Here is a 72,089-nt window from a genome sequence, read left to right as displayed (position 1 = left end):
ATACATTATTGATAGACCCATGACATTTGTCATTTGAGTTTTCTTGCACTTGCTTGTGTTATGAAGAGATTAACTTTGTAAAATCAGTACGATTTCCTCAATTTAGTCCTTTGCTTCTCCTGTTTCAGGCAATAAATAATAATGATTGACATGATATCAGGCAAACTTATACAAAAATTATAAAAAAGTAAGTTTAAGGTTTAGGATTTAAATATTTAACATATAGAAAAGAGATTATCTGTGCATGATAGTCACACTGATAAAGATTAACATTAGTTTTATTTAAAAATTTAAATTATTGGATATGTGGATTTTTTTAATATATTTAATTTTGTTATTTTTATTCATTGACTTAAATTTATATTTAAATTATTTCTAGTAAAGATTTCATGTTTGAAAAGATAAAATCATTCTATAGAATATAGATAGGTCAATCATATTTTAATAACTAAGGCCTTATTTTTTAGTGGATTTGAGAAAGTGAATTTGAGGGGATTTGAGAGGATTTGAAGATAAATTTTTTTGTCGATTATTTGAGTGAATTTGGAAGTAGATGAGAATGAATTTGGAAATAAAATCTCTGAGAATTAGTATAAAATTGTATTGACGTGACAAATTAAAAAAATTTATTTACATATTCACTTTCATTTACCTCCAAATTCACTCAAATAAACGACAAAAAAATTTATCTTCAAATCCCCTTAAATTCGTTTCCTCTCAAAAAAACAAGGTATAAATGTTTCATTATCAATTTCATGGTATCAAAATATCAAAATTCGTTGAATGATATAATTAGAATCAATTAATATATATCTCTGGAATATTATTCGTTATTATGATTTTATTCTTTAAAGATATTATGATGTTGATCTCAATTCCTAAATTATAAAAATGTTGTAAGAACAATATTATTACTAAGAGAAATCGTTTTGTTTCGTAGAAAAGTTTTTCGTTAATATTTTCTTTTCTGGAATGAACAATGAAAATGTGATATTTTAATTATATCTTCATTTTCCAAGAAATCAAACCTCATAAGTTAGACTTTCGTATAAGTTAGACTTTCGTAAATTAAGGAAGCAGTGACTATAATTATCTCATTAATTAATCATACCCAAACCGTCATTAATTATGGTTGAAAAAAAAAACATAATTTAAGATCAGTTTATTGGAGTCTATTTTTTGCTGAGACGGCACTTTAGGGGGAAAAAATTGGAAATATATTTAAAATTATCTTAGTTAACTCTGAGATGTAATGTTCCATTGACTTTGGTTCTTCGTGCCATCACCATCCAATTAGCTTCTAATAACTATAAGTATTTTGTGATTAGTTGAGCATAATAATAATGGCTGATTAGTTTGCACGTTTGAAATTTTTCAAATCTCAAGAGCTAAATTTGCAGTATAAAAGGTCAAAAGATTATAATTTGTTCTAAACTTATTTAAAATTTTAAGAAGGTTCAACACACACATATCTTTACAATAGTAAGATATTGTCCGTTTTGGGTCAAGTCCTCACTTTTGGTATCACTTTAAGAAGTCTCTTACCAATTAAGGTATCTTATGTGTATATAAATTCATATCTATTTTATCTGACTTTATTTGTATCCAACAAAAATAAATAAAGTTTATATTTTAAACCAATTCAAAAGGTTTACTTTCTCACATTTTTTTTCTTAGTTCATATCACATTTTAAATCATTATCTAAAATAGTTAAGGAAGAATAGGAATATTTTAAAATAATAGTTAACTTATTATAATGGTTTAGAATTAATGAAGATTCAAAAGATTTGCATAACTTTTCACTGATAATATAAAAGTAAACTGTAAACTATTTATTTATCAATGTCTATTTGTTTGAAAAGGTTTAGAAAGTTTTTTGTAACACCAGCATAAAGATAAATAAAGAGGTATAATTGTGTAATGAATAGTGTACTAAACTAAACATATCTTTAATCTGAATTATGTTATTATCACATTTAATAATTTTATATTATATAATATTCGAGATCTAATCTAAATATTCTTTTATTTTTTGAAAAGATTTTAAAAAGTAAATTTAAAACGAAATTTTATGTTTCAAAATAGATAATATTTTAGATATATAATGATTGACCTAATGATATCATTAAACAGATTTAAAATCATGATATATTCACTTTTTAATTTATAAGCTCTCCTAAAAAGGTTCGACTAATATAAAAAAATATGTAAATATTTTAATTATAGTATTTTCTTTGCATGATTATACAAAAGTTACTTTTCGTTATTTGTTTATCTTTTTAAAATAGAAACAAAAGGTCAAAAGTTAATTTTTAGTATTAAATCATTTTTGTCTATTTTTAATATTGTTGGATTGTCACTTTTGACTATACAAACAAAAATGATTTATCATTTTTAACTTTACAAAAAGAATTTCATAAAATTAATTTGATGTACGTGAATCTCTTAATTATGGTTTAGAACTTTATCTCCAAACTTAAAATAATATTTCATTTTAAAGTTAATTGATTGGAGAATGTTAGTAGCCATTAAAAGCAAGAAACCTATACATGCATAGTAGTGTTGATCTCGATGGATATCTTTCCCACATTAATGTTGCTTGCCATGTGAGCTTATTTTTCTTATTTATTTATTATTATTATTATTATTACTACTACTTTTGTCAATTCATCAACTTTCAAAAGTAAATGTGCCACTTTTGCAAAAATAATTAAGAAAAGTTGAAAATAAGAACAAAAAATGATACATAACTTGCTTTGGCTACATGTCAAATCACTTTTTTCCCTTGACAATAAGTGATTCTCACAATGCTTAATAAATAGCTCAAACATTATCCATGGTTTAGTAAATGCTCCTATCAACTATAATTTCATATATTCAAATTTTGTAGTTTATTTAATATATTCAAATATTTCCTTCGTACTTTTATCATCTTCAAACGTGTGAATTAATTAAATTAGTGAATAATACATTTAATAAATGAAAAAAACAAATCATGTCATAACCCAAATTCAAGTTTCGTGTTGCTTTAATGATAACTTGGGGAGTAGCATTTTTCTAATAAACTTAAAATTTTTATGGTTCGATTTAAATAAAAAAATGTCAAACTCGATCTACATATTTTTTTCTAACAAGTCAAACCATTGACTTGTTCTAATACTACTAAATATGTTTATAATTTTTAAATTTAATATAAAATTTTGTATATTTTACGTATTAAACCACCTTTCAGACTAATATTTAAATTAGAATATGTTGAATGATGTAAACTGTTTAAACATTAATCTAAAATATTCAAGTTTAGAGTTAATACGGTGTATTCACCGCTCGAGAATTTGGATGTGATATTGAGAATATATTAGAGATGATTTTTCAAGAACTAAAAAATATAGAGATATTAACAATGTGAAAAATTATACACAATCTCAAGAGTACGCAAAAAAAATAATTAACATAGTTAAATTAAAATAATTATATCTATTATTTTTAAGTTTTAAACATAAATATAACAAAATTTGAAATGAAATAAATTTTAGTTTTGTGTGAAAATTTAGAACTAAAAATAGATTTAGCTTTTTTTTAATAAATACATTTGAAGTTATTGATGTAAAACGTGACTGAAAAGTGCATAAATTACTTATAATCTGCTTAAATTAATTAAAAGTTAATCTAGATTTAACAACACTCCATGTTACTAATTGCGTGGCACTTGCTGCTCGCAAAAGCATCTTTTTCTTTATGTTTTATTGAAAGGACCACAATAAAATTAATGTTTGCGTATCAATCAACCTTATCAAGTGAATGTAAAGATTAATTCAGATCATAAACACAACTTTAATAATCAGAAATTAAACACAACTTTGTGCAATCATTTAAACACCATGCAATTTGCGTAAGCAAATGAATTTGGGGTTCTTCTGGCTTTACACAAACGCATAATTAGAAATTAGAATAATAAGAGTGCTAATTAATGAGAAAATCATATTTAAGAGAAAGTGATAATATAATAATTAATTGTATTTGTTTGGTAACGGTGTGTTTGTTTGTGGACATCATAATTGAGTTTATGGGTATCAACTAACGTTAATCATCAGCTTTGCAGACCTTAAAAATTCCACCTTTTCTATTAACACAACATTAACCAAATTTATTGTTATTTTTATTACTTATTATTATATTATGTGTATTTTTTTTATGAGAGATCATCTTTCTTTGTTATAAAAATAAATAAATAAATATCTTAAATATCTAACACATCTACATCCATTTTAAATCACTTATTTATTATAAATATATAATAAGTATATTTATTATAAATATACTTATTTATTTTGAAGGAAATGCGATCTCTCTCGCTTATTTATTATAAATATATCACAATGGTTATAGTAACTCTTGATTATCACTATTTTTTATATTTTTTTGACTAAGAAAAAGTGCATAAATTTTATTTATTTGGGCTAAGAATAAGGTGAAAAACTTGATTTATCCCTGTTAAATATAAATTGATCTGCTATAAATAAAAAAAAATAATTGTTTCATGTAAAAAAATATATGTCTAAAATTTTTGCTAGTCAAACCTAAAAAATAAAAAAAAAAAAAAAATTTAAACATAAATATTTAGTAACATTTATATTAAAAAAAAAATGCCTTGTGAAACATTGAACACAATCCCAAGTATCCCAACCTAGGCCCAATACACTCTTTTCGGTATCTTTGCACATTTCAAAAACCCTAACAAAAAATCTCTAAACAGTTTTGTGACTTAAATTACTTTTCATCTTATAGTTTCGTAAATGTACCATTCTTATTTTTGTAAAATATTAATTGAAAATTTAGTCCTTCAGGTAATATAAAAATGTTAATCTATTGTTGATATATATATATATATATTTCCATTTCTAATAAACAATACTGATGTGCCGGTAAATTATGTAATATTAACTGTTTATTTATACAAAATATTAATAAGAATGTTGAGTAATGAATTTTAACATTATGAATATATGTTAACGTTTTTTATACTAATTAAATAAAATATTGTGTTACATCAAAATTGTTTAATTTTTCATAATTATAATGTTTTGATATTTAAACACTTTTTAACTTTATTTTTAAAATTAAGGTTTTTATTTTGTTTTGTTAATTTACTATTGTGTTGATTTTTATATATGGCATTTTTATATGAAAACAGATTATTGTACAAATACTGAAGAAATTGTATAAAATTATAAATACCGGTCAATGTAGAAGATGTTTGAACAAACTTTTAGTATAATATTTTTCATTTTTCAATAAAAATTATGATTGTAAAACAATAATTTTTTATTGAGATTTTCAATAAAACATAAATAAGCTTTTATTTTAATTATTATTGATTATATATTTTAAAAAGATAAAATTAGAATGTTACAAGCACATATATCTAATACCCATATCATACTCGTATATGGATTATTCTTTTCATTTCAACTTTAATTCATAGGATAACTTTTTAATTTTACTACAAAAGGCTCTTAAGTTTTTTTTTTTTTAAATCCTTTACTTTCACTTTATATATATATATATATATATATATATATATATATATATATATATATATATATATATATATATATATATATATATATACATTTTTGCTTTATAAATAATTAGTACAACTTTATATATAATTGTCGGCATAGTATATTACACTTTTTTTCATCCACTTTTGCAACATCCCCATGTTTGGTGCTTTCTGCAACTTGGTGGTGGTCTTGTTTGCTACCCTATTTTGATATATTTTTTATTTTGAAATAATTTCACAAATAATTATGTCAATCACATTATAATTTTTAATTAAATAAAAATATTAAGCGACTATAAAAGTGCGCATTAACGAATAAAAAAATTATTATATTAATCCATCAATATAGGTACGTAAACCAAGTTCACATATGCGTCATTTTCACGAATAAGATGTAAATATGATTAAACTTTTTATATTTTTGTTTGGTAAGATACTTACAATGTGTTATTTTTAATCAATTTAGAGTTCATTATTCTTCGTTATTGGATAAAATGAAGATTATAAACTCTTATTTAACTGGAGATTTAAGGAATATTTTGTAATTTTAATTTTATTACTTTTAATATTTTTCAAGCAATATTATGGTTTTAATCGATATTAAATGTAACTATATATTTGCTTATCAATCTTAAAAGCAGAAATAAAAATATAACCTCCGATTATTTTTAGGGTAGGAAATTTTTTTTTTTAACAATTTCTTTTTACAATTTTTGACAATACAGTGATGGTTTGTAATTATCCATTTCAAATATTTTTCTAAAATTAAATTTAAACAAATTAATAAAATAATGACACATGTTATAAAAAATTAAAAAAAAAGGTTGTTAAGAGATCCATATGCTTTTTCAATTTTAAACTCACATTCCTTTAAACTTTAATGGTTTATGAAGAAAGTATAAAGCTGCATATATCACAAGTAATCATAATAAATTATGATATTATAATATTAAAATCTACAAAATTATTTTGAAAATTGATGACCGAAATGAATAGTACTTTTCTAAGTAATTAATATATCACACATATATATCTAAATGTTTATTAGAAAGAATGAGTAAATATATTTATTTATATTCTTATTTAAGTGAGTTATCTAGTTGACTAAAGTATAGAGTGTTTGTAACCTACTTAAAAATACTTATATTTAATATATATATATATATATATATATATATATATATATATAATTTGTTATTTGTGAGGAAAAAGAATTTTTTTATTTAAATTTAATGAAAAAAATTAAGTTATTATTGCATCAAACCCTGTTCGATTTTACTGTCATGACTGCCAGTCATCTACGCCACACAAAAACCAAAACCTCCATTTTATCATTCAAATTAAATTCTCGCACCGCTTCAACTATTCTCTTATCGCGCTTTTTAAGTAATCTCGTTTTCTCTCTTCTCCTCTCCTTACGTGCCCTCCTCCAAATTCAACTGTCACGACAAAGTGACAAACAATAATATTAAATACTCCTTCCAAAGAATCATCTAGAAATAATTAATACATGGTATTTATCTTTATTTCTTATTAACAATAATCTTCAAATTCATTTTTTTATATAAAATTAAATTAATTTGAAAGGAAACCTTAAACATTTTTCAATTTAAAAAATTAGTAATTACATAGTTCTTAAATAACATATACTTTTTTTCAGGGAATCCAGTTTAAGATCTCAACCCAAATAATTGTACATGCAATCATTTTAAATACACTAATAATTGAGCATATATGCAACGTCATTATAGAACTTATCTCCACATATACACTTTAGTAAAAAAGTATGAATTTAATGATTAATGTAAAAACATGTATTATCTTTATTTCCGATAATTATAAATTATTATGAATATAATTTATTAAATCATTATGATAGAAATCTATAAAATTTTTACGTAGTATTTTCTATCAAATTTACGGTGACAGCGTGTTAAGTGTTTCTTCCATCAACAAGTTAATTTTAATTAATAATTCTATTCTTAAATAAAACAAAATTTGATTTTTTTAAATAATGAAGTAAAATTAAAATAATTAGTTATAATAGTAAACTTAATGGATAATATTGTTGGGACGTAATCGAATGGTTTTAAAATGCTATTTTTGTTTTTCGAGATATGATTTTGACGTAAATGGGTCTTTTATTTTTTATTTTTATTTATTTCTGTGTTTGTACGCAACTTTGTGTTTGGCAAGATGAAATAGAAACAGTGACAAAGTTTGTAATGATGTTGACAGGCATGGAAGGAGAACCTCGACATCAATTGAAAGGATAATAGGCTCAATTCAACACTCAATCAATTGCATTTAAAAAATAATAATTAAAAAGTAAAATTAGAAAAATAAAAGAGAAAAAAGTATATCTTATATATATATATATATATATATATATATATATATTATAACTGTTTATTATTTTAAGCATGTATGTGGATATATAGACTTTTTTTTAGTTATAACATTGCTTAATATGTTTATTTTGTTTGTTTAACAATTATATATATTAATGTTTTAATTTAAGTAATCATGTTTCTGATATCATTACTAATTATAACTAATATGTACTATAATAAATATACAAAATAAATCTACTTAACCGATGATAGATAGCTTTAATTTTGATTCTAGAATATGAGTTTCTATCATAATTTTAATTTTAAAAAGTATTTTAGTAGGTAGAAAAATAAATAAAATATTTAAACTTGACCTCTACAGTTAAATAATATAAAACTAGTAAATGTGATTAAAATAATATTAAAAATTTTAAATTATGTACTTAAAAAATATAACTATTTTTATTTCTGTATTAAATTTATACAATGTTTACAGAAGTGGTAAATTATTACAATCGTGCAGCGCGTGTATGCACGCATCACATAGTGAGAGTGGATAAGCGCGTAACAATCTGTTCATTGATGTGTCGTTTTCGTGATATAGTATTAGCAATAATTTTAATCACTAAAAAATATTTAAAATTTTTATGACCAAAGGGAGTCAATCCTTTTGTTTGGTCACCACATCACAATATCATCCCACCACCGATACGGTATCTACGAACATTTTTCTATGTCTTGATAAATCATGAGATATTATTAACTCGCGAGAATTTTCTTTCTCGAGAAAGTGAGCTTCATAATTTGCTTTCCATTTCTCTTTCTGCTCGTTTTGCGTGTCCAATCTGAATGCGAGTAAATTTCTTTAATGGAAACAGTAAATGCATTTCTATATATGGATGCATTATTATTTTTATTTATTAGTAAAAGTACGTATTTGAAAATACATTATTTAGTTAACTATCAAAATTTAATATTTAATAACAATTTACAACATAGAAAAAGTGTCACCCTGAATAATTTAACTATGAACAAGTTTGGAAAGTTAACTATAGCAAACAAAAAATAGATGAATATTTAAAAATAAAACAATTTATTCTTATTGAAGAAATTGTATAGTATGATTTAATTTTGAAAATATAAAAATTGAAAAGAAATGAACTTTAGACTTTTGAATGAAAAAATGAATTTAAGAAGAATAAGGATTTTACTTTTATCATTAATAATGTTTTTGTTGGTTAGCGGAAAAAAAAAAGCAATTATATGAAACCTATTAAGATTAAATATGCTTTTAACTTTATGTTAAAATTGAAGTTAATTTTTTTAAAAATTTTGAACTAAATAGTTCTTTTATTTTTATAATTGTGTAAATTTAATATTTTTAATAAAGTTTTATTAAGTTTATTTTATATTTTAAATGCACTGAAAGCGAAAATGTGTCAAAATTTATCAAAAATTTGTTTAAAAAATTAAATTTATTCATTGGAGAACTAAATTGATCTTATTTTTCAATTTTGACTAAGAATGTACTGTGATTATATTATTAAAACAAAAAAAGAATAATATTTTTTATAATCATAAGTGATTTTGAATTCTTGTACTTTAAAGAAGATGTCTTTCGTACCTGAGGTATATATGCACTTTTTAAAAACAGTAATGTTGTTTATGTATAAATATAAGATTTTTGTTATATAAATATATTGACATTTTTTTATTATACGAAACTCTTGATATTAAAGAAAATAAATGCATTTTAATTTTTAACGTTAGAATATAAAAACAATATAATTGGTGCAGAAGTTGCACGTGGTCGGTTTGTGCTTACCACAAAAGTGTCATCCAGTAGCTACCAAACCCAACCGTTGCTATCAAAATTAAAAACACCTTAAATGCTCATATAAATTCCAAGACTATATATTTTTTAATTATTTAATACTAATTTTAATTAATCTTCTAAATTATTTTTCTTTCAATTCTCAATTTCTTTATTAATAAAGTATTTTGTATTACTTTTTATTAAAAATTAAGCATTTTAAAAAATTATAAATTTAAGTATATACGAAAGTAATTATCTTCTTCTTTCCATGATTCTTTTCGTAAATATTTTTCACTTTTTATAAGTTATTTTTCTTTTAATTTATTTAAATCTAATTATTTTCGAAGTTCAGCGTGTTACAAATCATAATTTAGATCTAATATTAAATATTAAACTTTATTTTCTTCTTTACAATGATTAATATAAATATTTATAAAAAAAAATTATTTTAAATGTTTTGAAATTGAATTTCCTTTTGTTATGGAAACGAGACATTCCTTTTATTAAATTTATACTGACGGTGGTATTATTAAAGTGATATATACTATTTAATATTTGTGTAATGTTATTTTGTTAATGAATTAGTTTTAATAGATAATAAGTTATAATAAATTAGTTTTAATAGATAATAAGTTATAATAAATTAGTTTTAATAAGTAAAATGTTATTTCTTTAAAAAACAAAAAATTAATAATATTTAAAATAATGTAATGAAATTGAAAAAAAATAGTAAGATAAAAAAAACCATTTCAATATAATGAATATTATACTAAAAGTGGGAAAAAAATGAAAGTGAAAAAGAAAAAGTTTCTTATTTATTTAAATTAAACTAAAAGTCTGAGAGAGAATGTGGGACCCACTGGACCCAATTTGCTTTGTAACGTGTCCTTGTCAATCATCAATAGCTTGTGGGACCCTATCCATTGTCTTCCCATTTTAAGGTATGTTTACATTTTGAAACTTCAAATAATATTTTTAGTTTCTTATTATAATTACAATATAAAATTATTAATTAATTTGAATTATTAAAGTCAAAGAGGTTACATCGTGATATGATAAACTAAGATTAAAATATATATATTTCATTAAAGTTCGATAATTATAAATTAAAATTATTTGCATCTTCGTAATCTACCGTTAAAAAAAATCTCTTGTTTAACTTTTATCGCGTGAATTTTTTTTTTCTTTATCATGATATAATTGGTAAGACTAAAAAATTATTTACCAAAAACACAAAAAATTGATTAAAATTCAATGCTTGAGTTTAAAAATATATGAATAACAGGTATTTTTATCGAAATTATGTAATATTTGATTATTTATTATATCTCTTCCTATTTTAATTTCTGATATTTTTTTCTTTATTTCTTTTAGTCACCTTGACTTTCTTTTACACGAAAACAACTTTCAGCATCACTTGTCACCAAAGAATTTTCAAAGAAGGGTCCACCTTATTTGTTTTAAAATATGGGAACACCTTAATAAGTAGGTTTTTAATAACACGCAATAAACTATTTTGCTAAAATCATATAAAATTATTATAGAAAGTAATACAATTGTACGTGTAAAATTTAAAGTTAATATCACGTATTAATCTAAGAAATTTTATATCCGTTAAAAAATAAACTTTAAATTTAAATCGGTATATTATTCTTATTAGTAAACTAAACATTAAAAAATATATGACAAATTTGATAACGAATATTTAATAAAAATTGTTTGATGATTATTGTTTTAAAAAAAAGTAATAGCAGCAAAATACATTTTTATTTTCATATGACACAATATAAAGATAAAATGATTATAAATATAAATTTTTATATATTTAGAAAAGAAGAAAATGAAAAATAGAGAAGAGTAATATTAAATAAATATAAAAATTTATGTGTGTGAAAAAGTATTTTTTTATATATAAAAAAATGATAATGATACTTTGAGAATATTTTAACATCATTTATGTATTATATGTCGTTATGTGATTGATCCAAAATTACTTTATAATCAATAATAATGATAATCATAAACATCAACATGGATAAATCATAAAATGACAGGTGAATGAAAAAAAAATATAAAAAGAATAAGATTCACGTCAATATGAATGGTTTGAGTGTTTAGAAAAGCTGCAGATGATAAATAATACGAGGACAACAGGGGACGAACTTTTATGACTTAACATTATTATTGTGGAAAATATACAAGAAAAAAAAAACTCAAAACGTTGCCGTGTTTGGTAAGAAGGTAGTAAACAATACAGTATCGTTGAGGAAAATTGTCAGAAAGAAGGTTTGAATTGATTTTTTTATTAGCATTTATAACGGAGAAAAATAATAAGTTTATTATTTTTATATATCAAAATTACTATAAATAAATAATAATACAAATAAATTTTAAAAAAATTAATTTTAGGATAGATATGTTTTTAGTTTTGTTTACTGCTTCAAAATTTGGAAATACATTTATTTTCAAAATTATATCAATTTATTTTACATTAAAATATTTGATAATTGATTTTATAAAAAATGTTTATTTATTTTAAATTTTAATTTTATTATAGTTAATTTATACCAAACTAATTTTACTGTTTTTATTTTTGTGGAAAGAGCTTACCAAAAAAAGTGTACAAAATATCTATAATTTAAGTTCAGAATTATTTTTAAGACCCTCTAACGATAGGGACAACTTTAGGAGGGTCACACTTTGGAATTTTGTATCCCTCAATGTGAACATATCACTTTTAGTGGTTATTCTCTTTCTCTCCTTTATCTTATCTTTCTAACGTGAATATTTTTACGATAAAAGGTTAAGTAACATGGATATTTTTATAATATAAATATATTATTCCTTCTCATTTAAATAATTTGTATGTTGAAATTGTGGTGACATTCGAAGTGAAATGAAAAATGGAAAATTTAAAATTATAAACATATTTTAAAATACATGTAAAAATTATATCAAATTAAAAATAAAATTTAAAACTAATAATAATTATCTTTACTACACTTAATCGTTTCAGATTAAAGCTTCAAACGATTTAAATATTTATTTCTTCTTTTATCTTTTAATATATTTTCTAAAAACAAAATCGTGATGGACGAATTTGTAAAGTAGACTATACTTACACCTTAATTATTATAAGAGAAATAAAGGAAAAATATATTTATACTAGATTTTGTCTCCACTCCATTAGAAACTATTAAAAATTATTATATGTATAGATTTAATATCAATTAATTTTTTCTTTTAATAATCTGTATTGACTTTCAATACTAAAAAATCCCACTATATTTGTGAAATCATAACCTTATATAGATTTAATATCAATTAATTTTTTCTTTTAATAATCTGTTTTGACTTTTAATATTGAAAAATGACACTATATTTGAGAAATCATAATGTTGCCTTATATAATTAAAAGACAAGACAAACTAGTAAGGACTTTGGTTACTAACCATAATTCCTTTGAACAAAGTTTATTTACGGAATAAACCAATATATAATAAGCTTTTTCTAAAATTGTTAGTTAAAAAGATTAGGTTTAAAGTCATAAAAAAAGTTTTATTTGTCTATTAAATTAACAATTTTATAATCTGAAAAACATTAAATTTTAATTTGGTAAATAAAAATAATAGTAAAAGACATTACTTTCAATTAAATGGATCCCTTCCTAATTAATACAAAAAAAGTGATACATAGTAAAACAAGTAATTTATATTTTTCCAAGAATAAATTAAATAAAAATGGCAATTAAAGACAATTTTATTGTCACTTTTTCAACTTAAATTATGATTTGTGGGTTAATTTTTTTATTTTATTTTTTAAAATTATGATTCTCTATCACTTTATTTAGTGAATATTTTTATCTTTATTTTATTGCAGCTAATTGGAAAAGAACAGGCAGACGTACATATCTGACAAGGACAATAACCTACACACCTCTCTGACTACACATTTAATTCACTTCACTTACTTTACTAACTCTCATCTCGCGGAAAAACACCCAAAATATCGTACGGGACAATGCCCCATATCGCACGGTGATAAAACGTGCATATCGCAATTGCAACTAATGGCAAGAACGGTAATACTTTCAAACTCTGGGGTCAAATTTATGGGACCCCTCCGATAAACTTTGTCGTTACCGGGGATCTTAACCCAGTTAAAGTCGCTTTCTCAGCAACTATCCACGCCTTTCCCCTACCCTCCTACCTCCAATCTTCACCATCCAATATGCCAGGTTATCATTTGCGGAAACTGAGCTAAAACATCCAACGGTTGATGTCATAGAGTAGCTTGATGTCGCGTCAGCATAGGAAATTACCCCAATTCTGGAGCTGAAGGACAGCTGTTAGCTCGAGATTCCGAGCCGATTGTTTAGACAAAACCGAAGCCGGCTTAGCGGGTCCCGCAATTAACTGCACTTGTAATATAAGTATTTTTGCTTCCCTGATAGCTTATTGGGATAGATTGATAAGTGCTAAGGCTTATCACCTCCACTATCTGTCGCCTCCTATATAAAAAACACCCTATTTCTGCAAGTTCAAATGACCTCTTTCTCTCTCTATATATATTTTTGAGTTTCTAGAGAGAGAGCGAGTAGATTAGTCCATTTCCGCGAGGAGAGAGAAAGTGCAAGAATCGGAAGAGAGACAGGAGAGCGTTTGGTTTGTGATGTGTTAGCTTCTAAGGTTAGAGTTTCTCTCTTACATGTTTCCGAATCTGTAGCTTTTTGTTTTTTTTTATTAAAAAAATTATGCTCTTTTTTTTAGGTTGAAACTTTTGGTTCATGCATCTTAGATTAAAGCTGCTTTGTTGATCGTGTAGGATGTAGATAGAGTCAAATCGTTTTCGTTTTCTCTTCGTTTGGCCACCGAAACCGCATCGTTTTTGTTTTTAGGTTAATTTTGGAAAATACTGAGGGTTTTTTCCTAAATAAATGCTTCTGGTTAGATGATTTCATTGACGGTGCGGATTTTGATTATTCGTCTTTTTATTTTTTTATTTTTTATTTATTTTATGTTCTGTGGTTTACATGTCTGACCCTAGCTGCTATTATTTTTTTTTCTTTTATTTTTTGGTTTTGCAGATCTAGTTCACTGTTGTTCATTTCAGTGTGTATCTAATCGAGGACGAGGGGGTTCCGATGTCTTCTCTTAGTAGGGAATTGGTGTTCTTGATCTTGCAGTTTCTCGATGAGGAAAAGTTCAAAGAGACTGTGCACAAGTGAGGCTAGTTTGTAATTTTGTTGGGTTATTTTTGGTGTTTTATTTATTTTTTATTTTCTTACCACATTCATTAATTAACTAAATTTTTTTGGGTTAAAAAAATAATAGGCTTGAGCAGGAATCAGGGTTTTTCTTTAACATGAAATATTTTGAGGATGAAGTGCACAATGGGAATTGGGACGAGGTGGAGAAATACCTCTCTGGTTTCACTAAGGTGGATGATAATAGGTATTCTATGAAGATATTTTTTGAGATAAGGAAGCAGAAGTATCTGGAGGCTTTAGATAAGTAAGCTCACCACTAATTCACATTTAGATTCTTTATTGACTCTGAGTCTTTAAATTACAGTGTTCTACTAGCAGACAAGTCTAATTAACTGTTTTAAATTTTATTACGTAGGCATGACCGGTCTAAGGCAGTAGAAATATTAGTGAAGGATTTGAAAGTGTTTGCTACTTTTAATGAAGAATTGTTCAAGGAAATCACACAGCTTCTGACATTGGAAAACTTTAGGTACCAATGCTAATTTTTACTGCTGTTTTCATGTGAAAAAGTTCTCTAAGAAGCAGCTAATGAGTTTCTGCTGACACAGGGAGAATGAACAACTGTCTAAGTATGGCGATACAAAGTCTGCACGAGCAATAATGTTGGTTGAGCTCAAAAAGCTCATTGAAGCAAATCCTTTGTTTCGTGACAAATTGCAATTTCCCAACCTTAAAAACTCAAGGTTACGGACTCTAATCAATCAAAGGTAATCTTTTTTTATGTCCAAGCATTGATTGCTTAGTATGGAACACATATTTGTGCTTTGAATGTGAAGTAACTTTCTTGTACCCAATGCAATCATTTAGTTAGCGTCTTAATTTACAATTGATGGGGATCATCTGCCATATTTAGATTTATGTTCTTATTGGTTTATAAAAGCTTGATGTTACTGTTTTTCAATCTTTTGCAATTTCCATTTGTATGTGACACTTATTTTCATCAAAATTAGTTCCATCAATCTGTATCTAGTGCAATGTGGTGCAATTTTTGACTGCATTATCTGCTTCTGTGCCTCCTTTCTGTTAAATTATAGATAATGCATTGCTGTGTTACGGTTTGTACCGAAGATACACTACTGACTATTTATTAAATATCTTCTACTAACAAAGAATTGCTTTTCTTTTTCTTTTAATTACAGCCTAAATTGGCAACATCAACTTTGCAAGAACCCACGGCCAAATCCTGATATAAAAACACTTTTCGTGGATCATTCATGTGGACAACCAAATGGTGCACGAGCTCCTTCACCTGCTAATAATCCGCTACTAGGCTCCTTACCAAAGGCTGGAGGATTTCCTCCACTTGGTGCACATGGGGTGGGTTCCTGAACTAATTTTATACCTTCTTTTGGTAACACGAGCATCATTTCATGTCTCTTATGTTTCAATTCTTATTTTTGGTGCTGGACCTCTCTGTGCTTCTTTTACAGCCTTTTCAACCTACTCCAGCACCAGTGCCAACACCCCTGGCTGGTTGGATGTCGAATCCAACCACTGTAGCACATGCTGCGGTTTCTGGAGGTGGAGCTATAGGTCTTGGTGCTCCGTCTATCCCTGGTATATTCACCAAGTCTTGGGGTGTTTTCATATTGTGATCGTATCTAATTTCTCTTTGACTCATAACATGTTTCATTGTCTTGTTAAGCTGCTTTGAAGCATCCTAGGACTCCCCCAACTAATCCTTCGGTTGACTATCCATCTGGAGACTCAGACCATGTTGCTAAGAGAACAAGGCCAATTGGAATTTCGGATGAGGTAATATGGCTATGCTTATGGACATAATTAGCAATTCATTGGTTGGCAAATTAAGTTTTGATCTCATGTATTCTGGTATTCATCACTTTATGCAGGTGAATCTACCTGTCAATGTGTTATCAGCAACATTCCCAGGTCATGGTCAACACAGTCAACCTTTTAACGCACCTGATGACATACCCAAGGCTGTTGTGCGGACTATTAATCAGGGGTCAGCTCCTATGAGCATGGACTTTCATCCAGTTCAGCAATCTTTACTTCTTGGTCTGCTGCTCTTCTAAGGCCTTTTAGTTGTTTTGTAAGTTGCATGTATTTGCTACCAAATTTCCATTTAACTTCTTTTTTATGCCATTTTTCAGTTGGTACAAATGTGGGGGACATTGCTTTGTGGGAGGTGGGTTCTAGGGAGCGGTTGGTTTCAAGGAATTTCAAAGTTTGGGATCTTAGTGCATGTTCAATGCCATTTCAGGTTGTCTCTTTACCTTTATACATGAATGTTCTTGATAGTAATCGGAGCTGAACCATAAGACTTGTAATTTTGTCATCTCTGAAGAAAAACTAATTATGATAATTTCAGGCTGCTCTTGTTAAAGATCCGGGTGTTTCTGTCAACCGTGTGATTTGGAGTCCTGATGGTGCTTTATTTGGTAAGTTTAGAATTTTTAATTCTTCAATGCTTGATTACTGATAATCATATTATATTTGTCTTGAGATGCCAACTGAACCAATCCGAAATGTCTGTATTTGTTCAATGAACAGGAGTTGCTTACTCAAGGCACATTGTTCAGATATACGCTTACCAAGGTGGGGATGAAATACGACAGCATTTGGAGGTATGAACTTGAATGGATAATGCATTTGCATATGTGCATCTTTTGTATTTGCTTACTTAATGATCCTGTTTTCTAGATTGATGCTCATGTTGGTGGAGTAAACGATCTAGCATTCTCCCACCCAAATAAGCAACTATGCGTGATAACTTGTGGTGATGATAAGACCATTAGGGTAAGTTTGTCAGAACGTGTGCTTGGTTTGTTGAAGTGGAGAGTTGAATGTGTTACTAACTAAATTTTGTAATTGAAGGTATGGGATGCTGCTTCGGGTGCAAAGCAGTATACATTTGAAGGTCATGAGGCTCCTGTTTATTCTGTCTGCCCACATTACAAAGAAAACATTCAGGTTCAAACTGACTTCCGAACCTTCAGGGATTGTTAATTGGGTTGGTTTCCTTGCTGACGCTTATTGCCTTGTGATGTTGTAGTTCATATTTTCAACAGCATTAGATGGAAAAATAAAAGCATGGCTGTATGACAATTTAGGATCCCGTGTTGATTATGAAGCTCCTGGTCGTTGGTGCACTACCATGGCTTATAGTGCTGATGGTACAAGGTATGTACTCTCAACAATGGATCCTTCTACTGTGCTAAATCTTGTTGCTTAGTTGAGTTATATTTCCTTTTCATCACCCAATGTTCAAAATTGGCTATGAATGTATGCAACAGGCTCTTTTCATGTGGGACTAGCAAAGATGGAGAGTCCTCGATTGTTGAGTGGAACGAGAGTGAAGGAGCTGTGAAAAGGACTTATCAAGGATTTCGTAAGCGATCTTTGGGTGTTGTGCAATTTGATACTACCAAAAATCGTTTTTTGGCTGCTGGTGATGATTTCTCCATCAAATTCTGGGATATGGATAATGTTCAGCTTTTGACAACTGTTGATGCTGATGGGGGTCTCCCTGTAAGTTAATTATCTTATTGAAAGTTGGAGAGCTAGCCTCTAGAAATTTTAGTTTTTTGCTAATTGTTGCCTGATCTACACTATAGGCAAGCCCCCGTATTCGTTTCAACAAGGATGGAGCACTTTTAGCTGTCTCCACAAATGACAATGGAATCAAAATTTTGGCCAATGGGGATGGCATACGTTTGTTGCGCACATTAGAGAATTCTTTGTATGATGCTTCAAGAGCATCAGAAGCCTTGACAAAGGTATAGATTGATAGTGTTATACTTTGCGCATTTCTTATTTATTTTTAATAAAACCTAATCTAACACAATGTTTGTGGCAGCCTACAATTAATCCAATTTCTGCTGCTGCTGCCGCAGCTGCTGCAACGAGTGCTGCACTGGCAGAGAGGGCTTCATCTGTAGTAGCTATTACTGGAATGGTTTGTGATCTTGTCTTTGTAAATCAGTGGGACTCGTAATTTATTTGCTTGATACTTGTACTGTTCTTTTTAATGTTTATTTTATTGTTCAACTTGCACTTCTTAATAGTGCATATTCTTCATCAGTTATTGGAAAATAGGAAATATCATACTTGTTGTGATTTATGATAACTATCATTTGTTAACTGTCAATTTCATCTCGTCAGAATGGGGATACCAGAAACATGGGTGATGTTAAACCCAGAATAAGTGAAGAATCGAATGACAAGTCAAAGGTATGGAAGCTCACTGAAATCAACGAACAATCTCAATGTAGATCCTTGAAGCTACCAGAGAATGTAAGAGTTACTAAGGTATGTTACTTCAATTTTATAGTATACTTTACTTCAATTTTATTGTATACTTTACTTCAATTTTATTGTATACCCTCCATAGAAATTTAGTAACAAACTTATTGCAGCTTTGCAAACGTTTTAATGATTAGATGTGTTATCTCTAACCCATTTTAGTCCACAATTCTATGGGAAATACCCTTTTAAAATTGAGTTCATCAGCCCTTAATTTAATCTCCAGTGAACATAATCTTTATCAGTAGATTTTGGATACACCCTCGGTTGCTTACTTTAGAAGTGCCTTTTTCTATGATCTGGTAACACTAGTATCTTACGGACTTGGGTTATGCAACTAAGGAGAATTGTGGATTTCTTGCTTCCATGTAGTTTGGCAGGAAATGTTCTCCTATTCATGTAAATTTTGTAATGAGCCAAACTCATGTTTCTAGTTTGTATTACCATCTTACATAGAACCTATTTTTCTGTCTTGATGCATAAATGGTGAAATAATCCTTAAGTATTTGTACAAAACTATTTTCTCTAAATATGGCTATGAATAAGGTATATTTTAAAAAAGTGATTGGACAATTGTGACCTTCATTCTTGTGATGTTTCTCTGGCCAAATCTCCATGACGGAAATTGTGATTTTTTTGACAGATATCAAGGTTGATATATACAAATTCGGGTAACGCTATTCTTGCATTAGCATCAAATGCTATTCACCTGCTGTGGAAATGGCAGCGAAATGAGCGCAATTCATCTGGCAAGGTGTGAGAACATGTGATTTTTCTTATGTCAGACTATTCTCTATTCAGAAATTGATACTGGGAATTGCACTCCTTTTTGATGTTGATAACTCATCCTGTAGGCCACTGCTACCTTGCAACCTCAGTTGTGGCAACCTTCTAGTGGCATCCTGATGACCAATGACATTGCTGATAGCAATCCTGAGGATGCTGTACCCTGCTTTGCATTGTCCAAAAATGATTCATACGTAATGTCTGCATCAGGAGGGAAGATATCTCTGTTCAATATGATGACCTTTAAGGTAAACTATTAGCGTAGTCATTATTCAAGACCATGTTTTGGAATTATGCTAATGAACCAATTTCAATCTTCTTGGCTAAGTGCAGACTATGACAACGTTCATGCCTCCACCACCTGCGGCAACCTTTCTTGCTTTCCATCCTCAGGATAACAATATTATTGCTATAGGCATGGATGACTCCTCTATTCAAATATATAATGTCCGTGTTGACGAGGTAACAGAGCTGTCTGTATGTGAACAGTTTGTACTCATGGTTTGAGATCTTTTGTTGTTAATGAACAGTTCTTTTGCAGGTTAAAAGTAAACTCAAAGGCCATACTAAAAGAATTACCGGTCTTGCTTTCTCTCATGTATTGAATGTATTAGTTTCATCTGGAGCAGATGCTCAGGTAATAATTGCTTATTGTAATCTCTCTTCAGAATTTGGTTTTTCTATTATTCAATTGCATAAAAGAATTTGTAGATTTGGATCTTTAACTGGTTTCTGTGGCAATGCATCTTCTTCTGTGATGATATGGGGAGTTACTATTGTACCCTATTTATTATGCAGATTTGTGTTTGGAACACGGATGGATGGGAAAAGCAGAAGTCTAGATTCTTGCAGCTTCCTTCTGGGAGGACACCACCGGCACAGTCAGATACCCGTGTACAGTTTCATCAAGATCAAATACAGTTCCTGGTTGTACATGAAACTCAGCTTGCCATTTATGAAGCAACAAAACTAGAAGGTCTAAAGCAGGTTAGTCTAGTTCAATATATCATGTGAACAATTTTTACGAACTTTTTGTCTAATGCCAATATCTTCAATTGTAGTACTGCCCGCGAGATTCATCTGCTCCAATATCGCATGCAACATTCTCGTGCGATAGCCAGCTTATATATGCCAGCTTTTTAGACGCAACAATCTGTGTATTTAGTGCTTCAAATCTCAGATTACGTTGTCGTGTCAATCCTTCTGCATATCTTCCTGCAAGTGTCAGGTAATCCTTTTATTAAGTAGTTGTATCCGCTGGCATGGGCAAGAATGTTCTATGACTTAAAAGAAATAGATTTAAAATGCTTTAATTTTCTTACCCTTCTTCCAAAATGAGAGTCAACCTGAAAATGAATATGATTTGCGTTTCCTAGAATTTATTAAGTTTTGTGCGTAACCCGGGATTATTCCTAGTTTATAATGTGCTTGTAATGAATCTTTGACATGCTTTTTGTTGAATACTACTAACATTGTCTTCGTGAAGCAGTTCCAACGTACAACCACTTGTAATTGCGGCTCACCCACAAGAGCCAAATCAGTTTGCTGTAGGACTGTCGGATGGTGGAGTTCATGTTTTTGAACCCCTCGAGTCTGAAGGCAAGTGGGGTGTGCCTCCTCCGATTGAGAATGGGTCAGCAAGCAATGTTGCAGCTACTTCTGTTGGACCTTCTTCAGATCAAGCTCAAAGATGATCCGTGTCAGCCGAAGACAAGTTTCTTTTACATACTTGGCTTGCTGGCCAATTTTAAGAACTAAATTTGTACTTAACTTAATGCAGGGCACTCTTCAATTTAGTTGATCCAACTAAGTTAAATCCATCGATCGTGCTGTGCACACAATCACATCATGCCAGAGCCCTGGAGCAACTCCTTTGGTTGAAGGCCAAAACCACATTGTAATTTGCCGATAGATGTGAAATTCTTTTTAAGTTTAATGCTACAGATCATGTACAAGTTCTTTTCAGCACTTTCAAACTGCTTCTGGCTATTTAATTAGATTGATTGATCCTAACTCGTTGCCTTCTGTCAGTCCCGTTCCAATCTTGCATGTAAATCACTGTGCCAATCTTTCATCTTTCATCTTTTGGCTCAGGATTCGGGCACACCAGTTATTTGCTTTAGTAGCTGTAAAAGCTGTTTGGTTTTTAAATACTGTTGCTATTTATTATTTCTGAAGGTTTGTATATGAACCTGTAAGTAATAAAGTTGTCTTGTTCTTTTGAAAAAGAGACATTTTTTTAACCCAATGAAAATAATGTCAGTAATAATGCATGCTCAAGCCTTTTTGTGACTGCTCTTAAATTTTCACTAGTTAGGCGTGTTAATAAAACCATTTTAACCTCAATTGAACATTTACTCTAACAAAAGTTTTTGTCAAATTTAGTTCATCAGAAAGCTGAAAGAGATTGCTGCTTTTATCCCTCATTTTAAACACTGTAGAGCACTCTTGCACGTTTTAAATATAAAAAGAAAATGTCCAATTTTAATGTTTGAGCATTAAATTTGGGGATAGATAGGATGTTGAGTCCACGGGTGTTTGTGATTAGATTATATGCTGCAATTTCTGATTGGTTGATGAAAGTCCATAAATGCATGATTTGAATTGGGACCCACTGTACCTAGCCATGGTAAGGTCTAATATGAATGTGATTTATTTTGATACCATTCACAGTCACTGCTGTCACTTGTTTGGCATCAACACTGCCAGGCCCCCCCCTTTCTTCCTTCAGATCAATTTCACTTTCTGCCAACTAAAAAACAAAATAGCAGCCAACCACAGATATTTTCTATTTTGTAAATACTCGATATTCATCTGCTTGAAAATTCACATTATTATTTCTTTCCTGCAATTATATTATGATTTATTGACATTAATGATTTCGTATTATTAGTATAACTTATGTTCTTTTACATTGTTAAGTAATAAAAATTACTGGTAATTTATTTTTTAAAGTAATTGTCAAAAAAAAAATCAACAAATTTATCATGTGATTATCTATAATTGAGTGGTATTGTAAAACTACTTTGCATTGTTTGTACGTACATTGTACACTATTTTATCATGAACAACAGGAGTAGTAAAGGAGATAAAAAAACATTTATGCATGTTGATTATTTTGATATAATTGTTTAATTATTATTTTTTAATTACAAGGATATTCTGGAAGATCTAATTCGTGACCGAATGCACCATTCTCCCTTAATAGCAAGTTAGATATAAACTTCAATAACACTATCTATCCGATAATTTATCATAAAATATGTTATTGTTCAATTTCCTATATATATCACACCACTTTGATGGCACGATCTCAATTAAAATTTTTAAAAGTATTAAATCCAATAGAATTTTTAGATAAATACTCAAATTTACCGTTAAGTCGTTTTTTATTTTTTAAGTGCAAATAAATAGACTCTGGTAAATAATGATTACAAAATCAAATCATATATATTTATTTAAAATACGAAATTTTAAGTAATCAATATAATAACTTTTTTATAAAAATTCAGTTAAAACGCAGTAATTTATTATAAACTTAAAATCTAATTTCTTTTGAGAAAATTAAAATTTCAGTCCATAAATTTGAACGAATGGTTAAAATGTTATCTTAAATTTTACAATATTTTCTGTTTTCAATGTATAAAATAAAAAATATTTGTAAACAAATTATAATGTCTTTATTATGTTTATTCCGCCCAATTTTAAAGTTATTATTTTAACCTATTAATATAAACTATAATAGCATTTATATTTGATAGTTATTTTGTTCCAGAAAAGTTTTCAAAATTCAATTTCATTCAAAGTGACAAATTACTACACTGACATATATAATTTGTAACCCTCCAATCAACAAATTAACTTAAAATAATAAAGTATCTCGCCACCTACCACCTCTACTATCAATTTCACATCTATTAACTTGTTTCAATAGGACAAAATTTAAAACATTCAACACAATAATAATTTTTTTAAAACATCATAATAATGAGAAAAGAAACAATTAAACTTATTTTAAAATTATACTTGAAAATCATAAATCGATATGATATAACGTACGCATTATTTGAATCATTATCGTCTAAAAATTAGGATACTCACATGCTGTTACGCACATATAGTTAACTGATAGATACCATAAAAGAAAAAGAGAGAAAAAAAATATTACTTTTATACTTAAAAACGAAAAATATTAACTTTTGACCACTGAAACCAAAATTTACTCATTTTTGAGTAATTACACATTGAAATCCTTTAAATAATAATACACATTTTTATAACTTTAAAAATATTACTTTTATATTTGAAACGTGAGAAACAAGAAAAGTGAATTTATGAGCAGCATGAATAGGCAGTAGCAAACACGTCCTTGCATAATTCTTTTCCATTATGAATATTTACAAAACAGCCAAACAACAAAAGCAAGTTTGGCAGCACACGTGGAATCACACCTTCCACAAAGCCATTATTATAGCCAATGTACAAATTTGAGGTCGTTTTTCCATTCTTGTCGCAGATACATCAGTACGACTGACATGTATTTATAATATAATATACGCATATATACAAATCAGAATACCGCATTAACTAACCTGGCCGAAAGCTTACCAGATTCGGGAGGTATATTGATTTCAGTTTCTTCATGTCATTTGCTGTCACCTTACAGGACTCCAATGTCAGAGATCTCAAGTTCTCGAGTGCTTTCAAATGCTGCAGACCAGCATTGGTGATACGAGAATTTGAAACATTCAAAGAAACCAACCCAGTGAGCCCTGTAATTATGATCATAAACGTGTGATCATCACAGACATATAGCTAACTACGATCACCTAACTTTCACGACTCTGGCCAAAGGAATAAATGCAAACCGTTTTTCATTAAGAAAATAACAATTCAAAGCAGGGGAAATTTACAGCAGCTATGATTCACTGAACCTTCACGCCTAGACCTTAATATCTTCTTATGGTCTTGCGCTTTTGAAAATACAAAATAAGTACCAAGCCTTGTGTAAAAAGATAAAAAAAAACAGCAAAACAAAAAAACCCTGCCTTTCGTTAAGAATCGAATTGTAAAGCATCCTGCAGTTCCAACACAATATTGACTGTAAACCCCCCTCGTCTTCCACAAAAAAGCAAAACAAGAGGATAAAATAATCTTTGTGAATGAATGACACAACGTACACATACAGAATAACTACATTAACAAAGATACTGTCAAAAGGACCGGGAAAGTATGACCCGGGTCTGGTTATATCCAATCACCACTTGACTATAACTTGCATACCGGGCTATTCTACTGCCCTTGCATATCACGATGAAGTGGGCATGCTTGATTTCTAGACAAAGATTCACCGAAAATAAAGACAATAGTAGAGCACAGCTGACATATTTAGATGCCTTTTCCCAACATTTAATTGGGTGATTGCCTTGGTAACCTAATTTAATTCAACTTTATAGCATAATGAAGATATTTACATACAAACTTCAGAATTCATTTAGGACTTAAATTTCCCAACTAGAAGTCCCTTGAATAGTCAACTAATTGAAGCATTTAGGACTTTCACGAGCAGACACCCTTCAAAAAGAAGGGCATATGATCCTGTCTAATCTATAAACCCAAACCCTACAACTTATTCATATATTTTTTGTGATCATTTAGGTTTTCAAGTTGGTCAAGAAGGAAAAAAAAAAAGGCAAACAGAATCATACAACATACATTTCAGATAAAACAAAGGAATGCGGAAGTACCTGAAATTAACTCAAGAGTTTTGTCTGTAAGATTGCTGTTTTGTGATAAATTTAAGCAGACCAGAGAAGAAAGCTCTTTGATATTTTTCACACCAGCATCAGTCAAAGCTCCACCACATATTTCCAAAGACCTCAGGTTCTTAAACTCTGTTTCACCAAAGAAAGTTGGCAAACCAACGAATTCAACTTGTAAGTGATATGGGCTCAATCAAAGAACATTAACATTCCTTCAATTCCATGTAAATACCACTTATCATAGGGGGATTAAGATTGAATTTGAATCTTATTTGACAAGAAACAATTTATAGTAAATATTAGTCAGTCCGTGCATATACTTTTCATACGAGACTAACAAAAATCTTTCCAGCAAACTGCATATAACATGCATCAAATTGACATTTAGTGATCAAATTAAACTTCAAAAGAATAATTTGTGGGCTAAGCATTGCGAATTAAGAGACAAGCATTATCCAATTACATTTCAGATAAAATTTAGCTCATGTAATTTGACTGTAAAGAAAAGCCAAGACATCTTCTATTTGTCCTATAAAAATAATAAGAAAAAAAAGGCCAGAAAAAAGGAAGATAAAATCATATTGAAGGAAAAAGGTAATAATCAACATATCCACGAATAATAATTCCGAAATAAATATTTAGAGATGAATTGCATACTTTTCAAATAGTTTGTACCAAAATCTGTGATTCGTGCACCAAACAAATCCAGGTCAGTGAGGCCAGTCAAACCTGCATTGCCAAATTCAGAATAATGCATGCTGCAAAATTAAACTTTAAGATTACAAAATAAAAGTGCCAGAATACCTAAAGCTAAGAATAGCAAAATTTGTGCCAACTCAAGTCACTCTATCACCACATCATCATATGGGATGCATGTGTATCACATACAATGAGTGCATAAAAATTAAATTCATATTTCAGATCGTGGTAAAAAAAATAGTAGGTAATTGATTGGACTGAACAGGATTGGAGATCAAGTACAATCTAAACAGAAATAAACAAACCGTTGTTTGAATTCTATTCTTTTAATAGAAACACGTACTTGTAAGGTTTGACAGCCCAATGTCAGAAATTTGGTAAGCATCCAAATTAAGGGACTTCAGAGATGAGAGTCCACGCAATTTGCTTAAACCACCGTCACTAACCATGGTAAAAGAAAGATTTATTTTCTGCAGATTAGACAGTCCTACAACAAATAGAATAAAAAAATAATCAACGAAAAAAATAGTCATAGAATTCTACATCACAATATCTCAAGCATTTACTGCACCTCGCATAGTAAGAATCACAACTCAAAGAGTGTCATATTTCTTCCTCATTGGTTTATTCATTAATCAGCAATTAATCATGTCAAGAGATTAGTATAGGAGAACATCTCCTTTCAAATGTAAAAAGGGATAAAGCTAACTTCAAAAGAAATAATGAAAATCCAAACACAAACTATAGAGATGGGACATCAGAGCATCAGTCCCAAAATGTCCAAATCGGATGAGATGCAATAGGTAAAACGATCAGACATAATTTCAGTAGCATAAAATATCTCTCAAAATTACGGACATAACCATATCATAGTTATCAATATTCTAGTAGTGAAGTCAGCAGAACAGCCATGAACCGCTACGAAGTTTTAAACAGTGGTACATTTTTTTAATTATGGCCAATACAGTGGCTGTGCCATGCCATAGTGGTGCTTAAATGAGGCATTTATGAAAATCCCCCTTCCGCCACAAAATTACAGTTTCTTTCAGGGGAGGAGAGGGATTAAGAGCAAAGTTGAGATTTCTGTCCCCTATTTTAGAACTAAAAAAACCCTGATATGTATTTTTCTAAAGTTTCAACCAACACCAACCTGTCTCTAGCAGTATTACTAGTGATAATCAGCTTCCACTATTGTTCTCTACTTTGAACCCTCATCCTCCTCTGTCAGAACTCTGCAACATCTACCCTGGCCTCACCTTATATCAGATGTCTGAGATGTCTTGCCTTTTAAAATTTAATAAATGAGTATGCCTTTGTTTCCCTGACTTCTTTTGCTATATGCTGACTTTTTATTAAAACCCATGACGTGACCTTTTATTGGAAAATATGACTATGCCATCAATGTTGAGTGTTTTCTTTTAAATAGCAAGCACTTACATTTGTACACAGTATAAATTATTTGAGCTATATATAAAAATTTAAAATAGAGGCCATCTTACTAATAAGCTATACCGTTGTAGTATTTTTGAGGTTGGCCACTATACACTGATATCCACCATTTTTTTGAAGTACAAGCAAAACTCAACCAAAAAAGCATACAAATTATTATAGTAAGGTTCTGGTATATCGAACCTGATAAATGCTGTAGTCCATTGCTACCAACCTCTGTATCAGACAATTCCAAACAGTTCAATCGCTTATGGCCTTAAAACATTGAGAAGAAAATGAGTCAAATATTCACTCAAGCAGAAATGTGCATTTAAAATGATAAATAACATGAACAATATTAAATTAATCAATTGCAACCAATTATGCATAGTAGATAATAAGTTAATTTTTTCACATTCTTTACCAAAACAATTAGGCAGCAACTTCATCCAGGAAGTCATAAAAAAGAGAAAGAAAACAGAAGAAATTTCATATAAAAAAATAATGGGAATTCAAGCATCTACCAGCCAAATTGACCAACCCTTCATCACCAATCTTACATGAATCAAGGTTCAAGCTCTCCAACTTTGTCAGTCCTGCTTGAAAACATACATCACACTGTTAATAAATACAGCCATTTTCTTTCAAATATATCCACTGTCCTAGGATAACTTCTTTATATCTTTCTGCTATATATCTGTTAATAATACATAAATATTCTGCTCACATATTAATTTAACATGTACAAAATAATAAGTTACAAGTTATATCACGAACAATAACTACAAGACTAATATTGAGAGTGTAACTCATGAAGGTAATATTTTGTGAAGTAGAGATTAATCAGTTATCATTGCTATAAAAGTAGTCTTACAGAGTCAACACATTAGTGTAACACAATATCTTCCAAAATTGTTGCCAAAATTATTGCCGAATTCAGGAAATTTCAAAGAAACCAATATATTCGTTTCTAATATAAGATTATAGTTTGTTTACTCTTGAAGTTGTGCTGCCCACAAATGTTTTGTCTTGCAAACTTCAAAGTCCAAACAGTCCAATCTTGGATTGAGATAGTTGTGCTTAGATATCCCCAATAAGCTTCGACTATGACCAAACTCCTTACAAGATTCAAGCAATCCTCTCCTTTGAGTTAGCATTACGAGTTGAAATGCAGGTAGATTGTATACTTTTCTAATATATAATTTGATCGATCAATGACACTAATGACTTGGACTGCCACATAATTAGGGACAAAAATCTTTTTTTATAGGGTATTTAGCATTAAATTCCTGGTTCCACATTTCACATTCCTGGAAAAGGATAGGTTTTACTACCAAGCTGCCTATATGGCATGTAAAAATTCCATTAGACAGGTCTACTGATGTCCACTTACAAGTTTATAAATAGCTTCTATCTTCACAATAGACCATGATGAATATAGGAAAATAAAACAAGCAAGAGATTTGAAATCACCTTTCAAGTGAATTAAACATGTATCTGTTATGACATTAAATCCCAAGTTTAATACTTTCAAATTTTCCAGTCCTGTAAAAAAGAAAGATAATGTTACAAATGTAATGCCCCAACAATATTTATGGTGTAAAAAAATAGCCCAAAAAGCTTATTATTAAATATAAAATCACAGCCTGAAAGAGGTAACCGTGCAATTCTTAACAACTTACGTGAGAATTTTTCGCATCCATTGTCAGAGATATTGCATCTATTAAGATTCAAGTTTGATAGCGCAGGAAGCTCTGACACAAAACATAACATCAAATCAATCATCAATGCACATTTCACGTTTAATAGGTTATTTATTGACAAGAAAGACGTGATGAATTTAAACTTTAGATTCAACAAAACAGTTCACTGATAATAAAAAAACCTAATAGAAGGTGGTTCAGAATAATATGCATGTTCAGCTCAAACCTATTTTGTTTGAGTCAATTAAACTCGATAAAATTAGAACCTCATAGTTACTGAATAAACAAAAATGTAAATACTGTGTTAATATTATATTATTAGAAACAAAAAACTGGGTTTCTTCTCAAAAGGTACTAAGGCTTGGACCAAACTCCTCCGGTGGGTAACCAAAGCATTAGCTAAAAGCTGCTCGGTGGATTGAAATTTCGCTCCAGTTTGGGTCTGCAAAACAATTTGATTGCTCCGTACTAGCCAAATTTCACTCAGCAGTTTTTAATCTGATTACTCCTAAAAAACTAAACTTTAGTTATTTGCTTATGTTGTTAAAATGACTTTCATATTAATAGTTTTAATTAGATTAAATAAATGAGTGTATCTTTTAATGTTACCTTTAATGTTTATAATTAGTTACTCAGTGATAATTAAGTTTTAAAATGAAATTTGAGTTGGATTTACGTAGTTGGGAATTACCAAGGTGGTAATTAGGGTGACTAAGATGTAGTGTGCGTATTGAGTAATGAAGCCAATAATGTGGTAATTGGCTTGACTAAGATATATCTTCCGAAAGTTGTTGTGTCATGAGTCAAGTTGGATATTCTTTAAATTTCTTGGAGCCTTGAGTGAAGCTAGGATTGTGATTGGCAGACTGATTCATGATTTGATTGTATAATTCTACGTGGTAAAAAAGTTTATATGAAGTTTTTAATAACGGTGAATTGGAATCATATATTAAATTTAAGTAATAACAAGTTACCCTTGTGCTTTGTATGTGTTATGGATCGTCTCAGGAACAACTATAGAATGTGATAATTTATGATGTTTTGAAATACTATTGGCACATCCACATGTGCCTGTACATATAAAAATATATTTTGGTTTGTAAGACCAATATGCTTGAAATAAAATAAATTCACTTGTTTTATATTTAAAATATTCATGCATGTCATATATTTTAATTTTTACGTTAGCAAAGTTATTAGTAATTATACATGTTTTATGGGGACGTTGTCTAAGAAAGCTCAGTTTAAATATTTGGAATCACATCCCACACCCAAGGATTTTGTTTCTAAAGCTTCATAATCAGTAGACTTTCCCGGCTCAAATTACAATCTTCATCCAGTAATATGCTAAAGGGATCCAAACGAATGCTCTAAGCTTTAAAGCATACAACCCTTCAAATATAAGAGCAGGACTATAACATTTCCAATAAGGACTTAAGCCAACCAAGAGATTATACCCTACCAAACAGCTGGTAAGCCTAAATATAACCATAACAAGACTGATTAATACAATAAGCATATAAATCTACAAAAGAATACCTGCAAGAGAATCCAAGCATGCAGCTGTTACAAGGCACCCTTCCAAATTTAACAGGGCAAGCTTCTGTAACCCTGGAATGGACCAAAAATGTTGAAAATAAATGAGACAGATTAATATGAAATTTCCTTTTAACTGGTATGCTGGGACAACTGGGATGCACACCCAACTTTGCAATTTCTCTAATTAAACAACTTAACAAAGATCAACCTTAGAAAAATAATTGACAAAATATTTCATCATGAGGTGGACTTTGAATGAATATATTTTTAAATCAGCATTCTGACTTATTAGACAAAATGAGTCTACATTTTATAATTGAAGCACAAAGTATTTTAATCTGAAATCAAAAGAAAATAACCAAATTGGTCTTTAAAATAAAACATCGACTCTTTAAAACATGAATAGTTCATCATTGCATTATGAAATCCTGTAAAGAGGTATAACTTCATTGAATAAAATCTTGGTATATACAAGAAGTGGGCACAAAACATCAATTGACCTTTGCATCTTCACATACAACATGTAGAGCAAGACTAAAGAGAGACATATAAAACTACTTTGAGGAAAACAATACCTCTCAGGAAACTGACGCCAAAATCAGTGACTTTACTGGATGAAATCTCCAGACTTTTCAGGCTACCAAGCTCTGGAGGTAAATTGAATCAGATAAATTGTATTGTTGATTACTGAACAACATTTCTAATAAGATGGCAATGTTTACTTCTATAAACACAAAGACATGCTGACAATTCTTTGTTGTCAAATACAGTTGGTGCTATTTAATCTTCTCAAGTGATATAAAACCCTTAAACTCAGGGTAAATAAACTTTGCAGAATATGTGTAGAAACTACTCTGTAGTAGAAAACATACTAATTGCATAAAAGAAAGTCTAGACAATCAATCTTGGGTAAAAGTTTAAGTCACTGTAATCAAAAGAAAGCAAGATGTTTTGCAACAAACCTGAAAGAGGTTTCATATCATAATCTGTTATGCAATTACACCACTTTAAATTGAGAGATTCCAACTTGGTCAAACCTGAAAATACGGACCAAATCATTTAACAGAAATTACATGGATATCAAGTTTGTTTTGTTGTCTAAGAGTTCATGCTACAGAATCACAGCTAATGTAATATAACTCCTTTTACAGGGTGCACTTGTTCACTAATACATAATTGTAAATGAAACAACTAATATTATGAAAAAGTATAATAAGTTATTGATTCCTTATTTTAGCTTTCCATAAAACTTGTCAAGAATAGAGGCACAAGGTAGCACAAAAAATATTACTCCACTTGGATGTTCAGTTAATTGTCTTCGGCTTCATTGACAGCACAATGTCCATTGTAAGTTGAAAGATCTAACAATTGTGATAAACATTAGACAACAATACCACATCATTGGATATAGTAGCAGCCTTATGACTTGTATAAGTTAGAAGTTAAAATTTGAACACAGTTTTGAATGTCTTACAATAACTGGTTAGTTAAGCTTTACTTTCACACAAAAATTGCATCTAAGAACAAACCTCGAAGATGAACAAGGCCTCCATGAATACCAGGACATCTCTCCAAATCCAACTTGACCAAGTTGACAAGACCAGAAAAGGCACTCATTCCCTTAGCAGAAATTGAATCATTTCGTCTAAAACTCAAACTTGTCAAGTTTGACAGGCCTGGAATATTTTATTATTGTTGTAAACATTCAGTAAAAGCATCCTATGGACAAAGCTCCTAGAAGTAAGTAATTTCACATGAATATCTACATTATATGCAAGACACATGAGGAAAATTACGAATATGTTATGTAACAAAAAGGCTAAGACAGATGGCAGGGGTAAACAGGAAACAGTATATTACATATAACATGCATGCAACCCACTTTAATCTCCCTATTCAGAATTCATTGTGTCAAATGGGATTAACTGATAAGGGTGGCTGTTGAAAACATTTTCATTCTTTGAAAGAAACAGAATTTCCAATGCAGGTAAAATAATCATGTGCATTGCCCTCTCCAGAGTTAAATTCTTTGAACATGATATATATTAAAATGTTTAGCATTATAGTTAAAATAGTACAAAAAATGTAATACCATGCAGATGATCAGCACAAGATTTATGTATTCATTTTTTCAATATTAAAATAAAAGTAAATTAGAAATAGGTGTGTCAATAGGAAATAAATTTTCCAAAAGAATAAAGAAAACTACGTCAAAAATTCTGGTAAAAAAGTTTCCAATAACCAACCAAAGTGCTTAATGACATAACAATGAGTTTATACTTACTCCTTTAACTGATCACTTGAAGGATCAAAGTTCTTAAATTGAGAATCATTTACCAAGAATTTCATTCACTGAAAGTTTTCCATGAAAAAAAAATTATTTTTATGAACTGGCAGCCTGAGTATCCTAGGCTAACTTCAAATAAGTTTTCACAAAAGGCAATACGTAACCCATTTCCACATCAATGTATACACAGTTTACCAAAGGATATTTAGATATTTTATTTATCCTTTTTAAGATGAAGAAAATAATATATAAGATGCCAAAGGACTAACACCCAAGAGAAAATATGAGAAATAAATTAATAACTGCAAATGCATTGAGTGTTATTTTATAACAACAGATAAGAAAAGAAAGATTACCACTGATACACTCTAGTCCACGATCTGAAATTTGATCACAGTAATTTAGATTCAAAGAAATTAGACTTCCACAATCTTTAAGGTATGTCAGCCCAAAATCAGTGACATCAGACCCAGAAAGATCTACAGAAAGTAAAGATGAACCCTGGGATGAGATGACGTCCATCCAATTATCATTAACACCATCATATTCTCCTAAGTAAAGATCCTGTAAAAAAAAAATAAGTGACAAAAATAATTATTAGACCAAGAACACATAATCAACCAGGTTCATAATGACTTGAATTATTTACCTGTAGAGCACAATCACGAAAAGCTTCTAAGGAAGCACTGGTTAGACATCTCGAGTAAACCAAATTATTAAAAATTAACTGACTTATATCCCGTGGCAGCATAGAAAATGAGTTATATTTATCAATGTCCTGTCAGATAAAGATTGCAGTGATTAGATCTAATCATCAACATATATAGGGTCCGAACAAAGTAAAATAACAAATCTTGTTAGAATAATACCTCGTTTATTTTCTGTATGCACAGGTCCAAAAGTGGTGGACATTCTCCTTTTCGTAAGTGAAAATCAACAGATGGATAAGAAAAAGAGGATGTCCACCATTTCAAACTCCCACATCTAGAATAGCTTCGTGATAGTCCTCTGATAATACTATCTTCATTGTCCTGCTCTCGCTTCCTAGAACATGCTCCCCCCATCCAGGAAATATTCCCGTCACCAATAAGCCAAAAAACTTGCAGCACAACACTAGACTAATCCATTCAATAACCAACAGCTACCACATGGAACCAGCGCATCACTTCATCCAATTAAAAAAACCAGAAACAGTAATAGCTGAATAAGATTCAGCAACTTGAGCATTCAGGAATTGACTTCTCTAGAATCCATTAACAAGTTCTACCTAGAACACCTCCTCTAAAAGCCAAAGACCAAAACTGCCAAATCAGCTTCAAATATCAGCAATTGCACAATAATAAGCACTTGCCATATTTGTCTTAAACACATACACAAACAGGAAAAGGGTAGATTACACTAAGACCTCATTGTGCACCAAAAAAAGGACACATATATGCATAATCAAACAGATTCATCCTTGTAAAAATACACTAGTTCAAAACACGATAAATAGAAATTAAATTTTTTTTTTGCGAGATCAATTACAAATTACAATTTAAAACAACAAAACACAACGTGAAAAAACTAGAATACACTACACTCAGTACTCGCTGTTCACCAATGTTAAAATTATTAATAAAATAAAAATATAGAAATGTAGAGAGATTAAAAGTGGAGAAAAATAACCACTGGAATTCATAAATGAGAATACCTATCAATATATAGGCTTACAACCAATTTAAAATATCAAGCTTACAATTAGGCTTATTTTGAAATTTAAAGTAATTAACTAAAACATATCATGAAAGAAAAAAATTTCAACAATAACAAAATCACTGTTTAAAGCTTATTTAAAATTCTGAATTCAAGTATGGGAAAGTTTCAAAGTTCCAGGAGCCTAAAAAGAACAGAAAGTGTATACGTAAAATCGAACAAAAAACGGATTCACCTTACAATTGCACACAAGTTCAAAACACTGGAAATAAAAATAATAATTAAATAAAACTAATATGAACGGCACAATAGTACTGTAACAATACTATAAAAAAATGAAACAAAGAAATTCTCATAAAATACACTAAAATAGGAGGGTTTAAAACTACAATACAAATAAACATAAGCATACACAGGTAAATAATTAAATAATAGTAGTGATACGGAAAGAACCAGCGGGATAGTAGCAACCTACAATGATCGAAGTGCAGAAAATCCAAACGGCTAAGTAACAAGTTACGAGCGATGATCGAACTGAAGAGAACACAAACGGAAAATATAGCAAGTTACGAACGATGATCGAGCCGCAGAGAACAGCAGAATCCAGAGATGTTGTTGAATGAAGATTTGCAGAGAGGAAAAGGACAACAGAACGAAAGACGATTCCGGAAAGAGTGAAACGAAACAGCAGAGAGAGTTTTTAACGAAGGGAAACTGAGAAACAAATAGCGAGGAAGTTGCAGGTGAAAGTTGAAAACCTGGGAGTGAGTGCTAGAAGAAAAGAGTGGTGGGTGGGTACGTGGCTCGTAACCGAGGCTCCATCCGAAGCAAACATCGGATTACACGTGGCGAAAATGGTAGGTAAGGGATTGAGAGGGAGGCGCAATTCTCATGACTTTATCCATTTGGAGGAGTAGGTGGGACCCACTCCGTTGCCTTGCGAACTGTGTACACGCAATATGCTTCATTCAATTCGATCATCACGCTACTTAAATTAACCATTGCTTTATATCTTCGTTTATATTTTATTAATTAATTAATTTATGGCTCCGTTTATTAATTAACAATCATGGCATCACTTGTTTGTTTTTACTTCCAACCCACTTAACCATTATTCCTTTACGCTATTGCACGAATCAATCCAACAAATTTCAAATTGTATAATTGACGGAATTCTCTTAATATAACACTTCAGTGCGTAATTGAGTTTCACATTGAAATTTTTAGAATCACTGGTCAATGAGATTTTAATTAAAGTTTCGTCGTATATTTAATTTTATTGAAAATTTGAGCATGAATTCATAATTGAATTGTAATACTAACAATGGAAGTGATGAATTCAATGAAACAATTTATTATTTTGGAAAAATAATTAAATATTATTACACCAAAAGAATTGAAAGCGCCATCCGGTGGAAATTACAGTACACATTCTAACAGTACAAATCTTCTCTACGACTTCTAATGAATAACATCACGTTCGATCTTCAATCTCAATTCATGAATTATTGGCTATAATAGAGAGCAAAGTTCCTAAGGATATCAGATTTTTAGCCCTGAATGGACAGCAACCACTCCCCCGACTAGATTCTCATACTCTACTTTCTGGAACCCAGCATTGGCTATCATTGATGCAAATTTTTCCTGGAATTCATCAATTACAACACATCAGTTAACACAATAAGAAAAAAGAAGTAGATGACTCCGAAGAAAAATTCCTTCAGATCCATAAGAGAGGTTTCTGCACAATTCTCATGATGCCAAGTAAACATAAGCAAGTTTTCCATCGTTTATAGATATTAAATAAAAACTACACAAAACTGGAGAACAGATAATAAAGAACATGGATAGCTATGAATAGATGGAAAGTGTGATAACCTGTGAGGGGAAACGCCTGATACTCTCAACTAAGTACTGATAGGATTCTCGATCACCAGCAACCAGCTCGCCCATGTATGGAATAACTGAGAAAGAATAATAATCATACCTACATGCAAAAGAAGATGAGTAACATCAAGCTGAAAGTTGACTGAGTACAAAAGGAGGCCATGATTCTATAATAGTGGCCAGTTTATGGAGTATAGTTACATTTGGTTGGCAAGGAATGCCTGTATTTAGAGAACTATCATTTCATCCTATCATCTACTCATATCTATCCCAAAGGGGTTTCCAGAATTTTTCGAGTTCGGATTCTCGACTAGGTTTCTTTGTGTTGTCCTTTACTGTACCTTCAAAAGCTTTTTAATATATTTTAAAACATCAAAATCAGTGTCTATTATACTTTAAAGGCTCTAAAAGAACAACATAGAAAAACCCAATCGAGAATCCAAATTTGAATTTTCCATGTAAATTAAAGTGTATCTTAGTTATATTTTCTTTCTCAAACGTGAGTAGAATGCATATCGTCATTCTCAATTTTCCTTACCATATGTCAACCCACCAATACTCATGATTCTCGCAAATGATACTTACAAATCTTTAAATATAGGAATACCAACGTGGCTAAGTTCAAGGCAAAGGAACCTTCCTCCTGGTTTCAATACCCTGTTAAAGAGAAAAAGAAATAATAAATATAATAATGATTCATCATACGTTTTAATTGATTGCCATCACTGCTCCGGCATACAAGTTATAGCAAATTCTTGAAAAAGTGCAAACCTACCTATGAGCTTCACTGAGTACTTTCTCTATGTGTGTGACATTTCTTATCCCAAATGCAATAGTATAACCATCCATTGAATCATTTTGGAAACTCAAGCTTTCAGCATTTCCCTCCACCCATACAAGGGAACCATCTTCTCCAAAACCTATTATAATAAGCAGAAAATATTCATTCCCAGCAAATGAAGATACATTAAACCAAAATCCTTTATGAAAGCTTAAACTAATCATTGACAGTTTAAGGCATTCTCATTTACCCTTCTCCAAGGCACGCTGTCTGCCAACATTTAACATCTGAGGGTTAATATCACATACATAAATCCGAGTTTCTGCCTCTAAAGTATCTTGAAAAACATCTTGAAGTCCTCTCAGCTTAACTTTGTTTATGCTCTCCAAGATTCTAAAAGCAACATCCCCTGTAAAATGAATAACTTTAAGCTTGATACAAAAACCCATAAAACTTTTAAGCATCGCATGCAACAGCACATCACTTCAATTCCTGAGAATTTTATTGAGAAGAAGCAAAGTTTATGTTAAATAAATACAGAAACATCTTACAACTACATTCCATAAGACAACCTTAAACACATGGAGCACATACAACTTATTGTTCAAAAGTTAAAATACCACCATATCAAGCACATACATATATTTTAATTTATGACTTGTATAACCCAGTAAAAAATAATTAAGTATTATTAAAACAATCTCTTTTTGTGCTCTTAGTACTTGAACATGCTACAACATAAAAAATAGCTAGACGAATCAGCAAAATTGGACCAGACAGACGATATGTTTGGTCAATTAGCTGGTGAACTAAAACTTCTCCCACTAATCAATTCAGAATTCATTCATTTTTTTCATTCAGATAGCGCCACATACCTGTGCCACCAGCCACGTCAAGATGCTTCATTCCAGGAAACGGATTCAGCTTGGAAACTAACCTGAGCAGAAAATAATCATAAATGTAAGTCAAGTCCAACACCAATTATTATATGATTGAAATTGTTATTATTATTATTACAATTAATTATAGAGATGAGAATGTAATATAAACCTATCCTTCCACAATCTGTGCAATCCAGCACTCATTAGGTCATTCATTAAATCGTAGCTCGAAGCAACGTTCGTGAAGACATCACCAACCATGCGAGCCTTATCTTCTTCGTTTACACGTTTAAACCCTGAAAATGTGCCATAACATCATTTTTTTTTCCAGTTTTTAATTCAGAATTGAAATTTGATTGCGGAAGAGAGTAGAGAGTGTAAACCAACCAAAACTGGTGGCGTGAGAATGTAGTAGCCTTGGAGTGGAAGATAACGCAGGGAAGAGTTTAGTCCCCAACCGTCGAGACACCGATCCCAAAGCCATGGTTTCTGGCCACGAAAGGGGGCAAAAATGGAATCACCACAAGAATAAGAACTGATGATTGATTAATCAGCTACTTGCATGAATCTGATCGTGATAATTGTTCTTTTTTTAATGCTATGGAAGGTTGGACACGGAGATTCAGAGAAAGATGAAAGAGCAGAGACAAAAACACGCGAGGCTGAGACGAGGACAACCGCCAGCACCGTCGCCTCCGATCTCTATTAGGCCTTGAACCGCTTTCTCCGTCACTATATGGACCATCCAACACAGATTTCTTGTGGGTGTTGTAGGCCTTTACTTTCTGCACTTCTCGATTTCTTTGTCCACCTCCTCGAACCAACAAGGTTTCCAAAATTTCTAGAATAAAATTTTAAAAATAGAATTTTCAGAATAACATTTTTAGAATGTAATTTTGAGAATATATAAAATGTGTTTATGAATGAATTTTTCAGAATAAAATTTTCGAAAAAGACTTTCTAAAACTCATGTCTTTAATGTTTTTTTGGAACATTCATATGTAAAATATATTATGGATTTTTTTTCAGAGTATATGAAATATTTTTTGAAAAAGAATTTCCCGTTCAATCAATTGTACTATATTAAATAATAAAATTAAACAGATTATAATAAAAATTTTAAAACTCAATTTCTAAAATTAAAGTTTAATTATACTTGTTAACTTAAAATTAATTTGTTTTATATTTTATTTGTACGAAAGTCTCTAAAATTGTATTTTAATTTGAAAATGGTCGACCAAACTTTGGTTGAAACAATTCATTAAATTCAGTCAATTTTTATAAGAGTTAATTCACTGAATTTGGTTGATTTTAATTTCAGTTAACACTAACTTATTTGAGTTTCGATCGTATCTGATTCGACCGAATTTTCAACCAAGGCTAATTCATCCAAATTCAATCAATGTTGGATGACCATCTCAACCATCCATGACAGCTCCAGTCGAATTTCATTGAGTTTTAATCATATCTGATTTGGTCAAATTCGACAAAGTTCGATCGGGATCAATTGAACTAAATTTTGATTATGATTGTTTCAACCAAATTCGACCAATGTTTAATTAAAATTAACTCAACTAAGTTTTGACTGTAACCATTCAAAGATTGATTTTTAAAACTAAATTAAATCAAAATTTTAAATATAAAAGCCAAACAAAAAATAACCAACAGTAAAATTGACTAAACTTGACATAACCATAACTTAACACGTTTATATTTTTAAGAATTTTTAAAAAAATCTCAAAAATTGATACATGAGATATACAAACATATAACTAACATCAACTTAATAATTAAATTGATCGTTTTAAAAGAATAAGAATACTAAGTTAAACAAAAAATAATAATAAACCAAAATTGGACTCAACCAAGTTCAAATGTATAATTAATTAATATTTATTAATATATCCCAAAAAAAAATTCCTATCAGTAATAAAAATAAGTACTTCTCTTGGACAAGAATGCAACAAAAAGAAAAGTAGGTGAGATATATGAGAAAATAAATTTAAAGACATAAAAGTTCAACTGAAATCACACTAATTTTTGTGCCGCCCAACTAATATGGTAAGCTAATAACTACCCAACACTCGCATCATTTAATTCCCAACTACTATGCCTTAACAAATTATATTATTATATTATTTATAATAAATTTCTAAATTATTTTCTAAACATGCGCTACAATATAGTTTTTTTTTTAAAGAAAAGAATACATTTATTTATTTTATTTTATGTGTGAAGAAATCATTAAATTATTGATGTGAGTTTTGTGTCAAATTAACATTCACCTTAAGGTTTTGCATTTTTAATGATTAATTATTAACATTTTATTATTTTTTAAAAATTATGTAAGTACTTTAATGCATATTCGTAAAATTAGTATTAATTTGTGAAATAAAAGTAAAAGTTTTATCTAGATTTTATTTCTTTTGTAATATAAGATATTTATTATGTTAACTGTCAATAAAAAAATCATATGTTTGTTAGAACTATTATTACTATTAAAATATAAGACTTACTTGTCTGTTTTCTAAAAAATATATTAACTGAGTAATAAAAATAAATCAATATATTAATAAACACTTTTCTTATATTGATAAGAAAATAAGGAAATTAGTGAAAATAATATTTTAGGTAAGTAAGTCAACAACGACTGCTGCAATTTATGAGTCAACTAATACAGTACACTATGATTACTGGTGACTATTTTTTCAATTTAATATTAATTTATTATATTTCAAACACATACTTTTCGCTTTCACATTTTATTTTATGCACTTGTTATTATTACTTTAGACGCTACTCACGTCATTCTTAGTTATAATTTTTCTGGATGTAATTTTGTTAATTTATTAATTCTATAATTCAAGATTATAAATTAACAATTTTCAGATTTAATTGGTTTCTTCTTCTTTTTTTTTCATTTTCTAAAATCATGGATGATTTTTCATGTATTTTTGTTCCAACATTAAATTCTGTAACTAAAATTTATAAAAGTAGAAAATAATTTTTAATTTGTTTAAAAAAGTGTTAATACGTGAATTTTAAATCTAGTTCAATTTTATAAAACTGATCCGTAATGTCCTGATTTTTATATGATCGATTCATTTTCATATATATATATATATATATATATATATATATATATTTTGTCACTTAAATAATGATAAAATAATTATTTTAGTTTTAAAAGATAACATTTATTAAAAATAAAATTTTAAAAATACACATACCAAAAGATAAATAGTATAAATATTACATGTAAGGAAATAACTAAAATAAGTAAAATATTAATATTATATGTGATACGCATGGTTAAAAAAAGAAACCTAACTCACAAAGTACATAATAGTATGTTTTAAAAAATATTAATATTATATAAATATATTTAAACTTTTTCATTTGTCTTATAAAATGCTCTGTTTGGTCATAACGGATTGAACATAAGATAATCCATATATTTTCTGTTTGAATCCATGGATCTTCTTGATTTTCCCCTTTAATGCGGAAATGCTTGGTGTAACAAATAGGATAATATAATATAATATGGAGGGATAAATTCTGAAACCGATGATCCAATTTTCTAAAAACAAGGACCAGCTTTCCGAGGAACCCGTGTTGGATGTGGCGTTCTGGTCAACTCTGATAAATCAATCAAACTGAAAAAACGCAGAGGCATTTGATTTGTTTGGCAGTGGCAAAGGTTTTGTGTTGTGTTTTTTGTGTTGTGTTCTTTTGAGTTGATAAGCATCGACAACATCGAAAACGATGTCGTGCGAGGATGTGTTCATTGGCGCCATCGACCAAGGTACGACCAGCAGCAGGTTCATAATCTACGACGGATCGAGTAAAGCCATCGGAATCCACCACGTGGAGTTCACGCAGTTCTACCCGCAACCCGGGTGGGTGGAGCATGACCCGATGGAGATCTTGGAGAGCGTGAAGGTGTGCGTGGCCAAAGCAGTCGACAAGGCCACCGCCGATGGCTTCAACGTCGACAAGGGACTCAAGGCCATCGGTCTCACCAATCAGAGAGAAACCGCTCTCGTCTGGAGCAAATCCACCGGTCTCCCTTTCTACAACGCCATCGTTTGGATGGATGGTCGTACTTCTTCCATTTGCAGGTCCTCTTTTCTTATTCTCTGTATAAAACTATGATTCGCTTTCTAAATTTTTCCCTCATAATTTCATGTGATTCTGGATCCGTCTGTTGGGAATATGCACTGTTCGAAATTCATAACTAATTTTTCAAAAGGGGAACCAAACATGGGAGTGTCTGTTTGTATAACTATCAAGATCATTTCATTCGAAAATCACTGTATTTATCTCAAATTATGTTTTATGTGATCAAACATGAATTGAAACAGAAACGCTCGTGTATAGTATACTTTTATGTAGTACTCAAGAATCTGAAATCATTTACTGATAATTCTGTGGGGGTAGTTTTTCATCATTTGTATATAACTGTGTATATGTATGTCTGTCCAACTTATGGTTGGTGTTTGGAGTTGGCCACTCTTTCTTTCTTGGGCTGTCGTTTTGTGTTTTGTTAGAACTGTTAATCATGTTCATGGATTAGATGCTGATTTTATTTAAACAGGAGACTGGAAAATGAGTTATCTGGCGGTAGAACCCATTTTGTGGAGAAGTGTGGCTTGCCTATTAGCACATACTTCAGTGCAGTGAAATTACTGTGGCTGATAGAAAATGTGAGTGCCGTGAAGGAGGCTATAGAGAAAAAGGATGCGCTGTTTGGAACTATAGATACTTGGTTGATATGGAATTTAACTGGTGGCGTAAAGGGGGGATTGCATGTTACCGATGTTTCTAACGCATCCCGTACAATGTTCATGAATCTAAGAACCCTGCAGTGGGACGAAACTATATTGGAAACTCTTAAAATTCCTGCTGAAATTTTGCCTAAAATTGTTAGTAATTGTGAAGTTATAGGAGATATTGCGGCTGGATGGCCAATTACTGGTATCCCTATTGCTGGATGTTTAGGGGATCAGCATGCTGCCATGTTAGGACAATCATGCCGTAAGGGGGAGGCTAAAAGCACTTATGGCACAGGTGCTTTTATATTACTGAATACTGGTGAAGGGATAGTTAAATCAAAACACGGTCTTCTAACCACATTAGCCTACAAGCTTGGCCCAAATGCTCCAACCAATTATGCATTGGAAGGATCAGTCGCTATTGCTGGAGCTGCAGTGCAATGGCTTAGAGACGGTCTTGGCCTCATTTCCTCTGCTTCGGAGATAGAGGAGCTGGCATTACAGGTTGATTCCACTGGTGGGATTTACTTTGTTCCTGCTTTTAGTGGATTGTTTGCTCCATGGTGGCGTGATGATGCTCGTGGTGTTATTGTTGGAATGACAAGGATCACAAACAAAGCCCACATTGCTCGAGCCGTGCTTGAGAGCATGTGTTTCCAAGTGAAAGATGTCTTGGATTCAATGCACAAAGATTCAACACAAGATTCCAAAGAGGAATCCTTGCTTAGAGTGGATGGTGGTGCAACTGTTAACAACCTCTTGATGCAGACTCAGGTTTGTGCTTTTCTTTCATCTAGTTCCATGTTTCAAATTTTGCTAACTGTCGTGTTACTTCTGTCATGACAATAACATTATATGATGTTTGGTTTGTAATGCTTCTTTAGTGTTTATAGTTACTGAAGTATTGGTGTTCATTGGTTGTTGCAAATGCTTGTTACCTTTTACATAACTGATAGTTGTTTTGTTAATGATGTTTGTTCTACAGGCAGATTTGTTGGGAAGTTCAGTGGTTAGACCTGTTGACATAGAGACCACAGCACTTGGAGCAGCCTATGCTGCAGGGTTGGCTATTGGGGTTTGGAAAGAAGATCATATTTTCAATTCCCAGGAAAAGATGAAGAATGCTAAAGTTTTCCGTCCCATAATGTCTGAGGAAGTAAGGAAAAAGAAATTTGAATCTTGGTGCAAAGCTGTTAGTAAAACTTTTGACTTAGCTGATCTTGCTCTTTGATTGTCTTTTTACCATTTATCTTTTTAAATGTCCTTCACTTCTGCTTATAAGTTGAAGGGAGCAATTATGTTAATTATCAAATAAATTTTACATTACTTTTCTATGTTGTTCTTGTATTTTGGAGAAGAAATAAAAACATTATATAAAATAGAATAGAAGATTTAGAGGAGAGTGGTAGTTTCTTAATAATGTTTTCTATTTAGCTCTGAAAATTCTGGTATCAGCATTTAAGGAAATGACAGACAGAATGATACAATAGTTTACCTTCTTCTTGATTTAAATTTCTTCTCTAAGTTTTTTGTATTTTGCTTGGGAATTTCTATTTGATAATAAGAGATTTCATCCATATGTCAATGATATTATATAAAAAAGTTGCACTTATATTTTTGTTCTAAATATAATCTTTAAAATTTTATCAAAATTTTAAATTTCCCATAAAATAAGAATATTATTTTTCCTCTTTTTTCAAAAGAAAAAAAAAATAGTTCATCAAATGGTGAAATTTTCTAGTCAAGTTTAAATGTATTTTTTTTTATCGGCGTGAAGTTTAAATGTGCTTTTAGATCTTGAAAATTTTAAGTAATTTGTATTTGGTCTTTAATAATTTTATTTTTATTTTTAGTCTTGAATTATTTATAGATATTTGATAGTTAAAATGATTTTTTTTCTCTATTGATATATTTATTTTCTTATATAGTTTTTGAAATATTTTTAGCTTATTTTTTGTCATTAGTTTTTCATCATAATAAATAACTTATCATGTCAATATAAATAATATGGTGGAAGAGACCACTACAAAATAAAAAAAAAAAATCAGAAATCAAAATTTATGAAAAAAATTCTTAGAAACCATATGCAAAATTTCAAAATTTTTAGTACCAAAAATAGAAGTATTAGATACAAATATCTTAGAAAGCAATATTTCTTCCTTCGTCGATGAAGAATCTGTGTTGGGCCTTGGCCCTGTTTATGTACCCAAAAATAAATTAAAGTGAAGGAGTCTGTTTTTTTAGACATCCTTTTAAAAAAGGAAATTAAATATTTTAAAATTAAAATTAGGTTATAATTTTATTTTTTTAATTTGCCATTTAAATTTTCTTTAATTTAAACGTATTATTTTATTTTAATATATAAGTAAAGATTAAGTCATGGTAGCTTCTTATTTAATACTTGCACAGAAATTTAATGGTTGTTATTAACAAAAGTTAATTATTGTTAATATGATTTTAAAAATAAAATTAGTAAACTTATAATTTGAAATAAGAGTGTGATGGCAATCATAGTGTCCTCCACATATGCCTCTTATGATTGAATGTTCCCTTGGCATCATTTACATACACTCAATGAAATTGAAAATTCACGGTTTTTTATAAGTGCACCTTTTGACTACATTTTCTCAATTTCAACAATATTTACATAAATTATGCATAGCTACTAATATAAGCTATATGGAGTAATAATATACTACTTTTTTTTTTCTTTTTGAAAATGAACTTTAAGAATTAATTCACACTTATTTATATAATAACAATTTTGTTTTAATTTTAGTAATCTATTTATATATTATAATAATTTTATTTTAATCTAATTGGAATGAATTTTCAACGTAATTTTCTGACAAATATTAATTTAGTATTATTTTTTTTTCATGTGTTTATTTAAGAATAATTTCTATCAAAACACTTAAAATATTATTTTAAATCGAGGACGAAGTTGAGGTGATCGAATATAAGTATCAAAGAAAGTTTAATAAACCTCAACTAAAATATTTTAATTGGTTTTGAAATTATATCGAAGTGAGTTTTAATCTCATCAAGTCAATTCATTAAAATGAACTTTGTTTTCATTTTTATATTATAAATTCATATTATTTATGATAATACGAAATATTTAATGTATTAAAGTAGTAAAGTTGAAGTCTAATTCAACGTCAATTAATTGATTTGGTAGAAAAATCAATAACAAATAACACAATAAATTCAAATTTTAACTAAAATAAACTTTAAAACCATATTAATATAATGAAATTTAGATTTAGCTGAAGTTATTTATAAACGATATAAAATATTCAACGGATTAAACTAGTAAAATTTAAGTATAATTCAACATTACTAAGTAAAAAACCGATAATAACTAATAAGCTAAATTCAAAATCTCAACTAAAAGAAATTTTGGAATTATGTTAATGTAATGAAATTTAGAATTACTTTGATCTTATTAAATTATTCAACAAAATAAAATCTGCCACATTTATATATATTATAAATTTGGTCTTTATATTAACTAATGTGAAATTTAAAAAAAAAAGGTAATAAATATACAATTCGTATTGGATTTTTTCTTCTTCTTTTTGTAATGAGTAGCTAGTAGTATTTGGTAAAAAGATAATAATATTTTTTTGACAATATTTTAACATCATTTACGTGTTATTTTGTGATTTGTTCAAAATTATTTCACAATCAATAATAATAATTATAAACATCAACCTGAATCAATCACATAATGATACGTAAATGGTGTTAAAATATTGTTAAAATATCGTTATCTTTGACAGAAAGCCAGAAAGAATAAAAAATGATGGTAAAATTTTCACAAAAGCAACTTTTATTGCTTATAAAAGTTTACGGCGAGTTCAGTTCACCTCTTTTTTACGCACTAACTCTATAAACTTATATTTAGTAATAACTTACAATCCACACTTCATAAACGTTTAACATTTTAAACTTAACATATCTCCAACTCAGAGTTAATAATTAGATTATAAAAAAGTGAATCATATTCTTAAAATAAAAAAGAGATGTATAAAACATGATTAATATTATAAAAGAAAAGAAAAAGAAAAATAGAAGTACGTGGAAGGATTGTGGCTGTTTTTGTACTTTAGCCAAAAGCTATGATATAAATCATTGACATATTTTTCTTTGTATTATTATTACTATAATGGGATATGATTGTACACACTTTCAATTTCCTTTTGTTGATGTTCATAAACTTAGAAGAAGTGTTTTTGGTGGTAGCAGTGTTGAAAAACGAGATAGAAGAAAAGTGGAAAAGTGAAGGCTCTGCAAAGGCAAGAAACCAAAACTGTGAAAAAGTGTCACAAGTCAGAAAAATCAAATCATATCCAGCAAAGCAATCCAAGAGTAAAGCAAACAAACTGCCATCAACCCAAAATCAACGAACCTTCACTTCACACCACTTTTGTCTTCAATCTCAACTTGCACCTCTTCACGCAAACCAGCTCGTACATCGGTTTAATACATATATTATATTCTCCTATTACATATAATTAAATCTTATAAAATTTATGATTCAGTCGTCATTAAAATTTTATTAATATTAAATTTATTTTAAAACTTAAAAATAGAAGTAAAAAATGCGAAGAGAAGTGATTGTATTTATAACGAATTTAAGACTTTGTTAGTACTCTTGATAGAATAAATGATTGACTTGAGTGTTTGAGTGTCTTTGACCGGTACATTTTTGAAGAGTAAGAAAAGATTTTGACTAAAAACATCTAGAATTACCTAAATTATCTTTGAGTAAAGTGTGAAGGTGTGTTGTGCTGAAATCTCCGGTCGAACTAATTATTGACTTGAGCATCAGAGTATTTTTATCCGATACATTCAAACGGTTTAAAGTGCAAGCAAGGAAATATTTTGACTAAAGACATTTAGAATTATCTAAACTATCTGGAAGTAAATTTTTAAAAAATTCTCGACTTCACATCCAAGATAGTCTCTATTAAATCAAATTAGAGATTAGTTATAGGAAGTACTCTAGGAAAATGTTTTTTAAACAAATTTTTTTGAAAACTTTTTTACAACATCCTATAAAGTAGCTCGTAATTAGTCTCTTTGAAATATACGAACTAATAAAATAGTGACAAATAATCTATTATCAAAAAATTATTAAAAATGTTATTAATATATCATATCAAGATCAAGTATTTTAATATCAAAATCAGGTGATAATTAAAAAGTTATAACTATTAGTATGTAATAAATGCTCTGTTTATAATTTTTAGAATAAACTTTGGATTAAGCATTTCATGAATCAAACTATCACCGCAAGATCGTAAGACTATACAATACACCTAACATGAATTTAATATGATAATCCCGAATTACAGAAGATAAATGACTGATTTTAGCCTGTAGTTTATTAATACGAAAAGGTGGAAGAAAGTGAGAATCACGAGGCACATGATGCTGAGATTCTGATGATAAACTGAGACTCTGCAAAATAGCTTTGCTTTCTCTCTCTTTTTGTTTCTTGTTTCAACGGTGAGCTGACCCCCCATGACTCATCATTCAATGCCAGCTTAACATTGCATGCATTCATTCATTGCCCTTTTTCAAATTCAATCTGGACCACCCTTCATATTCACCACCAAGTGAAAAACACAGTCAAATTAAATAAACAACTTTTTCGTTTCCTATTATTACTGTTTTCCTTATGTGTTCTTATTGCACTACACTCAGACTTTTCACTAAGTCTCGGTGCATGCCCATGTGCCGTGCTCGAGTGCTTAAACAAATTCTTCATTAATCACCAGCAGTAATTGAAACCATGTTTGAAGCTTTTCACGTGATTTTTGCGACAAACTTGAATAATACTCGCATTCAAAAGGTAACTTAACTTGATGATGTCAATCATGTCATGATAATGAATTTTCACTTGCAAGGATAAAAGAAAGATACAAAGTTCCACTCATCACAAAAGTTCCCTCGTTTCTTCTTTTACAAAAGCTGCCTTGTTATGTTATTATGTTATTGTATATCTAATAGTACCAAAACTTTAACCCCGACTTTTCATTACAAACACCACAGTTAAAAACACAAACACTCAACCGTAAATCTTACCATTTTTTTCATTCGGAATTACGTAATAAACAGTTTCAGAGTTCTGAATACATTAAGAAGATATGTTTTTTCCCTCTTTCTGATAGAGACACTTCTTGCATGTTACAGAATTACACGTCAACCTTACAAACTATGTTTTAAAATATCTTTCGAATATGAAAAAGTATCACTTTTGAATTCATACATATCTCGTACATACCTCAGTCATTCCACACATTCAAGCAAAGCAATATGTTCATAAAACTATACACTATACACATGTTGAAAAATCAATACAATCTTTCAGTCTTTCTGCTACTAAATTTGAGAGCTTTAAAACTTAATAATGCAGTGAAGGGTGTTTGTGTCTTTTGAGAAAAAGTGACACACTCCCTCTAACTTTTTCTCTCCAAATCCATAGAATCTGTTGCTTTCTTTTGTTTTTGATTTTGGGTGAAACCAAACGGACCCATATAGCCACACAACCACCCGAAGAAACCCCGTTTCTCTCTTCTTATAAAACCCCATTTTTCGTTCCTCTTTTCCCGCTTCCTCTCCAACAACAATAAACAACAAAACGTTTGACATTGTTCACATCACATGGCTTCCACCGCCGCCGCCACCACCACCTACGCCTCCGACCCCACAACCCCCAACACCACCTTCGTCCAAGCAGACCCATCCAACTTCCGCGCCGTCGTCCAGAAACTCACCGGGGCCTCCGACGACCCCGCCGCCCCAAAACTGCCCCTCACTCTTCCCTCGCGGCTGGCGGCCCAATCTCCCCTGGTCGGCCCAAAAAGGCCCAACTTCAAGCTCCACGAGCGCCGCAACGCCGCCGCCAAGAACCTGGACCTCCCCGTGCTCATGGTCTCCTCCAACAACGTGTCCCTACTCCGAAACAGAACATGCGAGAACCTCGTCATGGCCTCACCCGTTTCCCCACTGGAGATGATGCTGGCGCGTGGGAGCCCACGCACGCCGCACGAGGAAGAAGAAGAGAGAGCGATTGCGGAAAAAGGATTCTACTTGCACCCTTCTCCTCTCTCCACCCCCAGAGCCTCTCAACCTCCTGAGCTATTGCCACTCTTCCCTTTGCATTCTCCCACCGCCACCGCCGCCACCTCCACCACCCACCACAACCACCGCCACCACCACCTCAATTAACCATTTTTTTTTTAATTTTGATGGTGGGATCAATGAATGAACGATTTAAGCAATTGCCATTTGATTGTTTAATGTTACGTTGGATAGGTGTATGTATAAACGTATGTATGTACGAGTATGGTGTGTGGTGTATTGTATGTATGTACGTATGCGTGAATGTATAGGTGGTAGCGTGAAGAAACTTTGGTTGGGTACGTAGTTTAGACGCTGATACTGTTTCTTAATGCACTCTCTTTTTCCTTTTTAAGGATAATTCCACACTGCACTTTTTAAGAAACTACAATTAATGCTTCAATCCATAAGTATACGCCTCAATAATGTCTTCTCAACTCAATCTTATATTTCTATCATTAAAAAGAAAAAAGGTTGACTTTACCAACAACACCATTCATGAGACTATAGTTTAAAGGACAGTAAAATTAAACCTTTTTATTTCTGAGAAATAGAATGGAAGTAAGAAAAAACTGAATTAAAAAATTATAATGAATCAACCATTATCATTTTTTTAATATCTTAATAATCGGCTCATTTAGTGTAATATTAAAGACCTAAAAATTGAAAAACTAATTTAGTTTGATACACATTTTAGTATATTTAAATTTAATCTAGTGACGAAGTTTATGAAACATTTACATCACTATTTATAAGTCTTATAAAATTAACATTATTTATAATTTTTATAAAATTAATTTGAGTTATACTTAAATTTTATTTTTAATTCTTATATTAGATGAAATATACGATGTTCTCAATATAAATGCACAATATTTATAGGGAAGGATGTATAGGGTCTCTGGTTTTAGTTAGACTACACAATCATTACCAATGTTCGTTTCAATCATTCCACCACCAACTTCTATTTAGAGTCTTAGGTAAGAATACAAATAAAAAGCCTCTTCTTAATTTATGTCTTAATCAAGTTTATCCATATTAATAATTTGTGTTAAAACTTTTAATATTTCTAATCATTTGTATCAACTTTTACCTTCAGAAAATCTAATAATTCAAAATGTTGCTCGCAAAAACAATTATTTTAAAAAATACTTATGTAGTCATTTTTTTTTACATAAATGGTTCCTTATTACATTTGCCATAAACTTATGTAAAAAAATATTAAAAATATATATTTTCAAAATTTGTAATGTTATTTTTTAAATTATATCTCTCCCTTTCTTAAATCTATACACAAAGGAAGGAAGAAAAGGTAGAAGTACACATTTTAGTTTGAAAGTGATGTTTTGTTTCCAAAAATATTAATGATTATGGAATATTTCTGGTCACATGCTTTTATCTATTGGGTTGGCAATGTTACATATAAGTTCTTATCACTTGTTATGTATGCTTACACGACACAAGGTGTTGAACTGATAATGAGATCAACTTAGACATATGAACTTTTCTCTTCAGATTGTGATATAGTATCAAACCCTAATAAAGAAAACAATTCTTGAACCGTTTTTCCCCTTATTGTTTGGGTAACATTTCATAATTTAGGGTTTTATTTGTGATCAATTTTGTAGCAAATAAGGTCTTGTAGACGCATGCATTTAACCTAGTAGTATAATTCACCTTATTAATCATCACTTCCTCCTATTTTAGGGTAATTCTTCTTGAAACATTTAATTTATATAACTTTTTTTTTGTTAAAAATCTAAATATGAATTGAAAATCTTACTGTATAAATAAGAATAAAAAAATTGAGTAACATATAAAAAAAATCAATAAACATAGAGTTTTAAGATTTTAGATTGAAAGTGATGTTAGGTATCTTATAATGACAACTCGTTTAAAAAAATTTAACAACTTTGAGGTTTTCATATCACTAATTGGATAATACATACAATATATAATGTGAATATATAACGGTAAGTGTGTACAAATCTCACTGTATGTGAGGTTTGAGTTAAACTTAAATTCACTTCTTAATATGATATTAGTTATAGAGTTTATTATAACGAAATTTGTTGTTCATTGAATCTATTGTATCATTCAGTGTTGTTCAACTATCCAACTACCTATTAATGTATAATTTCATGCTTGATATGCAAATACTTTAGTGTGAGGGAATACATTGAAAATCTCACGACGACTGAAAGTAATGTAACTTACAATATGTGAGTGTGTGTAAACTTTATTTTACAAATAGATTTTTGAAATTAAATTATACCTAAAAATCTTAATATATTTTAGTAAAATAAGATTTTATGTTAGAAGTTATTTACCTGATTAACTCTTCTTCTTAGTTTATCATAAAAAAATTTCAACAACTTTAAAATTTTCATATCACTGATCGGACAATACATACACTTTACTAAAATGAGGATAGCGAAATCATGTTGCACTCAGATTCTTCACAAATGTTATACGCACAGATTCGTAATAATTTACTGCGAATATTTTGGCTTTGTTAGTGATTGAACAGGTGCATCTCTCAGAATCCAACAAAAAAAGAAGGTGCATAACATTCATATAAAATATTTTAATGTTAATCACTCAATAACTTTGGCCTTATTTTATACACTTTTTTGACAAACAATGTTTAGAGAACCCACCATCCAAAAGTCACACAAATATGATGCACCATGATGACAATAATGATTGCTCTGTGTATTCACCTTCAAGCTATGTAATGTGCCTCATCTTTATTTCACAAATTATTTTAAACATCTTCATAATTAAAGTAGACCTATTCCTTAATGTGGTATTGGACTCCTTTCTTATCAACAAAGAGCAAATTAAAATAAGTATTTATTGTATTACTCTGTATCCTTCCCTTGGTAGTTAATGTAGTAGATAAAATCACAAATAGTATTTCTTGACACGTAGTTTTTGCTGTCATTTATTTGTCGTGTGCTGCACAAGTCTTTCATGATAGAAATTTGGTCATACGATTATCAATAATAATGAATAATAAATAAATAAACAAAAAACTAAACGTTCATTTTGTCAGTAATAATGAATAATAAAAAAACTGAACGTTTGTATTTTTGAAAGATTAAATCAATTAAACTCTTATGGAATAAATATTCAGCTACTTGTGAATCTTCGGACACTCTTATTCAATGTTTGTTCAATTACTCTTTTACAAACAAATACAATATAAGCATATGGTTTGACAATAATGATATCTCTCAACATTAGGAGATGCAAGTATCGATATATAGAATAATTTTTGAATTGTTTGATAATAATATAAAGTTTAAGAAATTTTAGTTGTTGATGTTCAAATCAAACGTTTCTTTTTGCATTAAATTATTATTTTACAATAGTTAATCGGTGTTTAATTTTCACATTATGGGAATATAACAAGCTGTGGTATAAAAGAAAAAAACACATGACATGACTGATTTGGTTAACTATCATAATCCTCTCAATGGGGTTAAGTGTTGTTGAATTTAATTTCACAGTTGGTTAGGATCATGATTTGCTTCCCACATTGAGTCCATTAAAATGACCCCATACCCTTGAGCCACTTCACAACAAAACTAAACATCATTTCTTTTAGTTGTGGATAATATTCAACAACCATGCTCTGCATTTGGACTCCCGTTTAAGCTTCAGAAAATGACTCAACACTAAATTTTTCTGTCATTTTTTTCTGTCATGCATCACCCTTAAGTCATAATAGCATTCTTAACCTCGAAATTATTAGCCAGTGAATAAGAACTGCTTAATTTTGTAGTTAATTTCACTTTACCACCCAAAACATGGATCAATGGGTGTAATATTGTTCCTGTTTAAGCAATGATTTTGGAGTTTAAGTTTTATACATTCTGCAGTACATATTTGGAGACTAAACTTTACTGTCTATAATGTGGAAATACCTGCACTCTATAAAAAGGAAAATAAAGGCTTACTTTGCTAATAAAGACCACTCCTTATTTATACTTTAATTAAAAGGTTAAATATATTTTTAGGTACGAAACTCATACACAAAATTCGTATCAGTTTCAAACTTTGATACATTTTAGTTTCTAAATTTTAAAAATTAATAGATATAGTCCTTTTAATTTATATTAATTATTTTTTACATGTCAAACATGTTTTTTAGGATGATAGTTGAATTATTTACACCGTTTAATACATTCCAACTCAAATGCTATCTTGAAACACCTTTTAACAAGCCTAAAAAAATTAACATCATTAACTTAAAAAGATTATATCTATCCACTTTTAAAATTTGGAAATAAAAATGTATTAAAGTTTGATTGAAAGACAAATTCTAATTTAAGTTCAAGAACTAAAATCATACTTAATCCATAGTTAAAAAGACATAACTTTGTGCCTGCTCATGCATGGCCAAATCCACTCAAGGTAGAAACTAGGCCCTATTAGCTTGATAAAAGGCCATGAAAATAAAACGATGCAATTAAGAAGAAGAAAGACCAAGAAACTATGTTCAAGTCCAGATGTGAAATGAAATTATTCCGGCAACAGAATCAACATCAGTACTGAAATCATGTTGCTAATCAGCAATTTTATTGATTAAACAATTTCTTAAGTTTCAGAACAAAACTTACTATATAGAAAATAAAGAAATCCAGAACGGACTTATTATATTGACAGAAAACAAAAATGAATCGAGTGACCAAAATTCTAGGCCATTAAGTTATATACTATAAACAATATGATGTCCAGAGCTTTTGGCCAGACAAACGCTGAGATGAGCCATCTTGGTTATTCATCTCTCATAACTCTATTTAACGAACTGATGCACAAATAGACTGTTGGTTGTACAATTCTGTGACTCCATTTGTGATCTTCTGCCTGTTTTTCCTCCTCTTTGAGACAACTATGAACCCTTCATCACTGTTCTTTTTTTCACTAACACCTAATGTCTCTTGCTCATCACTATCACTGGAATGAGGCACTGCCTTACTCTTTTCTTCATTTCCATACGTAATGTTTATGACAGCACTGTCTTTAGCTATTTCATCATCACAATTTTCCAACTTCCCAACTTTTCCTTCACTTTCGTTAGACTCATCCACAGAGTCAATATTTTCCTTGACAGATTTCACTAAAAAACTGAGCAATATCTGCCTTGCTATCTCGGACTTCTCAGATTCAGAAATACTGTTTTTTGTGGAACTTGCCTTGATTTCAGAGAAATTTTCATCTAGCTTATGTTTTTCTGCCATGCTTACCTCAGATAAAGAGTTATGCTCATCGGAAACATTTGAATTGGAATCATTGGCTTCTATCTGAGAAGCATTTCTTGGAACAAACTCAGGCGCATGAGGATTCATAATTCTTGGAGATCCAAATCCGCTTCTTTCTCCTATAGGTGTTTGGCTTTTACTAAAACCATGTTTCATGCGGAAAGTATAGTTGGTTCTGTAATATAGAGGTGATCTAGGTCCACAAGGGACCCTAGCAACAGCAGGGGGAAACACAGGCTCCACATTCATGCCTTGACTAACATCTGTATCATACATGCTAGTGAAGGAACCTGAATTTAAATGGTGAGACATGGACAACATTCCTGGATTGAAAGGTTTGGCTGCAGCTGAAAGCTTACTGCCATTTGTTTCTGTGGGTTTTTCCTGATCAGAAGAAGCAAGGGAAACCTTCTCAACTTCCAATGCAGAATTTTCTTGTTGAGGTTCGATTTCTTGAGTTACCTCTGTTTCATCATGCTGAGAAACTGCATTAACTATGGAACTTCGGAACGTACCTTCGTTGGTTGATGTCACAGGTAGACTGTTGGATATCTCATCTTCAGCATTAATCTTGTCCATCTCAGTCTTTTCCAACAGTGGCTTTAAAACTGTACCTGGTGGAGCCAGAGCTACTTCTTTGTAAGATATAGACTTTGAAGCCAAGGAACTTAGAGATGCTGGAGATGAAATTTTTGACACAGAAGTTTTTGTTGGATAATTAACAGAATCCTCGTTCAAAGCAATGTTTCGAGCTTTTGGTTGTCTAGACGGAGATGACATGTCGGACATTGCTCTAGGAACTCCTCTTTGTGGTGGTGAAGTAATCTCATTCCTAGAACTGCTTTCCCTGTAAATGTAATTATTAGAACCATTGATGCTGAGCTTTGATAGAAGAGGCCGCTTTTTGTGGCCAAACTTGCGGTTAGTAGCATTTCCTGATCGCCCTTTTGAATTTGCTTCTTGCCAACCCTCATCGGATGAGGCCTCATAAACAACTTCACTTGTCACTGGCCTGTAACTAGTGAAATCACTATTTTCTTTTGGTATTTGAGAATCACGTGTGTCATTGGTTTCTTCTATATTCTCTTCTACCATGCTTGGAGCATCTCTTGAGTCATAAAAAACAATGCTCTCCTCAGCTACTGCATCTTCATGTTCTTGACTGTTATCACTTGTTGGGAGCAGCTGGGAAATAAAAGCGATATGTGAAATATAAAATAAGGTAAATGTTCTAAAATGTTGTCAAAAGTACTTCTAATTTGAAATTAGACTACTATAGCACTTCACCTAAAATTATAAGCTAACTCCAAAAAAATTTAATATGTTGCATGCCGTTCAAACTTGAGTTTAATAAAGGATAAAACTTCCAAAATCTTTGGAACAGAGTCTTCCCTTAAGAGCAGTACTGAATGAAAGGCACATGGTCAATGGAACTGGAACTTAAGGTATTTGATCAAGAGAAAAATCATAAATTACCGTAGCATATCAAGAGAAGCATTGGTTACAGACAAGTCATCGCCGGGAAATAATATTTAGTTGTAGATAAACATCAACTAGAAATTTTGTTACCCACCTTTGCACGCCTCTGTTTTCTCTGTGCATCGTTTCTTTTCGGATCAGGACTGATAAAATCCAGGAGATCTGACACGCTGCAAGAAAAGGCATAAATATATATGTATGTACCTTGAAATATAACCTGTTTAAAACACAGTAAATGGGGATACCATGTTAGTACCTAAGGTGACCTTTACTTGCAATGGATGCATCAGGCTTTGGAGTTCCATTTTTAGCTGCTTCTTGCTGCTCTATGGCTTTTGATTCAAAATACTCAAGCCAAGCCGCAGCATCCTGCATTGGGGATTTGTTTAAAGAAAATTTTTAAGATTAGCAAAAACCAATTATCAACCCCAATAATTTGTTAATCCTTAGTTCAATCCTAGATAGATACTCTTTGGCTTATACTAGTAATACCATCAGAAAAAGGAAATGACCTGTGTACGAAGGTCTTCTGATCCAAGCTTTGCTTGAAGTATCTTTAGTGTAGTTTGCTCATGTTGCACACTCAGAGAGAATGCATCCATCAATGAAAGAGCTATAGCTATGGCGTGGTAGCTAGCTGCAGTCTATAACATGAAAAATACTGTATAAAACACTTCCATCTATAGGGGAAGGGAGAAAAAGGAGGGATGGAAAGAGAGAGAGAGAGACACCTGTATATGATCTGCTCCTAACAATCTTTTGTTGCATTTAAGAGCTTCATGCAAGTATCTGAGTGCCACATGAACATTTCCCATGCCCTCTTCCATCATAGCCACATTTATATATGTTGCAGCTGTGTTTGGATGAGACAGCCCACATGTAAAGTGAAGAAGGAATAGAGCGCGATTAACATACCTGTGAAAAGGGACATGATTTCAGAATATCAAGCAGAAAGTCATAAACATCCAAGGAACTCAATAGAGTTTAACTTACTTCAGAGCCAGCTCAATGTGTTGCAAACGATAATAGAAAACAGAAAGATCCCCGTAGCTTTTCATAGTGTCAGGGTGGTCAAGACCAAGCTCCCTCTCATTTATATCCAAGGCCTTTTGCTGATAAATGGTGGCCTAAATAAAGAATAATAGAAGTTGATATTTTTTCCAAATCTTTTACCAATCACTACATAAAGAGTTAAAGATACTACACAGGTCCACTGCCATGCAGTACTCTCTCAAGACCCTCAGTAAAATCTGTTGATTCGTTATTATATTTAGGTTCAGAAAGTCTTAAACATGCTTTCCCCTTTTCTCTTTCTTTCATCTCTTTCCCCTATAGTAGCTCAGGACAAAAGAAACAATATTTTCTCCGACTATCTTAGCTTAAACTATGTATCAAGAAAATTTTCAGATTTCTACAATAGCTTAGGCAAAAATGAATTATTGTTACCTGGTTAAAATCTCCTGTGTGGTAGAGAACCACAGCTAGGAGACTATATGCACTAGCAGTATTTCGATGATAGGGTCCACAAACAACCATCATTTTAGCCAATGCCTGCAATATGATAGTATTGTCAAAACACTGCCATATTAATAACTAGTAAACTTGAAAAGGACACATCATGCAGACACCGAAAAAAGTTATATGTACCTTTGTTCCATAAGTTACAGCATCCTCAAGCTTTCCTTTATCAAGAGCAATTTTTGAAGCCTCCAGCAAATTGCGTCCATCTATTGAGGAACACCCTACATGCTGTAAAAAAATGATCTTCTGTGTAAATGGTTCAATAAATTATACATTTACACATAAAATAGATCTAGGGACTATTACATAAGCATGACCTCACCTTGCAAACAGGAACCAAGCTGATAATATCATTTTTCCCAAAGGGCTTAATAGACTCCATGTCATAATCTCTAGGGAATAATTCCAATCCAACCTGAAAACAAAAACAAGGGCAATTAATAAAAGCTTCTTGTATGACAAATAGAATAAGACGACAAAATGCTGATACCTTGTGACATAGCCCTCTGAGAATCGACAACTTCCTCAAATGTTGAAATTCATCATTCAGTATCCACCCAAATCTTTGGGACAAAAACATTCGTAGCCACTGAATTCTGAGACTATGATCATCATTCAAACTTTGATCATTATCTTCTGTTCGACTCCCACCAAGTAAGAAATTTAGTGTTGATGCAATGGCTGCAGATAGATCAGCTACATTTTCAACAGAGGCAATAACTGCTTTAAGTTGATGCTTGAAAGCTCGAGTAATCATCTCATGAATACAAAGGGATTGTATGTGAGGAAGATTCTCAGCAAGTTTAACCTGATTAACACATGAAATTAGAACCAAAAAAAGCAAACCATATTACCAAAACTACTTAAAGTAGAAAGGTATCTAGAGTACAATAGCAGCTTTCAAGCAGTAGAATAGTGGTAATATTTGAAAACTGTTCAAAAAGAGGCTCTAGAAATTGAAAGAACATTAAAACATACTACATCCAGAAAATTAATCCTCAGCTAGCCAATATTTACAGGAAGCATAGAAATAGAGAAAAGTATTCTCACCACTTGACCCAAAGATCGCATCTTTAAGCCTCTTAAATGCATAAAGTCAGTCAGTGTTCGCCCATCCACAGGAGAAAGTTCAAGTGATCCAAAGTCCATAGCCTAAAAAATTGATTCATTATGTTCTTAATTATGTCTACAACCTCTATGTTATTCAAACGAATGTAAAGTCCTTTGAGAATTGTAATGTTACCAGCTTTGGCAAGGCAACTTCATCATAAAACTTGTGTGCCATGTTGATAAGCTCATCCACTGACTGTTGCAAGAAGAAATAAATTGAAATGATTAATACAGTTACAAGTACAAGAAAGATAATGAAAGATTCATTATCAGAAACATAGCAGCATAAATAGTACCAAAAACAAACTAAATATAAACTAAGTAATAAAATTAGAAAATGACGTAGTCAGAAAAGATGTAACAAAAGTACAAGAAAATTTTCAAAAAAGAAATGTTGATCGCATTCCAGAGGTGATATTGGTGTCTAACATTTAATGAACTTAATTTCTTCAAAAAATATACCATTAAATACTCTTAAAAGACCTTTACTAAGCATTCAATTTTAAAGAACCATTTATCACAACAGATTATTCAAAATTCTCCCCTTAAATACGTTGTTCTTGAACTTATAAAACTTTTCTCCAGACAAAACCTTCACGAAAATATCAACAAGTTGATCATTAAAGTTGCAAATAAAAAAAGCAACAACATGAGAATACACCAAAATGAAGCATACAATCTTCAAAATACGCCACAAACCTTCGTATGAAGATCAGTTCCAGATTCTTTGAGACGCAAAAATGCTTCGTTAGAAAGTAGTTTCTCTAATTCACTAGAGTTACTAATGTCACCACTGTTCGGCTCAACTTTATCAGCATTGTCATTCACATCTCCAGGGCTAGAGTCATTTTGCTCTCGAGAATCTGTACCGTCTACATTATTTGATTTCTTCTCTCTCTTCTTCAAAAATTTAAATTGCTTTCCAAGACCTTTAACAGCTTGCTCAACGTCATTCCCATCTTCTTTGTTTTTGGAACAGTTATCAGATGAAGTTTCCTGTTTTTGCAAATGCTGCATCCAACAGGAACCAAGTTCCCACCGAATAGACCTTTTTGAAATACTTGGCTCCTCCTTTATTTTCTCTATGCCTTCTTGAATAACCTTTCGAACAAGGCTTTTAGTAGCATCTTCGTCATCCAAAATTGATTGGGATGATACATTCCCTTCTAATGAATCAGATCCAGACTTGTGAAGCAGCATCCTCAAACTGCACAGATCACAAAAATGTGTCACTTTGTCAGACATCATCATAAATTTTCTATTAAGATCAATCTCTATGGATGACAATGCTTGCATTGAAATGGATCTAATTAACCAATAGCGAAAGATAACATAAACGTTGCCTGACATAATATGCAACCTAAAAGTGCTACCATTTCCAGATTATCCATCCACAGTTAACATTTGCAGAAAAGTTTACTGTTCAAAACCTGTTGATGTTGAGAGCATTTGCCCCACCATCTAGCTGATCGTCTATCTCAATGTCTCGAACTTTAGGCTTCCTCATGTTCACATTACCCACAACCTTTACTGTTGCAGTATATCCACAGTGGTGTACAACGACGACAGTCAAGGAAGAAGTATCCTGTACCCAACAAAGAGAAAAAAAATGAACAATCACAATTCATCTATACCCTTGAGGAACAGGTTATTGACTTACATGAACAACTACACTTTCATCAGCTGTCAATCCTTTGATTAAATTCTTCTGAACATCATCCTTTTGCATGATAGATTCAACTTGCATAGAATCATGCTTTTTATTTCCATCCTGGATGTCACGTTTGACTACAATGGATAAGTCTCCCACACGATCTTCATGCAGAACAGCACCTAGAGAAGAATTCAATTGACTCTTCATGTTTGAGTTGGACTCTATGACGTGCTGTATAGCCGCAACAGCCTTAAATATTGAGGTATCAACAAATTGATTATGAAGCAGAAATGCTTTTCTATCCCTGACTACTCTCTCCTCCTCAGTTTTGCAAGGAAGAGAGGCCAATATTGCAAAATCCGTTGCCCACGGTCTAAGATCGAATTCGCCATTTCTTCCTTGGCCGCCACCATTACCACCCCAGTTTTCATCCTCTGCGGGCAATGCAGGAAAGCTTGAAGGAGACTCAGCCACAGATGGAGGGACAAGCCATGTATTTGTTCGGAATCCATAAGGAAGATTTCCAAACTGAAGAAACATGCTGTTAGAGAAAGATGTTTCTAAAAGAAAGGCAAATAATGATCATTTTCATTAATTTGATGAAAGTGTACCTTATTACGTTCCAAAAAGGCTTTCATCAACGATTCATATGCCTACATTTATCAATCATTTGTAAGAATGCTAGTTACAACATCAAACTGCCTGAAGAAAAATCAAATTCTAATATCTATTTTTCTGATATCTTCACATGAAAGATATCTAAAAGCACAAAATATGGACAATTAGATAGAGTCTGTAGCCATTTATGTATCATAGAATAAGTTAAGAACCTAAAAGCGGAAGCAAAGAAGTTGGGATTAAGAACAAAGAGAAACATACATTAGCAAAGGCTCGGCTGAGCTGTTGGAGAAGATCAACCAAGGTGTGGCTGTGCAGAGATTGCTTCCCCACAGTGTAAAACCCTTTCTCTGAAACAACCACTTCTATTACCTTCCCATTGCATATTTTAACCTTCATTCACGCACCAACAACATTTTCTCACGTCAGATACACATAACATGCAACATGCATCAGTAACAAAGAAAAAAACCAAAACCTGAAGCTGAAAGTAATCCCCTTTGCGCCTATCATCTTCATCCTTCACTTCACATCTCTTCAATTCTGCAAAACCCAAAAAAAAAAAACGTTTTTTATTACATTATTGTTAAGCTTGTGACTTTCCCATGAGCTTGTTCAACAGAACCATAATGAAAGTGAGGAGGAAGAGGTACCCACGTAAAATGGGGGGAGAGAGGTGAGACAACGAGAAGAACTCGTAGAAGTCTGAGAGCTTCGGCGTCGGGTGAATGGCCTTCATTCCCACATTGTCGGAGATCGCCGACGGTGGCGCCTCCGACGACGGTGACCCGACCCTGGATTCCCCATTCGGTGTCTCGGGTGGGCTCAAACTCGTCTTGTTCTGATGTTGGGCCTTCCCGTTTTTCTTGGGTCTCGATTCTGGGCTTGGTAAACTCCGTTTGGGCCTACCGAACCTTGTTGTGCAGGCCACAATGTCCAAGACCCTCCGCACGTGCGCAACTGCTTGGGCCTCCTCTGTGTAATCCTCTAATGGCACAAACAAAAAAAAGTGAATAATAAATAAGTTTAAATAATCATTTTACAGTGATTCTAGTATTTTATTAAAAACTGACTACAAAGACTAAGACATTATTATTTAAATATGAAAATGGAAACAAAAAGTTATCTCTTTAAATGATTAATTAAATATAATAAATAAATAAATCTCATTTTCTAAGAATAAAAATCATTAAAACAAATAGTCTAAATAATTATTTAACTTTTATATTTACGCAAAAGAGAAATCGTTTAAGCTTTTATATTTAAAAATTCCATGCTATAAAATAACGCGAAAAATCACACCCGTGAGTCCGTGACACTGATATTTTGAGAGAGAAAATAAAATAAACAGTCGGCAAAATACATGATTATTTTTAATCAGTGTATAATCATTTTAAATCATAATTAATTAAGGGTAATTCTAAGTGAAAAATGCAATAATAATTTTTCAATGAACTTAGATTTTTAAAATATAGAAAAAGGGGCGTACAGAAAACGTTAGTTTTAAAAATTGAATTTCTCTTTTTAATTTTCTCTTATATTTATAAAAAGAAAAAATAGTATGATTTTGGTATATATTAAATTCCAACACGAAGCTATTATGAGATGGCGATGGCGAAGGAAAAGTAGGGTTTGGTTTTCCACCGAAATGCAACTTGAATAAATGACAACAACAATAACCATTAACGTGTATCACACAAAAATAGATTTCACTCTTATGAAAATGACAACAAAATACTTTTCAAATGCTAATAAGAGTATAGATTTTTTTAAAATATTTCAAAATAAAAAATAAAGTTGGAAACTTTTTCACTTGCTCCTACATGATATAGTAATTTTCCAATAAAGGGCACATTTAAAAAATAGTACATTTGAGCATTTAAAACCGCTATTTCTTTTTTGAAATAGATGGAGCCCACAAGAAATGATTCCATTATTTGTCGTAAACTACAATGTTTTAAGAAATATTAATAGATGTTGTATTCTAAGGAGCAATGTCTCCTCTAATATGTTATCTCCACATGTACACGTATCTTGGCCAAATAGGAGATGCAAAAAACTAAGTATCTAAAGGAAAATAAAACAATTTTTCATTATAGAACCCTATATATATGAAATAATAAAAAAAAAAAAGAAGCTAATGTCATGAGATTTATGGAGCTAAAAATCTTTATAAACACCATTGTAATAAGCTATTCAAACAAGGACTTTTGACATTAGTGTACATTCAAACGTTGAACAAAGACTTTAACATTAAAATACAAGAAGTTTAATGTAACAAGAGTATGATCTTATTTACCATTTAAAATATCTTACCAAACTATTTGAAAAAAAAAAACTTGAACACGAATTTATGTTTTCTACTCTTTGGGTATTGTGTTTTTCAAAAATAATGAAGGACGCCTATTTTAAATGTTTTAAAATATATTAAAAACTTTTTTATTACCTTAATATTAATATATTTTAGATATTTTGGAGACTCAATAATAAAAAATATTATAAAAAAAATAATATTTTAACACACATAAATTTTTATATTCATTTCACACTGTTTTTGTTTATTTTTTAAAAATATAATACAAAAATGTACTTTTTTATAATATTTTATTTTAATATCATATGTCAAATAAATATAAATGTGCTTTACCATATCATTACTATTAAAGAAAAACCAATAAACTCATTGAACCTTTGCATGTAACTCCATTGGTAGAAAAATGGGCAAAGTTAAAAGAAAAAAACAAAAGTTTAGAAGCATTGATTAAAACATAAATGGTAAAAGCAGTTCACTGCTCCCTACTACTGAAGACTACCTTGGAAATTTGCATTTACCCTTTGAGCCATTCGATGAGCCTTAATTAAAAACAAAATTAAATTCCAGTACACAGCAATCTGTGATTAAACTGATTGATTACACCCTCTTCACTAACAAACAACAAAGTACATTAAAGTGATAGTGAGATATAGATAGCCAGAAATGGTAGAAAGAACTAAATGCACAAGCACATGAGACACAATGAGACACAAATTGTAGTTGATAATGAATGGGAAGCATGTTGTTGAGTACACCTACCTTCAACCATTCTCAGAACACATGGCTTTAGGCTCACAATTTCCACTCTGTCATTCAATTTATGACCTTTACCCTATGGAAGAAACACCATTCAAAAAACAACTTAATTAGTATAAAAAACACCATTCAATATAAAACATCAACTGAATAAATAAACAACATGAAAAAATGCTAAATGCCAACCTCATGAGATAAAGAATAGTTTGTGAAATGGCATGTCTCCACCTTCACAGCCAATAGTTTCCTCACATCAAGAATCTTATCAGTAGAGATACCCTTTGCAAAATTTTCATCACACCATCAGTTCAACCCTCAAATGACACAACACTAAAGACAATTCTGCAGAATGTGAAATAATATATATACATATATATATATATATATATATATATATATATAGATAGATATATAGATATACCTTCAAAAGAATCTCTGCATCATATGGAGTCACCACAGTTATGTCAACAAGAGAAGGTGCTGCTGCTGCAAATGAAAACACACAACAGATACAACAAACAGACATTGCAGAAAAGCATATCAGTTGAATTCTCTGCAGCAATATCTATATACATATCAATATATATATACACATATATACATCAATATATGATATGTGCTAGTGTGGTGATGTTAACAAAATAACACCTTTTTCTTCTTTTTTCTTCTTATCTGCCTTTGCTTTATTGGATTTCCCTTTTCCTGATCTTGGGGGCATTTTTTTGTTTCCTTGAACACTGGCAGACACAAAAAAGGTAACTTTTTTTTGTATATAGAAAGTTAAGAGCACAAGTTAGGAAAACTGAGAAGCAATTGAAAAAGGGTGATAGAAAAGAAGAAGAAAAGGAGAATGGAGAGTGAGGAGAAAGAGTTTATATGAGTGAGAGAGAAGAAAGAAAGATAAGTTTTTTAGGAGAAGTGAATGATATTTTGTAAATTGAATTGAAGAGGATAGGATAAGGGTGATGGAATTTTAACCTTTTGAGGATTTGAGAGCAATTTCAGCCTCTCCTTGTTGCTAATAACTTGATAGCTTTTCTTTCTCTTTCTCTCTCTCTGTTTGTGTTTGTGGAACCATGTGATGTGAATCTCTATGCAAATGTCTTATAACAAAGTTTGAGGTGGGCATGCAATTGAGCTCAGGCAAAAGACAAAATGGCCAGTGCAGACAAAACTGGCCGTTGATTTCTTGCCACGTGGCACTCACCTGTGTGGCAACTTCATTTTGTTTTATCACATGTTTGCATCTTCATCTTGCTCCTCTGCACAGTCATCACACACCCTTCATATCATATTATATAATGCACTTTTGACAGCGTGTGTATTATTGAACCTCATGCACCAATCTTGTCATCTTCTCATTGGTTCTATCTTTTGTAGTTGGACTATTATATATTAATAACATTTTATAAAAATATTTTTATAATAAATTATGTGTTATTCTTTTATTAGACTATTTAAATTTATTTTTAAAAACATATTTCAAACATATAATAACTGTGTTGTAAAAAAATTGTCAAAAAAATATTTTTTATTGTTTAGTCCATCACTTGCATTTATATATATGCCTTTTCTTACTATATCTTAAATCATTTTCCATTTATTTCTATGGTAAGAAAAAAATATATGGTTGCAAATAGTAAATGTTTATTTTGATCTTACATGTTAATGAAGGGATTTCTCTTTTTTTTTTTATTCTGCAAAGAAAAACATGTAAATATATAATAAAACCTAGAAAAATCACTTTTTTTTTTATGTTTAAACATGTTAATATATACTTGTAAACAAATTATCCTTTCCTTTTTTTGTGCAACTTATTCGAAGTGATGAATTAATGTTGTAACAAGGACATTATTCAATTTTTAAAAAATGTTTCTTTATCTGTCATTGTAAAGCTTAAAATCCCATTGGTTGTTTTTTAAAATTTTAATTAACTCACGAATGTATTTATTGTGCAATAAAAGAAAAAAATAAGTAGTTTACAAATATTTGTTAAAATCAAGAAAATTTAATGTAGTTCGTAGTTCCCACAGATAAAAAACAGAGTGTGTCTATGTTTTGAAACTAGTAATTAAAAACTATTAAATGCAGTTTATTAATCATTTAAAATATGCATCAATATTTTCAGTATTTTTAATGATAAATATTATTTTTTTACTATTTTCAACAGTTGTAGAAAATAATATTATCTGAAAATATTTCACCGATGATGGATTAAGCATTAATAAGGATATGCATTATTTGTATCAATATTAATTGTGTTTTCCTAGTATATTATTTGCATTTATTATTATTACTCTCTAAGATGACATATAATATTTATATCAACTATATTAATTATACAAAAAATACTTGGAAAAATCATTTAATATGTTTTTAGGAGAATGATGTGTTAATACAAATTTTTCTATAATATTTTAACCCAACTTTTTTTATTAAGTTTATAGTGTCTGGACAGAATAATAAATAAATAAAAACAATAAAGTGTTAAGATATTATAAAAAAAATTATATGAAAAATATTATTTTTATTATTTTGAATGACTAAAAACATTCTATTGGTGAAGGTAATAAAGTAAGCACGATGTTCAAAAATATTGGTGCATGAAAATGATGTAACTTTGGGTGATTAAGGTGATCAATCTTTTCAAACGTGATTACCTAGGCTAAGAGTAATTACACTTTGACTCAACGATGACCGTCCAAATTAAAAATGCAAAAAACACGACAAAAAATTATACAAAACGTGGTCCCTTCAAATATATAAATATTATATGAATAATTTAATATTTGGAAATTGATTTCAACGACTATAGTTCGTCTAAACATATATTTGAATGATTATTGAAGTCAAAATAATTGACAAAATATAAAGTAAACTTCATCGGAATCGAATATTTGTAGAGAGATACCATTCTGTAATGCAAGATTGCTTCATTTTCTAAGGAAAATTATCATTATTTTGTATTTACTTTTATAATTACTTTCACCAAAATTATTATTTTCCATATTTTATTAGTGATTTAAATTTTAGGGTTAAATATGTTTTTAGTCCCTAAACTATTGGCTGTTTCTGGTTTTCGTCCATCTTTCAAAGTAAGGTACAATTTGGTTCTCATTTTTTTCGAAAATATTCGTTTTAGTCCTCGAAAACTAACACCGTTTAAAATTTTGGTTCTCATTTAGCAACAAAATGAGGACTAAAACCAAAATTCCGAGGACTAAAACGAAAGTTTCGAAAAAAATGAGGACCAAATTGTACCTTACTTTAAAAGAGGGACAAAAACCAATAGTTTAGGGACTAAAAACATATTTAACCCTAAATTTTATATAAAGAAAAACTTTTACACTTATTTTGTTTTTCTTTTATGTTGGATTAAATTTTAAATTCATAAGAGGTGTAATATGTTTTGTTGTTCTAATATTTGAAATAATTATTTAATGTTTTCTTTTTACTTGTCGCAATATTATTTAAGAAAAGTTAATATGATATTTTATTGGATTGTCGTTAATGTCGTTTTAGAGATGATAATTTGTCATAATAATATGATTTTTTTTTCTTGTGTAGAAATAAAAATGTATTATCATGCAAAATCATCGTTATCTTATTATGTCATTCGTGTTAATATAAAGAACAAAGTCATTACATTAATTCATTATAATAAATATAAGAATTGAATCAAGAATGAACTAAAAAATTAAACAATTGTTATAAATATTAGAACTAAAAGAGGTTTTTAAGACACGTATTATGAAAACAAAAATTATTATATTGACTAAAAATAAAATAATATAGATATGTTTACATTTAAATTAATCTTACAAACTCAATTTATAAAGTAAAAAAAAAAAAACTCTATTCATATATTATATTTTGATTGTAATTTATGTTTTGGACGATAATGTGTGTGGTTTTATTTAACAAAGGAGGTTTGCATTTATCCGTTCAATTCAACTTTTAATCAACGATAGTAGAAATTTAGAGATTTTTTTATGTAATTATTATTATTATTAAATAGTGTTTATTATTAAAATAAAAAAATAAGTATAAAGATATAGATGAAAATTATTTATTTTAATCTTTAATTATGAACTACTACTTAATATTAAAATTGTCAAAATTGATTTAAGCATACAAATTATACATAAATAGCATTAATCTAAACATTTATTAATTAATATCAAAATTGATATTAAGTAGCATTAATAATAAAATTATATGATGAATATGTATTAAATATCAAAATCATACAATTTAATAATTTATTAAATATATAATTAGAAACATTAAATTAACTTTCGTTCTGCTGCTATCATTAAGGTAAGTAATTCAATTATAAATTTATGTTATGTTTAATTAAAATGTAATCATTAATAAGTTTAAGTCTCGTTACCAATAAAAAATATCAATCTAAAAGGATACTGAGGTCAGACTCCTGTGCTGTTGACATTTCGATCTAAGAATAAACTTAAATTTCATTTACATATAAATAGTATTATTATTATTATTATTATTATTATTATTATTATTATTATTTAATGTTTAACTAAAAAGCCTAATTAGATCATTACGGAATAATTCATTATTTGTTTTCTATTTTTAAACTCATTTTTAAAATTCATATTGGTTATTAAACATACACATAAATAGCATTAATTTTGACAATTTTTTTTATCAAGTACAGATAAACGTATTTAATTTAATTTAATAATTTTATTATAATTTCAGTTTTATTTGATGATTATTTCAAGATCTATTGATTTAAACTATACATGATTTTCCAATGACTAAGATTAAAATTCTAACAAATGGTATCAGTATTGAATAATAATATAAACAAAAAAGTTAATGTCAAAGTGATTTGTAGAATCAAAATATATATTTTTAATATAATATCACACTATTTTTAAGTAATTTTTCTCCCTTTTTTCCCCCAAAAACCTTTCATTGGATTCATTGATCAATTATGTCTTTTCATGAATACTTTGGCTCCTTCACATATAAAAAGTAATACATGTTGTAAATGTTTTCACATTATCTCCTCCAATCGGTATATATAATTAATTTTATTAATTATTATAGTGAATTTAAAAAAAAAATCATATTTGTTATTATTTCTGATTAATTTAGTGTGAAAAATTAAGAGCAATGCAAACCCTCTTCATTCATGGATAGGTTAAGATTATGGCATAAAAATTACGCTTAATTTCTGTGTCTTGGATTTTTTTTTTTTAATATATACATTGAGATGTAATAAGAACTACATACATTTTGTATTTTTTTTGTACTGTATATTTGTATGAAATCTTTAAAATACGTTAACATTGATATATTAAAATTTTAATGTATTTTAAACTATCAAAATTATTATACTGACTATAAATAGTAAGACTAATAATAGGGTAACTTACTTTTATACATGGATACTATTTTTTTTACTTGTTATTTTTTTTCTTGAAAAATATAAAAATTAACTTTTTATGATTATTTTATTTTTGTAATATGCATCAAATAAATATAAAAATATGTCATTTGTAAAAGTGTGTTATTGACTATTATTCTAATTAAAAAAGTAAAAAAAAAAGTGAAATAGAATTATTTGATTGCAATGTTTAATATTCTTTAGGATAATGTACTTGACAACATTTTTTTGACAACATTTTAATATCATTTATGTGTCATTCTCTCTAATTGGTCTATATTAGTGTTTATCATTATTATTATTGATTATAGAATAATTTTAGACCAATCACATAATGACACATAGTTAACGTTAAAATGTTGTCAAAAAAATATTGTCAAATTACCATTATTCTATTCTTTATTCTAAGCTATTGTGCTGCTATGCTACTTTCCCTTCATTAAACTCTTGTCCCATTGTGTTTGCAACAATCAATTCATGACTTTTTATTCCTAGTTAGAAAGAGAAACAATGGAGCATTAATGACTACATTTTAATATATAATTGTATCATTTGAATTCAATATTTATAAATCTTTTTAAGGTTAAATATATTTAGTTTCTAAAATAAATCATAAGATATTTAACTTTTATATTTTATGAACACATTTTTACAATAAATATAATATAATCTTTAAAAACATTTGTTGAAGACATAACTTTCATAGAGTGTATATATGAAATATTTTATAATTTCATTTATGGACCAAACACAACTTTTTATAATAATTTAAAATAATAAAAAAACATATATACTATTATGTTAACAAGTATGTTTTTTAATTTAACTTTTTAAAACCTAACTATGTTGTATTTATATATTATAATATTTTTTTTATCATGTCTTGATATAGATTTTTGATGAAAAAAATTATATTAAAAAGTGAAAAGGTAATAAATAGTGAAAGTTTTTAGGATTGAACAGAGTAGGTAGTTGACACCAAACTCTGTACCTCATTTCAGAAAATCATTCATTGGCAGTAATTTTGGTTCGCCAACTTTCAATTGCACCAAACTCTATACCCATTTTTTTCTATAAAGAATAATGTTACTTTAAAAATATTTCTTTTCACAATATTTTAATATTATTTACGTTTATTTTAATAATAATAATAATAATAATAATAATAACTAATTACAATATAAATAATATTAAAATATTATCGAAATACCATTATTTTTATATAAAATCATGTTGCAACACATTTTTTAATCAACAATATCATAATCATTTCAATTAAAATTCACTTTAAAAAAATTTAAGTGCAAAGCCACTAAATATTTTAAAAATTAATATTT

General features: G+C 29.9%; 6 protein-coding genes across 10 annotated transcripts; 3 read left to right on the top strand and 3 right to left on the bottom strand.

Annotated features, from left to right (window-relative positions):
• The first annotated feature begins 14,247 nt into the window (after positions 1–14,247).
• On the top strand, positions 14,248–22,188 carry LOC124835867 (TOPLESS-related 1). Its single transcript, XM_047310876.2, has 26 exons — positions 14,248–14,404; positions 14,803–14,939; positions 15,050–15,229; positions 15,341–15,454; positions 15,534–15,692; positions 16,125–16,302; positions 16,416–16,542; positions 16,631–16,740; positions 16,836–17,004; positions 17,100–17,209; positions 17,318–17,387; positions 17,500–17,573; positions 17,650–17,745; positions 17,824–17,919; positions 18,002–18,129; positions 18,243–18,477; positions 18,564–18,725; positions 18,806–18,904; positions 19,111–19,257; positions 19,895–20,005; positions 20,106–20,285; positions 20,371–20,499; positions 20,579–20,674; positions 20,836–21,024; positions 21,099–21,265; positions 21,527–22,188. The coding sequence occupies exons 2-26, from the start codon at positions 14,860–14,862 to the stop codon at positions 21,729–21,731; spliced, it is 3,411 nt and encodes a 1,136-aa protein (XP_047166832.1). The 5' UTR covers positions 14,248–14,404; positions 14,803–14,859; the 3' UTR covers positions 21,732–22,188.
• A 2,199-nt stretch (positions 22,189–24,387) lies between these two features.
• LOC124835879 (uncharacterized) lies at positions 24,388–35,992 on the bottom strand. Of its 3 annotated transcripts, none has more exons than XM_047310898.2 (16): positions 35,622–35,992; positions 34,325–34,756; positions 34,105–34,233; positions 33,812–34,019; positions 32,698–32,844; positions 32,131–32,205; positions 31,744–31,815; positions 31,169–31,240; positions 29,609–29,680; positions 29,400–29,471; positions 28,451–28,522; positions 28,131–28,202; positions 26,842–26,985; positions 26,457–26,528; positions 25,785–25,931; positions 24,388–24,809 (listed from the first exon to the last, which is right to left on the bottom strand). In XM_047310898.2, exons 2-16 carry the CDS (start codon positions 34,517–34,519, stop codon positions 24,625–24,627), a joined length of 1,734 nt encoding a protein of 577 aa, XP_047166854.1. In that variant the 5' UTR covers positions 34,520–34,756; positions 35,622–35,992; the 3' UTR covers positions 24,388–24,624. The 3 variants fall into 3 exon arrangements, with proteins under 3 accessions (XP_047166854.1, XP_047166853.1, XP_087957992.1); XM_047310897.2 differs by having other exon boundaries at positions 35,626–35,992; XM_088101866.1 differs by having other exon boundaries at positions 34,325–34,736; positions 35,626–35,992.
• A 489-nt stretch (positions 35,993–36,481) lies between these two features.
• Positions 36,482–39,420, bottom strand: LOC124835934 (S-adenosyl-L-methionine-dependent methyltransferases superfamily protein). Its single transcript, XM_047310969.2, has 8 exons — positions 39,087–39,420; positions 38,869–38,995; positions 38,694–38,755; positions 38,069–38,227; positions 37,813–37,957; positions 37,623–37,694; positions 37,029–37,137; positions 36,482–36,794 (listed from the first exon to the last, which is right to left on the bottom strand). The coding sequence occupies exons 1-8, from the start codon at positions 39,181–39,183 to the stop codon at positions 36,693–36,695; spliced, it is 873 nt and encodes a 290-aa protein (XP_047166925.1). The 5' UTR covers positions 39,184–39,420; the 3' UTR covers positions 36,482–36,692.
• A 2,718-nt stretch (positions 39,421–42,138) lies between these two features.
• Positions 42,139–44,986, top strand: NHO1 (Actin-like ATPase superfamily protein). Its single transcript, XM_047310962.2, has 3 exons — positions 42,139–42,820; positions 43,297–44,248; positions 44,460–44,986. The coding sequence occupies exons 1-3, from the start codon at positions 42,465–42,467 to the stop codon at positions 44,703–44,705; spliced, it is 1,554 nt and encodes a 517-aa protein (XP_047166918.2). The 5' UTR covers positions 42,139–42,464; the 3' UTR covers positions 44,706–44,986.
• A 4,801-nt stretch (positions 44,987–49,787) lies between these two features.
• LOC124835907 (VQ motif-containing protein) lies at positions 49,788–51,011 on the top strand. The gene has a single exon (XM_047310937.2). It carries the CDS (start codon positions 50,150–50,152, stop codon positions 50,714–50,716), a length of 567 nt encoding a protein of 188 aa, XP_047166893.1. The 5' UTR covers positions 49,788–50,149; the 3' UTR covers positions 50,717–51,011.
• Positions 51,012–55,161: 4,150 nt separating this feature from the next.
• LOC124835869 (Tetratricopeptide repeat (TPR)-like superfamily protein) lies at positions 55,162–66,430 on the bottom strand. Of its 3 annotated transcripts, none has more exons than XM_088102522.1 (24): positions 66,309–66,430; positions 65,979–66,067; positions 65,752–65,816; positions 65,517–65,609; positions 65,334–65,406; positions 62,918–63,247; positions 62,739–62,803; positions 62,522–62,653; positions 62,254–62,295; positions 61,649–62,170; positions 61,419–61,573; positions 60,688–61,195; positions 60,122–60,184; positions 59,929–60,030; positions 59,369–59,686; positions 59,201–59,293; positions 59,005–59,106; positions 58,804–58,908; positions 58,351–58,484; positions 58,089–58,272; positions 57,870–58,001; positions 57,614–57,726; positions 57,452–57,527; positions 55,162–57,063 (listed from the first exon to the last, which is right to left on the bottom strand). In XM_088102522.1, exons 2-24 carry the CDS (start codon positions 66,046–66,048, stop codon positions 55,417–55,419), a joined length of 5,124 nt encoding a protein of 1,707 aa, XP_087958648.1. In that variant the 5' UTR covers positions 66,049–66,067; positions 66,309–66,430; the 3' UTR covers positions 55,162–55,416. The 3 variants fall into 3 exon arrangements, with proteins under 3 accessions (XP_087958648.1, XP_087958649.1, XP_087958647.1); XM_088102523.1 differs by having other exon boundaries at positions 65,752–65,813; XM_088102521.1 differs by lacking the exon at positions 66,309–66,430 and having other exon boundaries at positions 65,979–66,238.
• Between the last annotated feature and the right edge of the window lie 5,659 nt (positions 66,431–72,089).

Source organism: Vigna umbellata, chromosome 11 (genome assembly GCF_029865625.1).
Source record: "Vigna umbellata cultivar VRB3 chromosome 11, Vumbellata_1.0, whole genome shotgun sequence".
In the NCBI taxonomy this organism is placed as follows: Eukaryota; Viridiplantae; Streptophyta; class Magnoliopsida; order Fabales; family Fabaceae; genus Vigna; species Vigna umbellata.
Note: the sequence above shows the minus strand (reverse complement) of the source record. Positions and strands in the feature narration are given on the sequence as shown.

Coding starts and splice junctions, on each gene's coding strand:
- LOC124835879 (XM_047310898.2), bottom strand. CDS start 34,519: ATGGGGGGAGCATGTTCTAGGAAGCGAGAGCAGGACAATGAAGATAGT. Junction 34,234..34,324: donor GCATACAGAAAATAAACGAG/GTATTATTCTAA, acceptor TTTATCTGACAG/GACATTGATAAATATAACTC. Junction 32,845..33,811: donor TGGACTAGAGTGTATCAGTG/GTAATCTTTCTT, acceptor AAAATATTCCAG/GCCTGTCAAACTTGACAAGT.
- LOC124835869 (XM_088102522.1), bottom strand. CDS start 66,048: ATGCCCCCAAGATCAGGAAAAGGGAAATCCAATAAAGCAAAGGCAGAT. Junction 65,610..65,751: donor ATGCAGAGATTCTTTTGAAG/GTATATCTATAT, acceptor AATTTTGCAAAG/GGTATCTCTACTGATAAGAT. Junction 62,804..62,917: donor CCTCTCTCCCCCCATTTTAC/GTGGGTACCTCT, acceptor TGGGTTTTGCAG/AATTGAAGAGATGTGAAGTG.
- LOC124835907 (XM_047310937.2), top strand. CDS start 50,150: ATGGCTTCCACCGCCGCCGCCACCACCACCTACGCCTCCGACCCCACA.
- LOC124835934 (XM_047310969.2), bottom strand. CDS start 39,183: ATGGCTTTGGGATCGGTGTCTCGACGGTTGGGGACTAAACTCTTCCCT. Junction 38,228..38,693: donor TGACGTGGCTGGTGGCACAG/GTATGTGGCGCT, acceptor TTCATTTTACAG/GGGATGTTGCTTTTAGAATC. Junction 36,795..37,028: donor TCAGGCGTTTCCCCTCACAG/GTTATCACACTT, acceptor GATGAATTCCAG/GAAAAATTTGCATCAATGAT.
- NHO1 (XM_047310962.2), top strand. CDS start 42,465: ATGTCGTGCGAGGATGTGTTCATTGGCGCCATCGACCAAGGTACGACC. Junction 42,821..43,296: donor CGTACTTCTTCCATTTGCAG/GTCCTCTTTTCT, acceptor TTATTTAAACAG/GAGACTGGAAAATGAGTTAT. Junction 44,249..44,459: donor ACCTCTTGATGCAGACTCAG/GTTTGTGCTTTT, acceptor TTTGTTCTACAG/GCAGATTTGTTGGGAAGTTC.
- LOC124835867 (XM_047310876.2), top strand. CDS start 14,860: ATGTCTTCTCTTAGTAGGGAATTGGTGTTCTTGATCTTGCAGTTTCTC. Junction 16,303..16,415: donor CTCCACTTGGTGCACATGGG/GTGGGTTCCTGA, acceptor CTTCTTTTACAG/CCTTTTCAACCTACTCCAGC. Junction 18,478..18,563: donor ATGCTGATGGGGGTCTCCCT/GTAAGTTAATTA, acceptor TCTACACTATAG/GCAAGCCCCCGTATTCGTTT.